Here is a 72,089-nt window from a genome sequence, read left to right on the forward strand (position 1 = left end):
TAAAGGGATATCTCAAGAATCAGTAGAGAATATCATGCAAGATCGATGAAAAACCAATCACAGGGATTCGAATACCCACAAATAGAGAACAATGCCAATTTAGGAGAAATTAGCATAAGCTCATGAGAATAAACAGGTTAAACTCATAATAGACGAAAATCAGCAACTCTAACAAGCACACGTAGGGTAAAAACCATATAAATCAGGAATTTACATAGAGCATGACCTAAATTAACAGAATAGATGTAATACAAGCAGGAGAAGTGAAGTTTCAGCAACATTGGTGAACAAGAAATAGAATAGGATCACATAATAGGCAGGAATAGTTGCACCAGACACTCTAACAAGCAAACATAGGGTAAAACCACAGAATCACAGAACGTTCATAAGAAATATACAGATTAATTGAACATAGCACCCAAGACGAACTCAGAAACTTAAGAAACATTAGGGTTTTCAACAGAATAACTCGGATAAAGGAGAAGGCTCAAACAAACGTTTAAACACAGTGAGAGTCGTAGATTAATACCAAAAAAAAATCAGAAGAAAAGCATTTTTTTGAGAAAGGGGTTAAAACCCTAGTTGTAGATGAAGAGTTACTTTAGAAAAATCGGAAAAAACCTTTGAGGAAAACAACAAAAAGCTCATAATATACACAGATCTAAGACAGGTCTAAAAGAAATCGGAAAATCTTTAAGAGTTGGGGTTTCAGAGAACCCAGAGAAGGTGAGAAAACCTTAAAATGTTTCCGGTTTTAGCCGGAAACGTCATAGATCTTACTCGAACGGCCGGAGGTGGCCGGAAAATGGCATGAAGGACCATGGGTAGGAGTTGAACCGCTCCAGGTTCACCTGAGGACCTCAGGGTAGTGTCAAACCGGCGTGGGGGTGAAGCAGAGGCCAGGAGATGATGAGAGGCCATGGTTTCCGGCGAGGGGGTGGCCGGAGAAGGTGGACAGGGTCCATCGGAGAGGAGGGGAGAAGAGAAAGTTCTAGAGAGAAACGGAGATAGAGAGAGGGAGATAGAGAGACCGGTTGAGAGAGAATGAGAGGGGGGGAAACGAGAGACAGGGGTAGTCATTAGAGAGTTAAATTAGGAAGGGGCTAATCTGGACCGCTGATTCAAAATAATCAATGACTCAGATGTAATGGGGATTGGGCCGGGTAGGATAGGGTATTGGGTTTGGGGTCTGGTGGGTTATTTAATTTGGACCATGTTTAATTAGGCTATAATTTAAATAAGAATGGCTAATTGTTAAATACCCATCAAATAAAAATAGCTAATATTTAGATAAAATGAAATTAAAGCTAAATAGGTGAAATTAAGGTAATTAACTAATATTTACAATATAGAATGACTGATTATTGAATTAAACTAGCATAAAGTGTACAATTAGGCTATAATTGCAAAATTATTGTAATTATAGCCAAACAATGCCAAACTGGCTAATTTGTGAAATAGTTAAATCCTAATAGGATTAAAAATGATATATTGAGCTAAGAAATACTTTGAAATTACTTGTAATGTAATTTATGAATAATTATTGGATATAAAGTACTGAATAAATTAGAAAAAAATAAATTAATAATAATATGAAAAATTATGGAAAAATACCAATTTCTGTAAAAAGTTATTTTGAAGGTATATATGCAAATTTAAAAATAGTTTGAGGAAAAATTGGGTATCAACACCACTGATGCTCATACTTCACCTGCTGACAATTTAGGCACCGAGCTACATACTCCACTTTGTCCTTCTTCATTCTCCTCCACCAATAATGCTGCCTCACGTCCTGATACATCTTCATGGCACTTGGATGAATGGAGTACCGCGAACTGTGAGCCTCCTGGAGAATGAACTCATGCAAACTATCTACATTGGGCACACATAGCCTGCCCAGCATCCGCAATACGCCGTCATCCCCAATAGTGACCTCCTTGGCATCACCGTGCTGAACCGTGTTCTTTAGGACAAGCAGATGAGGGTCATCATACTGTTGCTCCCTGATACAATCATAAATAGAAGACTGAGACCACACAAGCCAAAACTCGGCTCGGCTTAGAGACATCCAGTCTAACAAACTGATTGCCCAGGGCCCGAACATCGAATGCTAATGGCCTCTCTGCTGATGGAAGATATGCTAGGCTGCCCAAACTCTCTACCCTACAGCTCAAGGCATCGGCCACCACATTGGCCTTCCCGAGTTGGTATAGAATGGTGATATCATAGTCTTTAAGCAGCTCTAACCACCTCCGCCGATGCAAGTTAAGATCCTTCTATTTGAACAGATGTTGCAGACTCTGGTGGTCGGTGTAGATCTCAGAAGGGACACCGTACTAATAGTGTCGCCAAATCTTCAAGGCATGAACAATAGCTGCTAACTCAAGGTCGTGGACAGGATAGTTCTTCTCATGCACCTTCAGCTGTCTGGAAGCGTAGGCAATCACCCTACAATCCTGCATTAACACCTCGCCGCGACCAATATGCGACGCATCAGAATACACAGTATAAGACCCCGAACCTGTAGGCAATACCAATATTTGGGGCTATAGTCAAAACAGTCTTGAGCTTTTGAAAGATCTCCTCACACTCCTCTGTCCACCTGAACGGAGCACCCTTCTGGGTCAGCCTGGTCATAGGTGCTGCAATAGATGAGAAACCCTCTACAAATCGACGGTAATACCCTGCCAAACCAAGTAAACTCTGTATCTCCGTAGCTGAGGACGGTCTGGGCCAACTCAACACTGCTTTAATCTTCTTTGGATCTCCCTTGATCCCTTCACTCGACGCTACATGACCCAAAATGCCACTAAATCTAGCCTGAATTCACACTTACAAAATTTTGCATATAACTTCATTTCTCTCAAGGACTGAAGCACATTCCTCAGGTGTTGCTCATTATCCTCCCGATTGCAGCAGTACACCAGAACGTCATCAATAAACACAATGACGAATAAGTCAACATAGGGCCAACAAATATTGTTCATCAAATGCATGAATGCTGCTAGGGTGTTGGTCAGCCCTAATGACATCACAAGGAACTCGTAGTGACCATACCTAGTCCTGAAGACAGTCTTCGGGATATCTAGCTCTCAAATCTTCAACTGATGATAGCCTGAACACAAGTCAATCTTAGAGAACACTCTAGCACCCTGTAACTGATCAAATAGGTCATCAATACGTGGTAATGGATACATGTTCTTCACTGTAACCTTGTTCAATTGACGATAATCTATACACATGCGCATAAAACCATCTTTCTTCTTCACAAACAAGACTGGAGCCCCCCAAGGCAACACACTGGGCCGAATGAAGCTCTTATCAAGCGACCCTTGCAACTATTCTTTTAACTCTTTCTACTCTGGTAGGGATATACGATATGGAGAAATAGAGATGGGCTGATTGTCCGGTAACAAATAAATGCCAAAGTCGATATCCCTGTCGGGCGGCATGCCCAGAAGATTTGCTGGAAATACTTCTGGATAATCCCTCACTACCGAAAGTGACTCGGCAGTAGGAGTATCAACACTGACATCTCTTACATATGCTAGATACGCATCACACCCCTACTCAACCATCCGTTGAGCCTTTAGAAATGAAATAACACTGCTAGGAGCATAATCTAAGGTACCTTTCCACTCTAACCCTGGTAATCCTGGCATGGCCAGCGTCATGGTCTTGGCGTGACAATCAAGAATAACATAATAGGGCGACAACCAGTCCATGCACAAAATAATATCAAAGTCTACCATACTGAGCAATAATAGATCGACTCTGGTCTCAAAACACTAGAACAACCAGACACGACCGATACACACAGTCAACAACAATAGAATCTTCCATGGGTGTAGACACATAGACATAAGATCACGGGATACACCCAAATACGGAGAGAAATAAGATGACACATATAAATAAGTGGAGCATGGATCAAATAAGACTGATGCATCTCTATGACAGTCCGGAACAATACCTGTAATGATAGAGTCAGATGCAACTGCCTTCGCCTGAGCAAGAAGAGCATAATATCTAGCCTGGCCTTCCCCTCTTGAGCGACCTCTACTTGCCCGACCTCCACCTTGAGCTGGCTGTGCAGGTGGAGTGATAGCTCGCACTGTAACCATAGCCTAAGGACCCGGTGGAGCACACAGAGCCTGAGTAGTTTGTTGAGGTGCACCCCTCCTATGTCTGGGACAATCCCTCATCATATGTCGAGTGTCACCGCACTCAAAACAAGCTCCCCGAGGACGTGGCTGCTGTGGCTAGCTGGGGCCAGATCGGCTGGACTGACCACTAAAAGAACCCTGGGTAGGAGGTGCGCTAGACAATGGCGGTGCATAATAGGGAGCCTGGGGCCTAGGAGTGGCTGGAATACTGGTGGAAGCTTGAAGTGCTGAATGAACAGGGTGACTCTTATAGCCCCGACTCCGACGAGCTACAGCTGGGGTACGAGTACTGCTATAAGCGCCGGACTGTCGAGACCTCTTGGCCTCTCTCTATCCTATCTCTCCCGAGTCAGCAGGCCCACCAATCTCCTAGCAATCCCCACTACCTGCTTGGTATGCAATGTCTTTCTCCAACTTTCGGGCCAGCTAAATATGATACTGGGGTTGAGTCCCTCGATAAATCGACGGACCCTCTCTCGAACAGTAGTAACCAGGGCTGGGACATACCTAGCCAAATCACTGAACAGTACCGCAAACTCCGGCATGGTCATAGAACCCTGGCTCAAACTCTGCGTGCCATGCATCTCTAAGACTCTGGGGAACATACTCCCTCAAGAACATATCCGAGAACTGAGTCCAAGTGAGTGAAGCTGCCTCGGCCAGACTACCCAACTCATATGCTCGCTACCATTGATAGGCCACTCCCCTAAGTTTGAACGCAGTGAAATCAACCCCACTAGACTCCGCAATACCTATAGTATGGAGGATATGGTGGCACTCCTCAAGAAAACCCTAGGAATCCTTTGATGCCAAGCCACTGAAAGTAGGAGGTGGTACTTCTTGTGCCTCTCGAGCCTGAGCTGCTCCCCCTTAGAAACTGCAGCCCTAACCTCGGGCTGAACTAGGGCTACCGGCTGTACTGGTATGAACTCTGGAACCTGGTCGACCTGAACTCGCTGCTCTGAGGTATGGGCGGCGAAAGTCTGTGCTCCTCCCTCGGCCTGAGATGTGGCAGGAGCAAGTGGGATCAACCCTGCCTGAGCTAAAGTGCCGAACATGCTCAAAAACTGGGCGAGGGTCTCTTGGAGAGCTGGTGTAGTAACATGCATCTCAGGTGCCTATGCTCCGACTGGAGCTACTGGTGGCTCCTCTGTAGCAGCTCGTGCGGGTGCTCTGGCTGCACCACGTCGACATCCTTGGCCTCTACCCTGGCCCAGGCCTCTTGCGGCTCTTGCAGGGGGCACGGTGTCTAGTCATCTGATCTGGCTGTACGTGTCCTCACCATCTTAGAAACAATAGAACGACAGAAGTTTAGAATCCGAAAGTCAACAATTTTACACGACAAGGAATCAAAGAAGTAAAATTTTTCCTAATAGTTCCATACCCTCCCGAAGATAAATACAGACGTCTCCGTATCGATCCGCGAGACTCTACTAAACCTGCTTGTGACTCATAACACCTATGAACCTAGAGCTCTGATACCAACTTATCACAACCAAAATTTCCCTCTGTAGCATGTCGTGACGACACCTAGTCTCTAAGACATAGTAAGACTAACAAATATGCGAAATAACTAAAATAATGACTAAACCCGGTGTATAAATCCCAAAACCCGGTGAAATGCAAGTCACAAGCTCTAGATACAGTGTGGAACACTCCTATACATCACTGTCTATAATATAAAAAGAAATAAGAAAAAGGAACAGGAAAGAAGGGGACTCCGAGGCTTGCGGACGCCGGCAGGTGTACCTTGAAGTATCTAAGTAGCAGCACAACACTTCTAATATCGAGGCTGGTAGGATGTACCTAGGTCTGCACAAAAACATATGCAGGAGCATTGTATGAGTATACCAGAACGGTACCTAGTAAGTGCCAAGCCTAACCTCAATAAAGTAGTGACGAGGTCAGGTTAGGGCCCCTGCGAGTCCGCTTCTGCTGTCCCAACTGGCTAGGACACAATTTGCTTTTGCGATCAACCCCCAGCATTTCTGAATCCGCACCTCCGGCCAATTCCTTCGTAGGTGCGATGACACTAGAAGGCTGGAACTTCTGCAATGAGATTAAGTCCAAATTGTTCCGGATTCGATCCGAATCACAACCGGGGCCCTCTGGGCCCCATCCGAACATACCAACAAGTCCTAAAATTTCATATGAACTTAGTCGAGCCTTCAAATCATATCAAACAACGCTAAAACCACGAATTGTGCATCGATTCAAGCCTAATAAACTTTTGAACTTCTAACTTCTACATCCGATGCCAAAACCTATGAAATCAAGTCCGATTGACCCTAAATTTTGCACACAAGTCATACTTGACATTACAGACCTACTCCAACTTCCAAAATCGGAATCCGACTCTGATATAAAAAAGTCCACTCCCGGTCAAACTTTTCAAAAAATCTTCCAACTTTCCAACTTTGGCCAATTAACCCGAAATGACCTACGGACCTCCAAATTAAATAGAAGGATATAATGACTAAGTTGTATACATTGAGAGCGTAATAAAATTTTCACCATTTTAATAAATTTTAACCTTTGATATAGCAATTTAGTTACTATTTTTATCATATTATTAATTAATTTTTAATTGTCACGACCCCAATTTCTCTCCGTAGGATGTCGTGATAGCACCCAGTCTCTACGACTAGGTAAGCCTAACATTTGATAACAACTTGACAGATATAAGTAACAAAATACTAAAACAAGTATGGTAAACTCATACAAACTTTCGAGAATAGAATCTCAACAGTGCATTTCCCAAAATCGGTGGAACTGAGTCATAAGCTCTACAGAGTAAGCTAAAGTGTCAACTGCATCACCGTCTGAATGAAAAATACAATAGGAGTAGAAGTGAAGGAAGGTGACTCTGAGGCATGCGGACGTGGAGAAAGTATACCCGGAAGTCTCCCAAAAATAGCAACTCAAATCAACTCTAGCGTCTGGCACGTGCAGACGCACCTGGATCTGCACAAAAGGATGCAAAAGCGTAGTATGAGTGCACCATAAAGGTACCCAGTAAGTATCAAGCCTAACCTCGGTAGAGTAGTGACGAGGCCAGGTCAAGACACCTACTTAGATATAAATAAACAGTATGAAGACATACAAACGAATAATAATGGAAGGCGGAGAAATAACTGCTGCGAAACAAGTTAATATTATGAATTAATACCGGAATTTTAAGCTGGGAAATAACATAAAGGAAGCAAGTAAAGAGATCCACAATGAGCATATACGGTCAACAACTGATAGGAGAAGAAAGAACAAAACGACAAGAAGTGTTCCCATCAAAATTCTTGGCAACATGAATAAACAATAAGGACCATAACAAGGTATTGCCTCGTGTACAATAAGAATCAGAAATGAGGTACCGACTCGTGTATATATCAAGAATCACAACCGAGGCACCGCCTCGTATTCACAAATCACAATTTCAATCACAATCTTTCCTTATACCACCGCGTGAGCCTTACATTAAAATAGTTTTGAAAACAGTTTTTCTGGAATAGCTATACTCACTTTAGCCCACCTTATGACGCTGCGTGGCTTCACGTAGTTCCCCTACAATTAAAACGCACATAATTCCCACCATATACCACTGCATGCACATTAACCCCAAGCCTTATACACCGCATGCGTGTCAATATCACATCACAATAACAACTCACACTACAAGTTCCCATATATCATAACTTGCCAACAATCAATAATATCAATGTTTCCACAACAATAGCCCATGGCTCCACCACATCGTATACAAGAATATCAACAATAACAATGAATGTAGAATTCTCAAAAAGAAAGATATCTCAACAATTATCAATTTCGCCTCAAAGTGATACGACATTCACAACATCAACACCAATAACTCAAAATGAGAAAGATAATGTGTAACCACGAACTAAATACAAATAACTCACAATGGAAGATATAACATGGCTTCAAATAAGAGTAATAGCAACGAAAGAGATAACTTGTAACAATAACTTCAAATAATGATAATCACAATGAAAGAGATAACGCATACAATGACTTCAAGTAATGATATTTGACAATGAAAGATAGAACATGTAACAATAAGAGGGGCAACAATTTCAACTAAAGCATGAGAGCAATTAATCAAGTAAGATGTAGAACAAGTTCAAAACAAGTCATTTAAGGCATGTAAGTATAGACTAACACAAGTAAGAATTGATTGACTGTGAGAATTTAGAACATGATATGACAGTTCAATTAAAGCATGGAAAGAGTCTAAGTAGCCTAAGCCGGTCAAATACCACGTACAACCCGTGTACCCACTCGTCACCTTGTGTACACGAATTTTACATTGCACAATTGAATCAATCAATATCAATCATAAGGGGTAGTTTCCCCCACACAAAGTAGGCAAGATATTTACCTCAACTAGGCCAATTCAACCCTCGAAAATCGCTTTCCCCTTAAAACTCGCCTCCACACGGCTCAAATCTAACCAAAATTGAATTAATATCATCAACAAATGCAAGAGAAAATAATTATAATAAATAAAGTATTGATATTTACACTTTTCCCAAAAAGTCAACAAAAGTCAACCTGACGCCCACCTGATCAAAAGTAGGTCCAATGGTAGATTCCGACTACCCATGACCCTACGAGTCCATATATATGATTAGTTTCAAATCTGAGTCCAAATTGACTCTCAAAACTTAAATTCTTAGTTTTCAAAAACTTGGCATAGTTTCACAAATTTTTACTTTGATTCATATGATTTTGATGTTAAAATTTAAGATATATTGATGGAATATGATTAGAAATAGATTATAATCACTTACCCAATATTTGTAGGTGAAAATCCCCTCTCAATCGTCTCCTACTGAGTCTAGAGTTCTAAAATGAGAGAATATGTTGAAAATCCCATCTCCCAACCCTTTGTACTAGCTGAAGTTGTCGTATTTGCGAGACAGTGTGAACCCTTGTAGTTGCGGACCAAGGCTCGAATTTGCAAACCCTGACAGCCTCATATATCATCGCAATTGCGAGAAGAGGCTTCGTAATTGCAAACTGGACATCCTCGCAAAAGCGAACTATTATTTGCTAATTCCATCCAAGCTAAACTCCTACCGTCTTCACAAATGCGAAGGGGTAGTCGCAATTGCGACATCTGAGCCCCCACTGTCACGTTCGCAATTGCGAGGCTGGTGCTCGCGATTGTGATAACTGAGCACCAGCAACACATTTTCATTTCAAATCCATTCCATACGTATCCGAAACTCATCCGAGCCCTTGGAGCTCTAAACCAAACATCCACACGAGTCTGAAAACTTATACGAACTGGCCCGCGTGATCAAAACACAAAAGAACTTTTAGAACTACGAATCAAACACTAAAGCGCACAAATTTCAAAGTAATGTTCAAGAATATCTAGAATTACAACTAGACGTCTGAATCCTATCAAATCAACTCCAAATGATACCAAATTTTGCAGGCAAGTTCTAAGTACCATAACGGACCTATTCCAAGTCCCAAAATCACATTCCAGACTCGATAGCTAAAAGTCAATCTACGGTCAAACTTTCGACTTCAAATTGCCAAATTTTGGCAAACAACACAAATTAACCTACGGAATTATGAAATAAATTCCAGGCATACGTCCAAGTCTGAAATTACGATACGAAGCTATTGGAGACATAAAAATACAGTTCTGGGGCCGTATTCACAAAAGTCAAAGTTTGGTTAATATTTCTAATATAGGCTTCTAAGCTAAGAATCAGAACGGCCCGAATTAACCCGAAAGCTTCTCGGAACTAAACTAACCAACCCCCCAAGTCATAAAACTATAGACACACATGTGAGAAGCATAAAAAGGGATAACGGGAACATTCCTTATCTTTTAAATCAAACGTTTGTCCTCGAGCGTTCATAAGGACATACTTGAGGTGATGAATAGATGAGGATATTGACTCCGCATGTCGTGCTCAGTCTCCTAGGTCGCCTCCTCGACCGGGTGGCCCCTGTCCAAGGTAGCCACCGTATCCTATATATAAGTCAAATACTTGTCCAATTGGATTGTGCTGAAGTCTAAAACATGAGACGGATCACCATAATACTTCCATAGTATAGAAACATGGGACACTAGATGAACTCTAGATAAACTAGGTGGCATTGCAAGCTTGTAAGCCACCTTACCAATCCTCTCAAGGATCTCAAAAGGTCCGATATATCTAGTCAACTTGACCTTCTTCCAAAACCTCATCACACCTATCATGGGTGAAACCCGGAGCAAGACTCGCTCTCCAATCATGAGTGCAACATCGCGAACCTTCCGATCGTATAACTCTTCTGTCTAGATTGGGCTATGCGAAGCCGATCCTGGATCAACTTGACCTTCTCCAAGGCACCTCAAACAAAATCCGTGCCTAATAATTTAGCCCCTCCCGGGTCAAACCAATCAACTGGAGAATGACATTGTCTCCCATATATGGCCTCATAAGAAGCCATCTGAATACTCGATTGGTAGTTGTTATTGTAGGAAAACTCCGCAAACGGTAAGAACTGATCCCAAGAACCCCCAAATCCATAACACAAGCACAAAGCATATCTTTCAATATCTGAATGGTGCGCTTGGACTGTCCGTTCGTCTAGGGGTGAAATAATGTACTTAACTCAACCCGTGTGCCTAGCTCACACTGTACAGCTCTCCAGAAGTGCGATGTGAATTGTGTACCCCGATTAGAGATGATGGATACCGGCATGCCATGAAGTCGAACAATCTCACAGATATAGATCTGAGCCAGCTGCTCTGAAGAATAGGTAGTCACTACCGAAATAAAATGAGTCGACTCGGTCAACCTTTCCATAATCACCCGTAGAACATAAAATTTCTTTTAAGCCCATGAGAGCCGAACAACAAAATCCTTGGTAAAATTCTAAGGGATTACGGTGCAATCTTTCTCAAGAATATCATATGGATTTTTTCCTACTTTGATCTTGTTGTCACGTGTTTCGTTGCGATTGTCGTGTGTTAGAGGGATTGTCAAGAGAACCAACTCAGGTATGTTAAGGCTAATCCTTCTTTCTTTTGGCATGATCCAAGTAACGACATGTAAACGTAATGTCATTCCATAAATGGTTCTACTCTTAGTAGTTAAGGATGTCTACGTTATTTATTCCTATAGAGTGTAATTCAAAGAATGTCTAAAGTATGTTCCTAAGTCTCTATTGAGGCATATGATAAAGATGTTAATATTAATAATATAGTGTTACGTGCATATTCATTTACCACCGTGCTACGGCCGTTCAGGCAGTCATGCATTTACCATCGGGCTACGATCGGTCGGGCAGTTACCACTGGTTAGGCAGTTATGTACCGTTATTTACCACCAGTTGGGTAGTCATGCATATTCATTTTCCACCGTGCTATGGCCGATTGGGCAGGCATGCATCTTCATTTACCACCGTACGATGGCCGGTCGGGCAGTTACGACTGATCAGTTAGGCAGTCATACATCATACGATATGGATAAGAGTCTCAAATAGAAGCATTATATATAAGTATAACAAGTATGGATATACAGAGATTCAGGTTGATTCTTATATCTCTTTAATTAATGTTGACTTATTGCTATGTTTCAGTTCCGCCTTACATACTTGGTACACTATTCGTACTGACGTCCTTTTGTTGTGGACGCTGCATTCATTCCTGCAGGTATAGGTAATCAGTTTGATGAACCCTCATAGTAGACGAGGTTAGCATTCAACGAAGGATCGATAAGACTCCACTTCATTCGGAGTGCAACCGAGTCTATAAGTAATCGAGTCAGAGTTCTGGTACAGACTTATTGGTAGGCAGGGGCCCTATCCCATTTGATGTCAAATAATCTTAGAGGCTTTGTAGGCAGAGGTTTATTTTGTATAGTATGTTAGAGGCCTTGACGGCCTATATGTATTCATGTTTTAAGAACGATGGTTCATTGATATAGCGTTTGCCCACTTATAGTTATACATTACGAGTTATGGCCATGTTGGCCCATGATAGTTACAAAAGAAAAAGAGTTGCAGAGTGGTTCGCTCGGGCCAGTACGACACCGGGTGCCAACCACGCCTCCCCAGGTTTGGGGCGCGACAACACACTCCCATTTTCACTCGGGAATCTCAAGTTTCTGGAGCAAACCGCCTGGCCTCTGATGTTCATACTTCACCTGCTGACAATTTAGGTACCGAGCTACATACTCCACTATGTTTTTCTTCATCCTCCTCAACCAATAGTGTTGCCTCAAAATCTTGATACATCTTAGTGGCACCCTGATGAATGGAGTACCGCGAACTGTGGGCCTCTTCAAGAATCAACTCGCGCAACCCATCCACATTGGGCACACATAACTGCCCCTACATCCGCAACACACCATCATCACCGAATTGAAACCTCTTTGGCATCGACGTGCTAAATGGTGTCCTTAAGGAAAAGCAAATAGGGGTCGTCATAATGCTGTATGATACGATCATATAGAGAAGACCGAGAAACCATGCAAGCAAGAACTTGATTGGGCTCTGAAACATCCAATCTAACAAACTGGTTGGCCAAGGCCTGAACATCCATGGCTAGTGGTCTCTCTGCTGCCGGTAAATATGCTAAACTGCCCAAACTCCTTGCCTTTCGACTCGAGGCATCGGCTAACACATTGGCCTTCCCGAGATGATATAGAATGGTGATATCATAGTCCTTAAGCAACTATAACCATCTCCGCTATCGCAAGTTAAGATCTTTCTGTTTGAACAGATATTGTAGACTCAGGTGGACGGTTAAGACCTCACAAGGGACAACGTACAAATAATGTTGCCAGATCTTTAAGGCATGAACAATAGCTGCCAATTCCAAGTCGTGGACCGGATAATTCTTCTCATGAGTCTTCGGCTGTCGAGACGCATAGGCAATCACCCTATTGTTTTGCATCAACACCGCGCCAAGGCTAATACATGACGCATCACAGTACACAGTATGGGGCTCCGAAACCGTAGGCAAAACCAACATTAGGGTTGTAGTCAAAGCAGCCTTGAGCTTTTGAAAGCTCGCCTCACACTCCTCGGACCATCTAATAGAAGCACCCTTCAAGGTCAATCTGGTCATTGGTGCATCAATAGATGAGAAACCCCTTATGAAAAGGTGAAAATACCCAGCCAAACCAAGACAACTCCGAATCTTAGTAGCTGAAGATGGTCTGGGCCAATTGTGAACTGCTATAATCTTCTTTGGATCTACATTGATCCCCTCACTCGATACCACATAGCCTAAAAATGCCACCCAATCAAGCCAGAATTCACACTTTGAGAATTTTGCATACATCTTCTTCTCTCTCAAGATCTAGAGCACGATACTCAGGTGCTGCTCATGATCTTCCCGGCTGCGGGAGTACACCAAGATGTCGTCAATAAACACAATGATAAATGAATCAAGATATGGCCGAAATACACTATTCATCAGGTGCGTAAATGCTGCAGGGGCGTTGGTCAGCCCGAATGACATCACAAAGATCTCGTAATGACCATGCCGAGTCCTAAAGGTAGTCTTGGAAATATCCAGATCCCGAATCTTCAGCTGATGATACCTTGACCGCAAATCAGTCTTCGAGAACACTTTGGCACCCTGTATCTGATCAAATTAGTCATCAATGCGTGACAATGGATACCTAATCTTCACTATAACCTTGTTTAACTGCCGATAATTAATACACATGTGCATAGAACCATCCTTCTTCTTTACAAACAAGACCGGAGCACCCCAACGTGACACACTAGGCCAAATGAAACCTTTATCAAGCAACTCTTGCAACTGCTCCTTTAATTCTACTGGGGCCATACGATTTGGTGTAATAGAAGTGGGCTGAGTGCATGGCGAAGAGTCAATACCAAAATCGAGATCCCTATCGGGTGGCATGCCCGAAATATCTGTTGGAAATACATCTGGGAAGTCTCTCACTATCGGAAATGACTCAACGGTAGGAGTATCAACACTGACATCTCTCACAAATTCTAGATAAGCATCACACCCATTTTCAACCATTCCCTGAGCCATTAGAAATGACACAACCCTACTAGGAACATAATCCAATGCACCCCTCCACTCTAACCGTGCCAAACCTGGCATAACCAATGTCACAGTTTTGGAATGACAATCATGATAGGGCAACAACCAGTCCATGCCTAAGATAATATCAAAGTCTACCATACTAAGCAATAATAGATTAACTTTGTCCTCAAAACCACCAATAACAACTAAACACGACCGATAGACATATTCCACAATAATAGCATCTCCCACAGGCATGGACACATAAACAAGAGATCTCAAATGATCATGAGATACATCCAAATACGGAGAAAAGTAAGATGACACAAATGAATAAGTGGATCCTGGATCAAATAAGACTGATGCATCTCTATGGCAAACCGGAACCATGCTTATAATGACCGCGTATGAAGAAACTGCCTCTGTCCTACTCGGAAAAGCATAGAATCTGGCATGACCTGGCCTCCCCCTCTAGGGCGACCTCTACCTGCCCGTCCCCCACTCTAGCTGGCTGTGTAGGTGGAGCGGCAACTGGGCAGCACTCATGTCCTGAGAAGTTTGTGGACCTGATTAAATCCGTGGAGCCTGAATGGTATGTGGAGGTGCACCCCACCTGAGTCTGGGGAAATCTCTAAACATGTGACGGGTAATACCACACTCAAAGCAAGATCTTGGTGGGCATGGCTGCTAGGACTGGCTTGGGCCAAGCCGGCTGGACTGACCGCTGAAGGAACCCCGTGCAGGAGGTACAATAGAAAGTGGCTAAGCAAAGTGTGCAACCTGCGACCTCGGAAGAACTGGAGCACCACTAGAAGCTGGAAGTGTTGAGTGAAGTGGATGGCTCACATAGCCTCTAACATGACAGGCTGTAGCTGCAGCGTGGCCACTACTAAATTGTCTCGTACCTTGAGGCCTCTTCGCCTCCCTGTCCTCTCTCTCACGGCCCTGCATACCCTCCAACCTCCATGCAATCTCTACGACCTGGCTGATATGGGGTATCTGTCTCTAACTGTTGGGCCATGCTGAATCTAATACCATAGTTGAGTCCCTCGATAAATCAACAGACTCGCTCTCTTATTTTGGAAACCAAGGCAGGTGCATGTCTTGACAAATCATTGAATCAGAGAGCATACTCTGACACTGTCGTAGTACCCTAGCGCAGCTACTCAAGCTCTGTGTGCCATGCATCCCGAAGGGTCTGAGGAACAAACTCTCTCAAGAACAACTCTAAAAACTGAGTCCATGTAAGTGATGCTGCATCGGCTGGGCTACCTTTCTTGTATACCCGCCACCACTGATATGCTGCTCCTAATAGCTAGAAAGTAGTGAAAGAAACTCCGCTCGTCTCCAGAATGCCCATGGTGCGCATAACACAGTGGAACTCCTATAGAAAACCATGTGCATTATCCAAAGCGAAACCACTAAAAGCCGAAGGATTGTACTTCTTGAACCTCTCAAGTCTAAGCTGATCCTCCTCAAATGTTGCTGCCCTAACCAATGGCTGAACCAGAATAACAGGTTGTACTGGTATAACCTCTGGAGCCCGATCAACATGGACCCCTGCTCCGGGGTACGGGCCGCGGGAGTCTGAGGTCCTCCCTTAGCCTGAGATGTGGCTGGTGCAAGTGGAATCAACCCCATCTGAGCTATGGTACCGAACATGCTCAAGAACTGTGCAAGGGTCTCCTCAAGTGGAGGGGTGGCAACAGGCTCCTCGGTTTCATGCCCCCCAACTGGAGCTACTGGTGGCTCCTCAGTCGCAGCTCGGGCATGTGCTCTGGCTGCACCATGTTCCCCTCCTTGGCCTCTGCCCCAGCTCTGGCCTCTCGCGGATCCAGGGGGCGCGGGTGCCTGATTTTCGGATCCAGCAGTTCTTGTCCCCACCATCTGTGAGAGAATAGAAAGTCATAGATTTAGCTTTCGAAGTCAAGCAATTTGCACGATAAGGAATCAAAGAAGTGGAGTTTCCTAACTGTTCTGTAGCTTTTCGAAGATAAGTATAGACGTCTCCGTACTGATCCGCAAGACACTACTAAACCTGTTTATGACTCATAATACCTATGAACCTAGAGCTCTGATACCAACTTATCACGACCCCAATTTTCCTCTGTAGGATGTCGTGATGGCACCTAGTCTCTACGACAAGGTAAGCCTAACATTTGATAACAACTTGACATATGTAAGTAGCAAAATACTAAATAAGTCTGGTAAACTCATATAAAATTCCAAGAACAGAATCTCAACAATACATTCCCAAACCCGTCGGAACTGAGTCATAAGTTCTACAGAGTAAGCTAAAGTGTCAACTACATCACTATCTAAATGAAAAATACAACAGGAGTAAAGGTAAAGTAAGGTGACTCCAAGGCCTGCGGACATGGAGCAGGTATACCTTGAAGTCTCGCAAAAAAGCAACTCAAATCAACTCTAGCATCCGGCACGGGTAGACGTTCTTGGATCTGCACAATAAAATATGCAGAAACGCAGTATGAGTACACCACAATGGCACCCAGTAAGTATCAAGTCTAACCTCGGTAGAATAGTGACGAGGCCAGGTCAAGACACCTACTAGGATATAAATAAACAGTATGAAAACATATGAACAAATAATAATGGAAGGCAGAGAAATAACTGATGCGAAACAAGTTAATAGTATGAACTAATACCGGATAAAGGAAGCAAGTAAAGCGATCCATAATGAGCATATATGTTCAACAACTGATAGGACAAGGAAGAACAAAAAAATAAGAAGACTTCCCACAAAAAGTCTTGGCAACATAAATAAACAACAAGGACCACAACGAGGTACCGCCTCGTGTACAATAAGAATCACAATCGAGGTACCACCTCGCGTATATATCAAGAATCATAACAGAGGTACTGCCTGGTATTCACAATCTCAATCACAATCTTTCCTTATACCGCCGCATGAGCCTTACATTAAAATAGTTTAGAAAAACGTTTTCCCGAAATAGCTACATGCACTTAAGCCCACCTTATGACGCCGCGTGGCTTCACGTAGTTCTCCTACAAGCAACACACACATAAGTCCAACCTTATATCGCCTCATGCACATTAACCCCACGCCTTATACCGCCACATGCACATTAACCCCAAGACTTATACCGCCGCATGCGCGTCAATATCACATCACAATAACAACTCTCACCACAAATGCCCATATATCACAACTTGCCAACAATCAATAATATCAATATTTCCACAACAATAGCCCATGGATCCATCACAACGTGTACAAGAATATCAACAATAACGATGAATGTAAAATATCTCAACAATTACCATCTTTACCTCAAAGTGATACGACTTTCACAACTTCAACACCAATAAATCAACAATGAGAAAGATAATGTGTAACCACGAACTAAATACAAATAACTCACAATGGAAGATATAATATGACTTCAAATAAGAATAATAGCAACGAAAGAGATAACTTGTAGCATAACTTCTAAAAACGATAATCAAGAATGAAAGAGATAACATGTACAATGACTTCAAATAATGATAATCAATAATGAAAGAGAGAACATGTAACAATAAGGGGGGCAACAAGTTACACTAAAGCATGAGAGAAATTTATCAAGTAAGATGTAGAACAAGTGTTAAACAAGTCATTTATGGCATGTAAGGATAGACTAACACAAGTAAGAATAGATTGACTATGATTATTTAGAACTTGATATGACAATTTAATTAAAGCATGGAAAGAGTCTAAGTAGCCCAAACCGGTCAAATATCACGTACAACCCATGTACCCACTCGTCACCTTGCGTACACGACTTTCATATAGCACAAATTAATCAATCAATACCAATTCTAAGGGGGTAGTTTTCCCCACACAAAGTTAGGCAAGATACTTACCTGAACTAGGCCAATCAACCCTCGAAAATCGCTTTTCCCTGGAAACTCGCCTCCACACGGCTCTAATATAACCAAAATTGACTTAATATCATCAACCAAGCAAGAGAAACAATTAAAATAAATAAAGCTTTAATCTTTACACTTTTCCCAAAAAGTCAACAAAAGTCAACCCAGGGCTCACCGGGTAAAAACCCGGGTCCAATGGTATATTGAGACTATCCATGAACCTACGAGTCCATATATATGATTAGTTTCAAAAACCAAGTCCAAATCAACCCTCAAAACTCAAATTCTTATTTTTCAAAACTTGGCAAAGTTTCAGAATTTTTCACTTTGATTCACATGATTTTGATGTTAAAATCTAAGATATGTTGATGGAATATGATCAGAAATAGATTAGAATAATTTACCCAAAGTTTGTAGGTGAAAATCCCTTCTCCAAATCATCTCTTATTGAATATAGGGTTCTAACATGAGAGAACCCTCACAATTGAGGACCAAGCCTCGCATTTGCGAACCTTGACAGCCTCATGCATCATCGCATTTGCGAGAAGAGACTTCGCAATTGCGAACTGGACATCCTCGCAAAAGCAAACCATTGTTTGCAAATGCGAACCAAGCTAAACTTCTGCTGTCTTCGCAAATGCGAAGGGGTAGTCACAATCGTGACATCTGAGCCCCCACTGTCACATTCACTATTGCGAGTCTTGTGCTCACAATTGCGATAACTGAGCACCAGCAACACATTTTCAGATCAATACTATTCTGTTACATGTCCGAAACTCATCCGAGCTCTCGATTCTCCAAAACAACATTCACACAAGTCTAGAAACATCATATGAACTCATTCGCGCGGTCAGAACACAAAAAATAATATCTAGAACTTTGAATCGAACACTAAAACACATGCATTTGAAAGTAAAGTTCAAGAATCTCTAGAATTACAACTAGATGACCGAATCCTATCAAATCATTTCCAAATGATACCAAATTTTGCAGATAAGTTCTAAATACCATAACAGACCTATTCCTAGTGCCAAAATCATGTTCCAAACTTGATAGCTAAAAGTCAGCCTACGGTCTTACTTTTTAACTTTAAATTGCCAAATTTCGGCAAACAACACAAATTAACCTACGGAATTCAGAAATAAATTCGGGGCATATGCACAAGTCCGAAATCACGATACGAAGCTATCGGAGCCATAAAAATATCATTCTGGGGCCGTAATCACAAAAGTCAAAGTTTGGTCAACATTTCTAATATAGGCTTCTTAGCCAAGAATCAAATGGTCTGAATCAACACGAAAGCTTTTCGGAATGATACTAACCAACCCTACAAGTCATAAAACCATAAAAACACATGTATGAAGCATAAAAAGGGATAAAGGGGTGCAATTACACAAAATAACCGATCGGGTTGTTACATTTATCAACAGATTTTTCACTGTTAGTGCATAGTAGAACTTGAAACTCAAAATAAAATTGCACTCCTTTTAACAGATACATTTTATAGATGAAATAATCACACAATTTAATTTTGAAGTAGACAGAAGTCTTGGTTTCAACTGTCATCCCCACCCACTATAGAACGATCTCCAGGCACGTGCTTGGTCAACAAAAAAGAATTAGCACGTGATAAGGAATATGTTTTAGACATAATTAAGTAAATATATGCTCTCCCTAGCTGTTAATGTTATTAGATAAAATGGTCACACAGTTCAAACAATACCTCCGCACTCGAAAAACGTGACTTGAACAAGTAGTGGAAAAGTTGCATGAGGGAAGAATTACCACTTTTGATCAACATGGGGAACAAAATCTACATCCACAATGGGCTTTCTAAGAACTTCTTCCAACCGATATTTATGGACAAAAGCCTCGTAGAAGGGTACACCATCGTCATTGCATTCAATTGAGTTCTCTTCAATTCGTCCTGCAAAAGGATAAAAACGAGCAAGAGTTTCACATAAAGATTTCTTCAAAACAAGTAAACTTGATAGAAGCTCTTTGTTCCAAAGGCTATATGCACTCTACGTTTGATTACTCCTTGTTCTACAAAGGTAAAGGGGACTTAGTGGCTTTTGTAGTTGTGTATGTAGATGATGTTATCATCACAGGAGCTCACTTGAAGGAAATCAATAGCTTGAAGAGGTTCCTGCATGAGACTTTCAGAATAAATGACTTGGGCTGACTTTACTTTTCTTAGGGTTTGAGATACTTTACAAAAAGGGGATGGAGTCCTGATTACACAGATGAAGTTCACTCAGGACCTTCTGAAAAAGTTTGACTGTGTAGGGTGTTCTGGTGTGACCTTACCTCTTGATTTATCAGTAAAATTGAAAGCAGGAGAAGGCACACTACTACCAGATCCTAGTTACTATAGGAAATTGATTGTGAAATTAAACTTCCTTGCAGGAACTAGGCCTGACATAGCTTATAGTTGTTCAACACTTGAACCAATACATGCAAAGTCCTAGATATAGTCAGTTAAAGGCAGTTGTTCATGTGCTGAGATATCTGAAGGGGAACTTATCTCTAGGCATCTTCCTATCTAACATCAGAGATTACAAAGTAAGAACTTTTTGTGACTCTGATTGGGCTGCGTACCCTGAAACTAAATAATCTGTTAGTGGTTACATAGTGCTACTTGGTGATAGTCCAGTCAGTTGGAAATCAAAGAAATAGTCTACTATATCCTTGTCCTCAGCAGAAGCTGCATATAGAGCAGTCAAAAAATTAGTTGGGGTACTAGTATGGCTTGCATGACTGCTTGAGGAGCTCACAGTACCTCATTCCCTACCCATACCTATCTTTTGTGACATCCAAGCAACACTTCACATTACAAAGAATCCACTTTTCCATGAGCCGACCAAGCATATAGAAGTAGATTGCTATTTTGTGAGAGATAAGCTTCAAGATGGTCCGATTTCACTATGTTACATCCCTCTCATGAACAGCTCGCAGATATCTTTACTAAGTCCTTACCAGGGAACAAACACACTCTTTTACTTAGCAAGTTGGTTGTGGGTTCCCCACCTCCAACTTGAGAGGGGGAGGGGGTTGAGATTATTTAATAGTTAACCATCTTGTATTCTTCTATATAGGCTACTTTTGTAATCAGTTTGGTTAATTGTGTAATGAGCTAGTTAGAGTGTTTGTTAGTGGAGGTTCGAGCTGATAACAGTTGTATACGTGTATAAATACTTTGTACAGATATTTTGGCAGCTATGCAAATTTCATTTATGCTTAACTCAGCTTCTCGAAACATCTCAGTGTGGATATTTTCCCCTTTCCTCCATTGGAGCTCAATCCGAGCTCAACTGCCCAATTAATTTCCAACATTTTGTTAGGGGTCCTTAATTGTTCTGTCTTATTTTTTAGAACGAAGTTTTATTATTTCCACATTTGGCTAGTCATTGTATCTTATTTCTTTTACTTTTATTACTCACACCCTTCACGTGCTCTCAGTGGAAATAGGTATTTGTATTTGTATTTTACATTTTGGATTTCATGAATGAAAAAGTAACTTAGGTCTCTAGATTTGCTTCTCTCTTTAGCTTAATTTAGTCTCCGTTGTTCTAGTTTACATCAGCCGAAGACACGAATTACACTCTAAGGTACAACCAATAAATTAAAGATTCAATAATTATAAGAAGAGAAAAAGAAAATTATAAATAAAACTTATAAAAGGAAGCACAACAAAATAAATGACTAATTTCATGAAGGAGTATTTTTGGTTAGTGTTGAGTCAGCTTGTCCTTAGTGAAAAATTTAAATTAATCAAGTCAGTTTATTAAATTTTAGGACAAACCAAAATAAACATAAAAGAGTTTATAAGTTTTAATTTTAAGTGGGATTTTGCCATTTTTATGTTTTGGAATAATTCTACAAAAACATAGAATAATTTCATTATTAGTTGGAATTTGGAAAACAAAGAAACAAGCGTTTCAATGAACTAGTTTTAGGACACGCGCGTTGCGCATGTAACCTATTTCAACGAATACAAAATTGTAGAAAATTACATAAATATTATATTAAATTTTGTGTTTGAGCTATAAAATAAAAATTAACAATAGATTAATGTCACGGCCCCAATTTTCCTCCTTAGGATGTCATGACGGCACCTAATCTCTAAGACTCGGTAAGCCTAATAAACATGCGGAATAACTAAAATAATAATTTAAAAGCTCAAACATCAACAATTATATAAAATGAAATCTGCAACTCAACATGCACATCTCCCAAAACCCGGTGAAATATAATTCACAAGCTCTAGATACAATGCTGGACAATCCTATACATCACTGTCTATCAAAAACATAAAGAAACAAGGAAGAACATGGTAGAAGGGGACTCCGAGGCATGCGAATGCGGGTAGGTGTACCTTGCAGTCTCCAAAAGCAAGCAACTCAATCCGCTAATACCGAGGCTGATATGTACCTGGATCTACACAAAATATGTACAGAAGTGTAGTATGAGTACATCACAACGGTACCTATTTAGAGCCAAGCCTAACCTCGGTAGAGCAGTGACGAGGTTAGGTCAAGGCCCTACTGGAGATAGATACAATGATATAATGAAAATGACAGGTAAGTGAGACAATAAAGAATTTACGAAAAGTAACAACATGGAATCAAGGAAAACCGATACAACACGAAAGGAAAACAAGGAAATTACTTGTTAAGGACAAAACAACCAAACAACACCGCAAATATAGAAGATCAATAGGGGCACTCCCGATGTACTGCCTCGTAGTCCCAAATCATAAAAGTAACTCACAGTCTTTCCTTATATCACCGCGGGGACCTTTATATTTAATTTTGAAAATCATTTTTCCGAAATAGCACCCCGCGTTTTAGCCCACCTTATCACACCACATGGCTTCTAGTGGTTCCCCTACTTTCCACGCGAATCAAGCCCGCCTTATCTCACCGCATGCGTCTCAACAATCCAGACCTTATACCACCGCATGCGTTCAGTAATAACAACGGCATATCAGAAACCTCGTGCAAATAGCAACAACAGCACGACAAAAACCTCGTGCAAACAACCAAACAATCACCTCAACACTAACACGAAAGCCAAAACATAACAACTAAGATAAAATGATATTTCACAAATTACCCCTTGCCTTAGTAGAAACTACGTGCCTTTGCAACTTAACACCTAACTCAATAGCAAGATATTTCGAGGATAGCAATTTCAAGTAGAGAATCCCACAGTTAAATAATGAATACAGAATTAAGAAAGCAAGTAATTTAACAAAATATGTAGTACACGTTGCAAATAAGAGATAAGACAGGCAGACATGTGAAATTAGGCTAAACATGATAACTATAACATGCTAAAGTAACTCAATTAAGGAATGAAAAGGAAACTACGTAGCTACAACCGAAATTTTAAATATTTAGCCCGTGTACGCACTCGTCACCTTGTGTACTTGGCCTCCACATGTCACAATTATCACAAAATACCAAATCCTAAGGGTAATTTCCACACACAAGGTTAGACAAGTCACTTACGTCAAACCACTCTAAATCAATCAACTAAAAGGCCTTTCCCTCAATTTTCCGACTCCGAACGGCTCGAATCTAGTCAAAACAATTTCATACTATAAATATAACTATTGGAAACTAATTTAATAATGAAATAATGATCTTAGCAAAGAATCGAAAAATCGCCCCAAAAATTCAACCGAGGCCCGCATCTCGGAACCCTACCAAAATTACGAAATCCGAACACTCATTCGATATCGAGTCCAGCTATACAAGAATTACACGAATCCAATACCAAAAATCTTGCTCAAATCCCCAAAATTTGGCCTAAGAAGTTTTCTCCATTTCAACCCAAATCCCTAATTAAATGATGAAATCAAAGATAGATTAGCGTAATTTAATCAAAAACGAGTTAAGAAATCTTACCCAACAATCCCTCTGAAAATCCCTCGAAATTTCTCCTTAAACCGAGCTCTCTAAGTCCAAATTGTATAATATGAAATAAACCCATGATTTTGAAACTTAAGTCTGCTGCCCAATTATTCACACTACGCGATCGCGAAGAACAAAATTACCAACATCTCAAAAAAGGTTATACGCGAACGCGATATACTCCATGCGATCGGGGAGCACTACTTTATCGAAGCTACACGATCGTGGTTACCCTCACGTGATCGCAGCGAACAAGAACGTGGACTAGCTACCCCTAAACACCTCTACGCGAACGCGTCCTTCCGCAATCGCGTCTCCCTCTATGCGAACGCTTAGAGCTAAACCATTAGTCCACAAAAAATCCCTTTGCAATCGCATGCAAAACCTCGCGATCACATTGAAGGAAACACGACCTGAGAAAAACCAGCAACTTTAGCTATTCTTGAATAATCCGAAATGCGCCGAACATGGTCTGGATCATCTACGAGGCCCCCAGAACCTCAACTAAGCACACCAACAAGTTCGAAAATGTCCTACGAACACGCTCGAAGCGTCAAATCACATCAAACAACACTAGAATCACGAATCGCGCATCGATTCAACCCAAAGAAGTTATGAACTTCCGAATTCCGAAACCAATGCCGATTCATACAAAAACTGTCACGACCCAATTTTCCGTCTGTAGGATGTTGTGACGGCACATAGTCTCTAAGACTAGGTAGGCCTAACAATTGCAGAAAAGAACTGAAATAACAACTAAAATCTCAACATCAACAAATAAATATATAGCTGGAAACTGCCGCTCGGCATGTACAAATAAAATTTCAACTCAGAGAAGAACAACTCCCCAAACCCGGTAGTTACAAGCCATAAGCTCTAAGGAAGTACTAAATATCTCTATACATCAGAGGCAAAAAGAATAAAGAAAAGACAACATAATAAGGATAGAGGGGGACTCCGAGGTCTGCGGATGCAGGCAGATATACCTTGAAGTCTCCAAGCAGCAGCCCAACGCTATACTATCGAGGCTGATAAGACATACATGGGTCTGCACAAAAATATGTGCATAAGCGTAGTATGAGTACACCGCAATGGTACCTAGAAGTGCCAAGCCTAACCTCGGTAGAGTAGTGACGAGGTGAGTTCAGGCCCTACTGGAATATAAGAGATAAGGCAGAGGGCGAAATGATAAAAATAATGGTAGGTTAGCGAAACAAATAGGAATGTACAAAAAAGCAACAGCACGAGAAAACAAGAAGACAATTACAACATGTAAAGGAGCAAACGTCTTACAACTTAAGGAACAATAACAACAACAACAAATAACACTGTAAATAGAGGAAAGCAGTAACCGCACGGCAGAAACCTCATGCCATAATAACAACCCGCGCGACAGAAACCTCGTGCCAATAACACTCTGCACGGAAGAAACCTCATGCCAATAACCAAATAGCTAACTTAACAAGAATCACAAAAGTCAACACGTAGTAAATGAAACAATGATAATACAAGCAAGAAATCCTACAATTAAAGAACGCATACGGAATGAATGAAGAAGATAATTCAACTAAGCATGTTGTACAAATTGCAATTAAGAGACGAGACACATTGACATGTAAAATTTGGCTAAACATGATGAGTACATGTGCTAGAATAACTCAATTAAGGCATAAAAAGGAAACTAGCTAGCAAAGACCGGAATTTCAGCATTTAGCCCGTGTATGCACCCGACACCTCGCGTACACGGCACTCACGTATCACAAATTGTTACAACAGCACCAAATCCTAAGGGGATTTTCCCCACACAAGATTAGACAAGTCACTTACGTCAAAACAAGCTCAATCAGTCAAAGAGAATGCCTTTCCCTCGACTTTTTGACTCCGAATGACCCAAATCTAGCCAAAAGCAATTACATACTATAAATACAACTATAAAAAACTAATCTAATTAATGAAGTCATGACTTCAACAAGAAACTAGAAAAACGCCAGAAAAAGTCGACCCGGGCCCACGTCTCGTAATAGGGTCAAAGTCACAAAATCCGAACACTCGTTCAACCACGAGTCCACCCATACCAAAATTACTCATATCCAAAAGCAAAACCTCCATCAAAACCTCAAAATTCGTTCTAAGAACCTTACACCTTTTTCCTCCAATTTCACAACCCAAATCCTTAATTAAATGAAGAAAAATGATACATTAGTGGAATATAATCAAAAACGAGTCAAGAATACTTACCCAAATGTTCCTCTGAAAGTCCATCAAATTCACGCCTCAATTTGAACTCTCTAGGTCCAAAAATAGATAATGAAATCAAACCCTCGAACTTAGGCCTTTTCTGCCCAGCGATTTTGCATCTACAGGCTCTTAGTCGCATATGCGGAAAAACCATCGTAGGTGCGGATTCCACTTACGGACAAGATTTCTGCTTCTACGGACCAAGGCTCGCACTTGCAAGCCCGCTTCTGCGGAGAACCTTACGCTTCTACGACTATAGCCCAGGCCAGCCTCATCTGCTTCTGCGATCGCACCTCCGCATCTGCAGACACATAGATGCGGCTCTCCCTTCGCACCTGCGATCCCACTTGGGCCAAGCCAGTTTCGCTCCTGCAGCCAAACCGTTGCTTTTGCAAGTCTGCACCTACGACCAACCCCACCGTAGGTGCGATGACACCAGAAGCTGGTAGCTTCAGCACTTGCACAAATCCAAAATTTGTTATTCAATCCGAATCACACCCGGGGCCCCCGGGACCCCGTCCAAATATTCTAACAAGTCCTAAAACATCATACAAACTTAGTCCATTCTTTAAATCACATCAAACAATGCTAAAACAACAGATCGCTAAAACTACAACGCTAAAACTAAGGAAATTCCAACTTCTACAAACGATGCCGAAACCTATCAAATCACTTATGATTGACCTAAAATTTTGCACACAAGTCACATTTGACATTATGGGCCTACTCAAACTTCTAGAATCGGAATCCGACCCCGATATCAAAAGTCCAGTCCTAGTCAAACTTCCCAAAAATCTTCAAATTTCCAACTTTTGCCAAATAACGCCAAAATGAACTACGGGCCTCCAAATCAACATTTGAACACGCTCCTAAGACAAAACCTCCTTACAGAGCTATTGGAATCGACAAAACTCCATTCCAGAGTCGTTTTAACACAAGTCAAACTACAGTTAACTCTTACAACTCAAACTTCACAATTAGGGACTATGTGCCCCATTCCACTCCGATTCTCCCGGACCCAAGCATCCCAGCAAGTCAAGTAACCAGAAAATGAGACATAGGAAGTCATAAATAAGGGATCGAGTCTCATACTCTCAATACAACCGGCCGGGTCATTACATCTTCCCCCTCTTAAAAGAATCGTTCGTCCTCGAACGAGCATAGAGACATACCTAAAGTGGTGAAAAGATAAGGGTAACGGCTGCGCATATCATGCTCTGTCTCCTAAGTCACCTCCTCGACTGGCTAGCCTCTCCACTGGACCTTCACTGAAGCAATGTTCTTTGACCTCAACTTTCGAACCTGCCTGTCTAAGATGGCCAGCGTCTCCTAAACATAAGACAAATCGTTGTCCCACTGGACTGAGCTAAAATCTAACACATGAGACGGATCGCCATGGTACTTCCGGAGCATAGAAACATGGAATACTGGATGAACTGCAGCTAAATTGCCCGATATACCTAGGGCTCGATATGCCCTTATTCCCAAACCTCATAACACCCATCATGGGTGAAACCCGAAGCAACCCCTGCTCCCCAACCATGAATGCAACATCGCAAACCTTCCCCGCATAACTCTTCTGTCTGGATTGGGCTCTACGAAGTCGATCATGAATCACTTTAACATTTTCCAAAGTATCCTGAACCAAGTATGTACCCAATAGTCTAGCCTCGCCAGCTTGAACCAACCCACTGAAGACCGACACCGTCTACCATACAAAGCCTCATACGGGCCACCAGAATGCTCGACTAGTAACTGTTGTTGTAGGCAAACTCCGCAAGTGGCAAGATTTGATCCCAAGAACCCCCAAACTCCATCACACATGTACGGAGCAAAGTGCACTCGAACTATCCGTCCGTCTGAGGGTGAAATGCTGTGCTCAAATTAACCCGAGTGCCTAACTCATGTTGTACGGCCCTCCAGAACCGCGATGTAAACTTCCTACCCGGGTCAGAGGTGATAGATACCGGCACGCAATGAAGCCTGAAAATCTCGCGGAGATAAACTTAAGCCAGCTGCTCATAAGAATAAGTAGTCATCATTGGTATGAAATGAGCCGACTTGGTCAACCTATCCACAATCACCCAAACTGCATCAAAATTCCCCCGAGTCCATAGGAGCCCAAGAACAAAATCCATAGTGATCCGCTCCCATTTCCACTCCGGAATCTCTAGCTTCTCAAGCAATCCACCTGGCCGCTGATGCTCATACTTCACTTACTTGCAATTTAGGCACCGGGCTACATACTCTACTATGTCTTTCTTCGTTCTCCTCCACCAATAATGCTGCCTTAAGTCCTGATACATCTTCGCGTCACCTGGATGAATGGAGTACCATGAACTGTGAGCCTCCTGGAGAATCTAATCACACAAACCATCTACATTGGGGAAACATAGTCTGCCCTTCATCCTCAATGCACCATCATCTCCAATAGTGACCTCCTTTGCATCACCTTGCTGAACTATGTCCTTAAGGACAAGCAGATAGGGGTCATCATACTGGCGTTCCCTCACTCGATAATACAGAGAAGACTGAGAAACCACACAAGCCAAAACTCGACTCGGCTCAGAAATATCAAATCTAACAAACTGGTTGGCCAAGGCCTGAACATCCAGTGCCAATGGCCTCTCTGCTGCCGGTAGATAAGCTAAGCTGCCCAAACTCTCCACCATGCGACTCAAGGCATCGGCCACCATATTGGCCTTCCCGAGATGGAATTGAATAGTGATATCATAGTCCTTAAGCAGCTCTAACCACCTCCGCTGACACAAGTTAGATACTTCTGTTTGAACAAATACTGCAGCTCTGATGATCGGTATAGATCTCACAAAGGACACCGTACAAATAGTGCCGCCCAATCTTCAAGGCATGAACAATAGCTGTTAACTCAAGGTCGTGGACATGATAGTTCTTCTCATGCACCTTTAGCTGTCTAGACGCATTGGCAATCACCCTACTGTCCTACATCAACACTGCGCCAAGACAAATACGCGACGCATCACAATATACAGTATAAGACCCGGAACCATTAGGAAATTCCAATACTGGGGCTGTAGTCAAAGTAGTCTTAAGCTTTTGAAAGCTCTCCTCACACCCCTCTGTCCACCTGAATGGAGCACCCTTCTAGGTCAGCCTGGTCATAGGTGTTGCACTAGATGAGAAACCCTCTACAAATCGACAGTAATACCCTGCCAAACCAAGAAAACTCCAGATCTCCGTAGCTGAGGACGGTCTGGGCCAACTCTGTACTGCTTCAATCTTCCTCAGATCTACCTTGATCCCCTCACTCGACATAACGTGACCCAAAAATGCCACTGAATGTTGCTAGAACACACACTTTTAAAATTTCGCATATAACTTCTTTTATCTCAGGGTCTAGAGCACAGTACTCGGGTGATTCTCATGATCCTCTTGATTCCGGGAGTACACCAGAATGTCGTGAATAAACACAATGATGAATGAGTCAAGATAAGGCCATAATACACTGTGCATCAAGTGCATAAATGCTGCTGGGGCGTTGGTCAACCCAAATTACATCACAAGGAACTCGTAGTGAACATACCGAGTCCTGAAAGCAGTCTTGGGGACATCTGGCTCCCGAATCTTCTACTGATGATACTCTGAACTCAGGTCATCTTAGAAAACACTGGAGCCCTCTAACTGATAAAATAGGTCATCAATACGAGGCAATGGATACCTGTTCTTTATTGTAACTTTGTTCAACTAGCGATAACAATGCACATGCGCATAGAACCACCATTTTTCCTCACAAACAAGACTGGAGCACCCTAAGGGGACACACTGGGCCGAATTAAGCCCTTATCAAGCAACTCCTGCACTTGCTCCTTTAACTCCTTCAACTCAGGCAGAGCCATACGATATGGAGGAATAGAGATGGGCTGAGTGCCTGGTAACAGATCAATACAAAAGTCGATATCCCTGTCCGGCAGCATGCCTGGAAGACTACTGGAAATACATATGGATAATCCCTCACTACCGAACTGACTCTACGATAGAAGTATCAACAGTGACATCTCTCACATAAGCTAGATATGCGTCACACCCTTTCTTAACCATTCGCCGAGCCTTTAGAAATAAAATAAGTGTGCTAGGAGTATAATCTAAGGTACCTCTCCACTCTAACGGTAGTAATCCTAGCATAGGCAGCATCACGATCCTGGCGTGACAATCAAGAATAGCATAATAGGGCGACAACCAGCCCATGCCTAAAATAATATCAAAATCTACCATACTAGCAATAATAAATCGGCTCTAGTCTCAAAACCACTAAGAACAACAAAACACGACCGATACACACGATCAACAACAATAGAATCTCCCACAAGTGTAGAAACATAGATAGGAGAACTCAAAGAATCACGGGATACACCCAAATACAGAGCAAAATAAGATGGAACATAGGAATAAGTGGAGCCTGGATCAAATAAGACTGATGCATCTCTATGAAAGACCGGAACAGTACCTGTAATAATAGAGTCGGACGCAACTATCTCTGTCCGAGCAGGAAGAGCATAATATCTGGTCTGGCCTCCCCCTCTAGTGCGACCTCTACCTGCCTGACCTCCACCTCGAGCTGGCTGAGCAGGTGAAGTAGTAGCTGGTGCTGTAACCATAGCCTGAGGACCCGGTAGGGCACGCGGTGCCTGAGTAGTCTGTGGAGGTGCACCCCTCATAAGTTTGGGGAAATCCCTCACCATATGATGCGTGTCACCACACTCAAAACAAGCTCTCAGAAAACGTGGCTACTATGGCTGGCTCGGGCCTGATCGCTAAAAGCACCCCGTGCAGGAGGTGCGCTAGACACTAGCGGTGCATAATAGGGAGCCTGGGGCCTAGGAGTGGCCGGAATACCGCTTGCGGCTGGAAGTGCTGAATGAAAAAGGCGACTCACATAGCCCCTAACCTAACAAGCTGCATCTAGGGCACGAGTACCATTATATATGCCACACTCTCGAGACCTCTTGGCCTCTCTCTCCTCTCTCGCCCGAGTCAGCATACCCTCCAATCTCTTACCAATCCCTACTACCTGCTGGTACGTAATGTCCATCTCCAACTCTCGGACCATGCTATATCTGATGCTGGGGTTTAGCCCCTCGATAAATCAACGGACCCGCTCTCAAACAGTAGCAACCAAGGATGGTGCAAGCCTAGCCAAATCACTGAACCAATCCGCATACTCTGACACGGTCATAGAACCCTGACGCAACTGCTCAAACTCTACGCGCCATGCATCTCTGAGACTCTGGGGAACTTACTCCCTCAAGAACATATCGGAGAACTGAGTCCAAGTGACTGAAGCTGCCTCGTCCGGTCTACCCAACTCATATGCTCGCCAAACTAATAAGCCGCTCCCCTAAGCTAGAACGTAGTGAAAGCAACCCCACAAGTCTCCGCAATACCCATAGAAGGGAGGATACGATGGCACTCCTCAAGAAAACCCCGGGCATCCTCTAACGCTAAGCCACTAAAATTAGGAGGGTTGTACTTATTGTACCCCTCGAGCTTGAGCTGCTCCCCCTCAGAAACTACTGCCCTAACCTCGGGCTGAACTAGGGCTACCGGCTGTACCGGTATGACCTCTAGAACCTAGTCGACCTAAACCCGTTGCTCTGGGGTACAGGTGGCGGGAGTCCGTGCTCCTCCGCCGGCTTGAGATGTGGCAGGGGAAAGTGGGATCGACTCTGGCTGAGCTAAAATGCCAAACATGCTAAAAAACTGGGTGAGGGTCTGCTGGAGAGCTAGTGCATCAACAAGCGTCTCAAGTGTCTGTGCTCCGACTGGAGCTATTGGTGGCTACTCTTTAGCAGCTCCTGCGGGTGCTCTGGCTGTACCACGTGGACATCCTCGGCCTCTACCCCAACCCTGGCCTCTTGCAGCTCTAGGAGGGGGCACAGGTATCTGGTTATCTGATTCGGTTGTACGTGCCCTCACAAACTTTGAGAGAATATAAAAATAGAAGTTTAGAATCCCGAAGTCAACACTTTCACATGATGAAGAATCAAAGAAGTGAAAATTTTCCTAACAGTTCCGTAGCCCCCTGAATATAAGTACAGACGTCTCCGTATCGATCTGCGAGACTCTACAAAACCTGCTTGTGACTCATAACACCTATGAACCTAGAGCTCTGATACCAACTTGTCACGACCCAAGTTTCCCTCCGTAGGATTTCGTGATGGCACCTAGTCTCTAAGACTAGGTAAGCCTGACAATTGTGGAAAAGAACTGAAATAACGACTAAAATCTCAACATTAACAGATAAATATATAACTAAGAACTATCGCTCGACATGTACAAGTAAAATTTCAACTCAGAGAAGAACAACTCCCCAAAACCCTGTAGTTACAAGACACAAGCTCTAAGGAAGTACTAAATATCTCTGTACATTAGTTTTTAAGAGAATAAAGAAAAGACAACATATAAAGCTTAGAGGGGGACTCCGATGTCTGCGGACGTTGACAAATATACCTTGAAGTCTCCAAGAAGCAGCCCTACTATCGAGGTTGATAAGGCGTACCTAGGTCTGCACAAAAATATGTGCAGAAGCGTAGTATGAGTACACCACAACGGTACCTAGTAAGTGCCAAGCCTAACCTCGATAGAGTAGTGATGAGGTCAGGTCAGGGCCCTACTGGAATATAAGAGATAAGACAGAAGGCGACATGATAAAAATGATGGCAGGTTAACGAACAAATAGGAATGAACGGAAAAGCAAAAGCATGGGAAAACAACAAGACAATTACAACACGTAAAGGAGCAAATGTCTTGCAAGTTAAGGAACAACAACAACAACAACACAACAAATAGAGGAAAAGAGTAACCGCACGGCAAAAACCTCGTGCCACGATAACTACCCGCACGGTAGAAACCTCTTTCCAATAACACTCCGCACGGAAGACACCTCGTGCCATTAAAATTTCGCACGGGAGAAACCTTGTGCCAATAACACTTCGCACGGAAGCAACCTCGTTCTAGTAACACCCCACACGAAAGAAACCTTGTCCCAATAACCAAACTGTCAACTCAACAAGAATTACGAAAGTCGACACGTAGTAAATGAAACAATAATAATACAAGCAAGAAATCCTACGGTTAAAGAACGTATACAGAATCAAGGAAGCGGATAATTCAACTAAGCATGTTGTAGAAATTGAAATTAATAGATGAGACACATAGACATGGGAAATTTGGCTTAACATGATGACTACACGTGCTAGAATAACTCAATTAAGGCATAAAAAGGAAACTACTTAGCACTGACTGGAATTTCAGCATTTAGCCCATGTACGCACTCGTCACCTCACGCGTATCACAAATAGTTACAATGATACCAAATCCTTAGGGGATTTCCCGCACACAAGGTTAGACAAGTCACTTACCTCAAACTAAGCTCAATCAGTCAATAAGTATGCCTTTTCCTCAACTTTCCGACTCCGAACGGCCCAAATATAGCCAAAAGAAATTGCATACTATCAATATAACTATAAGAAACTAATATTATTAATGAAATCATGACCTTAACAAGAAATTAGAAAATAGCCCCAAAAAGTCGACCCAACCCCACGTCTCAGAATCGGGTAAAGTCATAAAATCCGACTACCCGTTCAACCACGAGTCCACCCATACTAAAATTACTAAAATCCGGTACCAAAACCTCAATCAAAACCTCAAAATTCGGTCTATGAACCTTACACCTTTTTCCCCAAATTTCACAACCTGAATCCTTAATTAAATGAAGAAATAACAATAGATTAGTGGAATATAATAAAAAATGAGTCAATAATCCTTACCCAAATGTTTCCTCTGAAAATACCTCAAATTCTTGCCTCAATCCAAGCTCTCTAGGTTTAAAATGGATAATGAAATCAAACCCTCGAACTTAGGCCTTTCTTGCCCAGCGATTTCGCATCTGTGAGCTCTCAGTCGCACCCGCGATGCCGCACCTGTGGAAAAACCATCGCAGATGCGGATTCCACTTATGGCTAGGATTTCGGCTTCTTCGACCAGGGCTCGCACCTGCGAGCCCACTTCTACGGAGATTCTTCCGCTTCTGCGACCATAGCCCAGGCTAGCCGCATCCGCTTCTGCGATCGCACCTCCGTATCTATGGAAGCACAGATGCGGCTCTCCCTTCGCACCTGTGATACAAGCTGGGCCAAGCCAGTTTCCCTCCTACAGCCAAACACTCGCTTTGCGAGTCCGCACCTGCGTCCAACCCTACCTCAGGTGCGATGACACCAAAAACTAGGAGCTTCAGCGCTTGTGCAAATCCAAAGTTTGTTCTGGATTCAATCCGAATCACACCCGGGGCCCCAGGACCCCGTCCGAATATACCAACAAGTCCTAAAACATCATACGAACTTAGTCGAGCCTTTAAATCACATCAAACAATGCTAAAACCACATATCGCACCCAATTCAAGCTTAGTGAACTAAGGAAATTCCAACTTCTACAAACGATGCTGAAACCTATCAAATCACGTCCGATTGACCTCAAATTTTTCACACAAGTCACATTTGAGATTATGGACCTACTCTAACTTCTGGAATCGGAATCCGACCCCGATATTAAAAAGTTCACTCCTGGTCAAACTTCTTAAAAATCTTCAAATTTCCAAATAATGCCGAAATGGACTACGGGCCTCCAAATCAACATCCGAACACGCTCCTACGACCAAAATCACCATACGGAGCTATTGGAACCGACGAAACTCCATCCCATAGTCATTTTCAAACAAGTCAAACTACGGTCAACTCTTACAACTCAAACTTCACACTTAGGGACTATGTTTCCCATTCCACTCAGAAACTCTCCCGAACCCGACACCAATCACCCCGACAAGTCAAGTTTGAGACAGAGGAAGCAATAAATAGGGGATCGGGGCTCATACTCTCAAAACGACTTGTCGAGTCATTACAAAAACAATTCCTTAACCCTAAATTTTGCACACAAGTCCTAAGTGACATTGCGAACCTATTCTAACTTCCGGTATCGGGGTTCGACCCCGATATAAAAATTCCACTCCTGGTCAAACTCTCCTAAATCTTCCAACTTTTCAACTTTCGCCAATTAACGCCGAAATGACCTACGGACCTCCAAATCAACGTTCGGACACGCTCCTAAGACCAGAATCACTATACGGAGCTATTGGAACTGTCAAAACTCCATTCCAGAGTCGTCTTCACACAAGTCAAACTACGGTCAAATCCTACAACCTAAACTTCCAATTTAGGGACTGTGTGTCCCATTTCACTTAGAAACTCACTCGAAACCAAAACCAAACATCCCGACAAGTCAAGTAACCACAGTATAACACAGAGAATGTAATAAATAGGGGATCGGCGCTAATACATTCAAATGACCGGCCGCGTCGTTACATCCTCCCTCTCTTGAAACAATCGTTCATCCTCAAATGAGTATAGAGACATACCTGAAGTGGTGAAAAGATGAGGATAACGCCTACGCATATCATGCTCGATCTCCCAAGTCACCTCCTCGACTAGATGAAACGTCCACTGAACCTTCACTGAAGTAATGTTCTTCGACCTCAAGTTTAGAACTTGCCTATCCAAAATGGTCACCGACTCATCATCATAAGACAAATCCTTGTCTAACTGGACTGAGTTGAGGTCTAACACATGAGACGGATCGCCGTGATACTTCCGGAGCATAGAAACATGGAATACTGGATGAAATGCAGCTAGAATAGGTGGTACTTCAAGTCTGTAGGCCACCTCTCCAATCCTCTCAAGAATCTCAGAAGGCCCGATATACCTAGGGTTCAACTTGCCATTCTTCCCGAACCACATAACACCCTTCATGGGTGAAATCCGGAGCAAGACCCGCTCCCCAACCATGAATGCAACTTTGCTAACCTTCCGATACGCATAACTCTTATGTCAAGAATGGGCTGTACGAAGTCCATCTTGAATCAATTTAACCTTTTTCTAAAGCATCCCGAACCAAGTCTGTACCCAATAGATGTAACGACCTGGACGGTAATTTTGGGAATTTATGCCTCGATCCCCTATTAACTTCTTCCCCCGCGTCTATTTCTGCTATTGTGATTTGTCGGGATGGTTTATTTTGAGTTTCAGAGAGTTTTGGGATACTTAGTCCCTAAATGAGAGCTTAAGCCTTAGAATTTGGACCATAGTCGGAGCAATGTCAAAATGGCTCTAGAATGGAATTCTGTCAATTTTGTTAGCTCAGTTGGGTGATTACAAGATTAGGGGCATGTCCAGATCATGTTTTAGAGGTCCGTAGCTTATTTAGACTTGAAATGTCGAAAGATGGATTTTTGGAGTTTTTGGGCCGATGGTGAAATTTTGATATCAGGGTTGGAATCCGATTTTGGAAGTTGGAATAGGACCGTAGTGTTGAATATGACTTGTGTGCAAAATTTGGGGTCAACCGAATGTGATTTGGTTGGTTTCGGCATTGGATGTAGGATTTTGGAAATTCAAGTTCATTAGGTTTCAATTGGAGGGTGATTCGTGGTTTAGCATTGTATGATGTGATTTGAGGGCTCAACTAAGTTATATGATGTTTTAGGATTGGTTGGTGTGTTTGGTTGCGGTCCCGGGGACCTCGGGTGAGTTTTGGATGCTTAACGGATGAGAACTTGGACATAGGCAAATTTCTACTGTGCTGAACCTGTTGTTTTTGCACCTGTGGATTTTGGAATGCAGGTGCGGCACCACAGAAGCGGTTTGGAAATCGCAGATGCGATCTGAGGCATGAAGATCTCTGGTCGCAGATGCGGCTCAAGGACCGCAGAAGCGGAAATGCATCTGCGAGGATGGAGCACAGGTGCGGTGCTTGGTGATTTAATGAATTTTCGCAGGTGTGGTTCCCTAGTCGTAGAAGCGGGACCGCAGAAGCGTCCCCACGACTGCAAATATGGTAATTGCTGGGCAGAAATATGAAATTTTGAGGGTTTGAAGTTCATAACATCAAATTCGATTTTGAGCTCGGGAGAAGGTGATCTTGTGAGGTTTTTGAAGAGGAAATCATTGGGTAACGATTCCTAACCCTATTTCGTTAATATTTCATTAATCTATTGTTGTTTTACACATCTAATTAAAGAATTCGAACGGAAGAGTGGGAAATTGGGGGAAAAGTTCCCCAACCGAATTTTTGGGTTTTAATCGAGTTTTAGTTGTCGGAATTGAGTAATTTTTGGACGAGTGATCTCGTGAGTGAATGGGTGTTCTAAATTGGTAACTTTTACCCATTTCGAGACGTGGGTCCGGGGAGGATTTTTGGGCGTTTTCCTATTTTCTCGTCTTAGCTTTAATTTTATTAGCTAAATTAGTTGCTTGTAGCTATATGTACGTTATGTAATTGATTTGATTAGATTTGGGCCACTCGGAGTTGGATACTCGTGGAAAGAGCGTGATATCGGATTTATTTTGAGCTGATTCGAGGTAAGTGGCTTGCCTAACCTTGTGTGGGGGAACTCCCCTTAGGATTTTGGTACTGTTGTTATATGAATGCTGTGTACGTGAGGTGACGAGTGCGTACATGTGCTAATTGCTGAAAAACTCCGTTTTCATTAAGTAAATATCTATGTTTTCCTTGAATGGAGCAATTCTAGTATATGAAGCCTCCTGTTTAGCTTAGGAAAGCATCCTTACGTGACTTAACTGTCTTATCTGCTTTAACTGCTTACTTGAATTCTATGTAGCATGTTTAGGGTAGAAGTTACTTGTTTCCTTGATACGAACTTGAATAGAACTTTAGACTTCCTTCTTTAGACTGTTGTGTATATTGATTTGGTTGTGTATTTACTTTGGAACTACGGAACGGTGTTCCGAAAGATCCCCCTACACATTAATATTTGTGATAATGGGACGATATCTCGGGAGATCCCCCTGTACTGGATATTTACTTTGGGACTATGGATCGGTATTCCGGGAGATCTCTCTACACATTTACGATTTGGACTACATGATGGTATCCCGAGAGATCCTCTGCACATTTACATTTGGGACTACGGGACGTTATCCAGGGAGATCCCCTATTGCTATCTCTGTGCATTGAGTTATTTCTTTCTGTGATTCTATTTTTCATTGACTATTAGTATTTTAACTATACTGCCATATTTCATACTGTTTTTGCCTTGTTATATATGTATAGCCGATAGGGCCGTGACCTGATCTCATCACTACTCGACCGAGGTAAGGCTTGGCACTTACTGGGTACTGATGTGGTGTACTGATGCCCTTTCCTGCACATGTTCTTCGTGTGCAAATCCAAGTTCTTCTGCTCAGCCATACTATCCATGAGGCGAGGCGATCCAAAGACTTCGAGGTATATTTGCCGCGTCCGCAGACCTAGAAGTCCCTCTCTATTCTCCCTTCAGTTATAGACTTCTTGTATTTTTCTTCGTTTAGACTTCTGGAGTTAGAACACTATGTACTTCTTTATCTTGTGATTTATGAGATTCCGGGTTTTGGGAGTGTTATGTTATGTTTGAGAGTATTATTATTGTGTATGCCATGCGGCATTTTAAATTCCTTTATTATAATACCTGTTAATTGTTAGTTTTCGCATCTTTATTTCTTTTTTTCCCAAATTGTTAGGATTACCTAGCCGTAGAGACTAGGTTCCGTCACGACAGCTCATGGAGGGAGAACTTGGATCGTGAAAAGTTGGTATCAGAGCTCTAGGTTCGTAGGAGTCATGAATCACAAGCCGGTTTAATAGAATCTCGTTGATCGGTACGAAGACGTTTGTACTTATCTTCGAGAGGCTATGTAACAATTAGGAGAATTCCACTTCATTTGATTCCTTGTCGTGCTAGATTATTGATTTCAAAATTCTAAACCTCTGTCTTCTATTCTCTCACAGATGGTGAAGACACCTGCTACCAAAGAGGACCAGGCACCCGCGCCCCCTACTAGAGCCGTTGGAGGCCGGTGCTGGGGTACATGCCAAGGACGCGCACGTGGTGCAGCCAAAGCACCCGCGTGAGCTGCCACAGAGGAGCCACCAACACCTCCAGCCGTAGCCCAGGCGCCTGATACACCTACTTCTACTAGTACTCTAGTTCTCTAGGAGACCCTTGCACAGTTCATGAGCATGTACACCACTTTAGCTCAAGCAAGGTTGATTTCCCTTGCTGCAGCCACATCTCAGGCCGGGGGAGGAGCACCAACTCCCACCGCCCGCACCCTAGAGCAGCGGGTTCAGGTTGACCAGATCCAGAGGTTATAACAGTACTGCCTGTAGCCCCAGTTCATCCTGAGGATAGGGCAGTAGCTTCAGAGGAGGAGGAGCAGAGGCTTGAGAGGTTCAAGAAGTACCAGCCTCCTACATTCAGTGGTCTAGTTACAGAGGATGCCCAGGGATTTCTAGAGGAGTGCCACCGTATCCTCCGCACTATGGGTATATCAGGGTCGAGTGGGTTTCTTTCACTGCCTTCCAGCTTCGAGGAGCAGCCTATCAGTGGTGGTGTACTTTTGAGTTGGATAGCCCAGCTGAGGCAGCTTCCCTTTCATGGTCCCAATTTTCAGATATGTTTTTTAGGGAGTATGTCCCTCAGAGCCTCAAGGACGCATGGCGCGCGGAGTTTGAGCATTTGCACAAGGGTTCTATGACTGTTTCGGAGTATGCTGTCCGTTTTAGTGACTTGGCTAGGCATGCACCGACCTTGGTTTCTACGGTTCGTGAGAGAGTTTGCCGATTTATTGAGGTGCTTATTCCCAGCATCAAATCTAGCATGGCTCGGGAGTTGGAGATGGATATTACTTATCAGCAGGTGGTGAGAACTGCTAGGAGAGTAGAGGGCATGCTTACTTGGGATAGAGAGGAGAGAGAGGCCAAGAGGTCTCGAGAGTCGGGCCACTACTCTGGTGCTCGTGCCCCAGCTGTAGTTCGTCATGGTAGGGTTTATATGAGTCGCCCCGTTCATTCAACTCTTCTAGCAGCCAGCGGTATTCCAGCTCCTCCTAGACCTCAGGAGCCTTATTATGCACCTCTAGTATCTAGTGTGCCTTTTGCACGTGGTGCTTTCAGTGGTCAGTCCAGCAGACCTGGCCCAGGCCAGTCACATTCGCCACGCCCTCCTAGAGCTAGTTTTGAGTATGGCGACACACGCCATATGGTGAGGGATTGCCCTAGACTTAGGAGGGGTGCACTTCTACAGACTTCTCAGCCACAACGTGCTCCGCAGAGTTCCCAGGCTATGATCACAGCACCAGTTGCTACCCCACCTGCTCAGCCAGCTAGAGGTGGAGGTTGGGGAGGTAGAGGTCGCCCTAGAGGGGGAGTCCATGCCAAATACTATGCCTTTCCTGCCCGTACTGAGTCTGTCGCCTCCGATTCTATCATCACAGGTATTGTTCGATCATTCATAGAGATGCATCGGTTCTATTCGATCCAGGCTCTACTTATTCTTATGTGTCCTCTTATTTTGCCCCGCATTTGGGTGTATCTCGAGATTCTTTGAGTTCCCCTGTTTATATTTCTACTCCTGTGGGAGATTCTCTTATTGTAGACCGCGTTTATCAATTGTGTTTGATTGCTCTTAGTGGTTTTGAGACCAGAGCTGATTTATTATTGCTCAGCATGGTAGATTTTTATGTTATCTTGGGCATGGACTGGTTGTCACCCCATTATGCTATTCTTTATTGTCACGCCAAGACCGTCATGCTGGCTATGCCAGGTGTACCGCGATTAGAGTGGAGGGGTATCTTAGATCATACTCCCGGTAGAGTTATTTCATTTCTAAAAGCTCAGTGAATGGTTGAGAAGGGGTGTGACGCGTATCTAGCTTATGTGAGAGATGTCAGTATCGATATTCCTGCAGTTGATTCAATCCCAGTGGTGTGAGATTTCTCTGATGTGTTTCCAGCTGATCTTTCGGGCATGCCACACGATAGAGATATTAATTTTGGCATTGATCTGTTGCCGGGCACTCAGCCCATTTCTATTCCTCCTTACCGTATGGCTCCGCCTGAGTTGAAGGATCAATTACAGGAATTGCTTAATAAGGGCTTTATTTGGCCCAGTGTGTCACTTTGGGGTGCTCCTGTCTTGTTCGTGAAGAAAAAGGATGGTTCATGCATATGTGCATTGATTATTGCTAGTTGAACAAAGTTACAGTGAAGAACTAGTATCCATTGCCTCGTATTAATGACTTGTTTGATCAGTTACAGGGTGCTCTAGTGTTTTCTAAGATTGACTTGAGTTCAGGTTATGTCATTTGGGCTGACCAATGCCCTAGCAGCATTTATGTATTTGATGCAAAGTGTATTCCGGCCATATCTTGACTCGTTCATCATTGTCTTTATTGATGACATTCTGTTATACTCCCGGAGTGGGAAGATCATGAGCAGCACCTGAGGACAGTGCTTCAGGCCTTAGCGTAAAAGAAATTATATGCAAAGTTCTCGAAATGTGAGTTCTGGTTGGATTCCATGTCATTCTTGGGTTAGGTAGTATCGAGTGAAGGGATTAAGGTGGATCCGAAGAAAGTGGATGCAGTGCAGAGTTGGCCCAGACCATCCTCAGCTACAGAGATCCGTAGTTTTTTGGCTTGTCGGGTTATTACCGTCGATATGTTGAGGGATTTTCATCTATTGCAGCACCTATGACCAGGCTGACCCAGAAGGGTGCTCCGTTCAGATGGACGGAAGAGTGTGAGGAGAGCTTTCAGAAGCTCAAGAAAGTTTTGAGAGCAGCCCCAGTATTGATATTGCCTACAGGTTCAAGGTCTTATATTATCTATTGTGATGCTTCGAGGATTGGCCTTGGAGCAGTATTGATGCAGGACGATATGGTGATTGCCTACACGTCCAGACAGCTGAAGGTGCATGAGAAGAATTACCCTGTCCATGATCTCGAGTTAGCTGCTATTGTTCAATACTTGAAGATCTGGCATCATTATTTGTACGGTGTTTCTTGTGAGATCTACACTGATCATCGGAGTTTTCAGCACCTGTTCAAGCAGAAGGACCTTAATTTGCGTAAGAGGAGGTGGTTAGAGCTGCTGAAGGACTATGATATCACTATTTTATACCACCAAGGAAAGGCCAATATGGTGGTCGATGCTTTGAGTCGTCGGGCTGAAAGTTTGGGGAGTTTGGCTTATCTACCGGCAATAAAGAGACCCATGGCAATGGATGTTCAGGCCTTAGCCAGCCAGTTTGTGAGATTGGATATTTCAGAGTCAAGTCGGGTCCTAGCTTGTGTGGTTTCTCGGTCTTTCTTTTTGATCGTATCAGAGAGCGTCAATATGATGACCCTCATTTGCTTGTCCTCAAGGATAAGGTTCTACATGGTGATGCCCAAGATGTGACCATTGGTGATGACGGGGTATTGAGGATGCAGGGTCGGATATGTGTACCCAATGTCGATGGGCTTCAGGAGTTGATTTTGGAGAAGGCCCACAGTTTGCGGTATTCCATCCATTCGGGTGCCGCGAAGATGTACCAGGATTTCAGGCAGCACTATTGGTGGAGGAGGATGAAGAAAGATATAGTTAGGTTTGTAGCTTGGTGCCTGAATTGTCAGCAGGTGAAGTATGAGCATCAGAGACTGCGTGGCTTGCTTCAACAGATAGAGATTCCAAAGTGGAAGTGGGAGCGGATCACCATGGACCTCGTAGTTGGACTCCCACGGACTTTGAGGAAGTTCGATGCCATTTGGGTGATAGTGGATCGGCTGACCAAGTCTGCACACTTCATTCCTGTGTGTACTACTTATTCTTCAGAGAGGTTGGCTGAGATTTATATCCGGGAGATTGTTCGTCTGCGTGGTATTCCAGTTTCCATCATTTCAGATAGAGGTGCTCAGTTCACATCACGGTTCTGGAGGGCCGTACAGCATGAGTTAGGTACTCGGGTGGGGTTGAGCACAACATTTCACCCCCAGACAGACTGACAGTCCGAGCGCACTATTCTGATTCTTAAGGATATGCTCCGTGCGTGTGTGATGGAGTTTGGAGGTTCTTGGGATTAGTTCTTGCCACTTGCAGAGTTTGCCTACAACAACAGTAACCAATCCAGCATTCAGATGGCACCGTATGAGGCTCTGTATGGCAGGCGGTGTAGATCCCCGATGGGTTGGTTCGAGTTTGGCGAGGCTAGATTGTTGGGCACAGACTTAGTTCAGGACGCTTTGGAGAAGGTTCAGGTGATTCAGGATAGACTTCGCACAGCCAGTCCAGACAGAAGAGTTATGCGTACCGAAAGGTTCGCGATGTTTCATTTATGGTTGGAGAGCGGGTCATGCTCTGGGTTTCGCCTATGAAGGGCGTTATGAGATTTGGGAAGAAGGTCAAATTGAGCCCAAGGTTTATTGGCCCCTTCGAGGCATTGCGACGGGTTGGGGATGTTGCTTATGAGCTTGCCTTTCCTCCCAGCTTGGCAGGAGTTCATTTGGTATTTCATGTTTTGATGCTCCGAGGTATCACGGTGATCCATCGCGCGTGTTGGATTTCAGTTCAGTCCAGTTTGACAAGGATCTATCTTATGTTGAGGAGCCAGTGGCTATATTGGACAGGCAGGTTCGAAAGCTGAGGTCAAAGAGCATTGCATCAGTAAAGGTTCAGTGGCGGGGTCAGCCGGTCGAAGAGGCGACTTGGGAGACTGAGCAGGATATGCACAGCCGTTACCCTCATCTTTTCACCACTTCAGGTATGTCCCTATGCTCGTTCGAGGACGAACGAATGTTTTAAGAGGGGGAGGATGTCACGACCCGTCCGGTTGTTTTGAGAATTTACAACCGATCCCCTATTAACTGCTTCCCCCATGTCTATTTCTACTATTTTGATTTGCCGGGATGGTTCATTTTTAGTTACGGAGTGTTTTGGGAAACTTAGTCCCTAAATGAGAGCTTAAGCTTTAGAATTTGGACCGTAGTCGGAGCAGTGTGAAGACGGCTCTGGCATGAAATTCCGTCAATTTTGCTAGCTTCGTTGGGTGATTTCGGGCTTAGGGGCATGCCCGGATCATGTTTTGGAGGTCTGTAGCTTATTTAGGCTTGAAATGCCGAAAGTTGAATTTTTGGGGTTTTCGAGCCGATAGTGAAATTTTGATATCGGGATCAAAATCTGATTCCGGAAGTTGGAATAGGTCTATAGTATTGAATATGACTTGTGTGAAAAATTTGGGGTCAATCGAACGTGATTTGGTTGGTTTCGGCATCGGATGTAGGATTTTGGAAATTCAAGTTCATTAGGTTTGGATTGGAGGGTGATTCGTGGTTTTAGCATCGTTTGATGTGATTTGAGGGCTCGACTAAGTTCGTATGATGTTTTAGGATTGGTTGGTATGTTTGGTTGAGGTCCCGGGGGCCTCGGGTGAGTTTCGGATGCTTAACGGATGAGAATTTGGACTTAGGCAAATTCTGTTGTGCTGAACCTGTTGTTTTCGCACCTGCGGATTTTGGAATGCAAGTGCGGCACCGCAGAAGCGGTTTGGAAATCGCAGATGCAGTCTGAGGCATGAAGATCTCTGGTCGCAGATGCGGCTCAAGGACCGCAGAAGCGAAAACGCATCTGAGAGGAATGGAACGTAGGTGTGGTGCCTGGGGATTTAATGAATTTTCACAGGAGTAGTTCCCTAGTCATAGAAGCGGGACCGTAGAAGCGTCCCCATGACCGCAGATGGGGTAATTGCTGGGCAGAAATATGAACTTTCGAGGGTTTGAACTTCATAACATCAAATTCGATTTTAAGCTTGAGAAAAGGCGATTTTTGTGAGGTTTTTGAGGAGGAAATCATTGGATTCCTAACCCTGTTTCGTTTATATTTCATTAATCTATTGTTGTTTTACACATCTAACCAAAGTTTTGAGTGGAAGAGTGGGTTGGCTGAAAAGTTCCCCAACCGAGTTTTTGGGTTTTGATCGGGTAGTAGTTGTCGGAATTGAGTAATTTTTGGATGAGTGATCTCGTGAGTGAATGGGTGTTCTAAATTGGTAACTTTTACCCGATTCCGAGACATGGGCCCGAGGAGGATTTTTGGGCATTTTCCTATTTTCTCGTCTTAACTTTAATTTCATTAGCTAAATTAGTTGCTATTAGCTATATTTACATTATGTAATTAATTTGATTAGATTTGGGCCACTCGGAGTTGGATACTCGTGGCAAGAGCGTGATATCAGATTGATTTTGAGCTGGTTCGAGGTAAGTGGCTTGCCTAACCTTGTGTGGGGGGAACTCCCCTTAGGATTTTGGTACTGTTGTTATATGAATGCCGTGTACGTGAGGTGACGAGTGCGTACATGTGCTAATTGCTGAAAAACTCCGTTTTCATTAAGTAAATATCTATGTTTTCCTTTAATTGAGCAATACTAGTATATGAAGCCTCCTGTTTAGCTTAGGAAAGCATGCTTACGTGACTTAACTGTCTTATCTGCTTTAACTACTTACTTGAATTCTGTATAGCATGTTTAGGGTAGAAGTTACTTGTTTCCTTGATACAAACTTGAATAGAACTGTAGACTTCCTTCTTTATTCTGTTGTGTATATTGATTTGGTTGTGTATTTACTTTGGGACTACGGAACGGTATTCCGGGAGATGCCCCTACACATTAATATTTGGGACAACGGGACGGTATCCCGGGAGATCCCCCTGTACTGGATATTTACTTTGGGACTATGGATCGGTATTCCGGGAGATCTCTCTGCACATTTACGATTTGGACTACGGGACGGTATCCCGAGAGATCCTCTGCACATTTACGTTTGGGACTACGGGACGTTATCCTGGGAGATCCCCTGTTGCTATCTCTGTGCACTGAGTTATTTCTTTCTGTGATTCTATTTTTCGTTGACTGTTAGTATTTTAACTATACTGCCATATTTCATACTATTTTACCTTGTTATATATGTATAACCGGTAGGGCCCTGACCTGATCTCGTCACTACTCGATCGAGAGTAGGCTTGGCACTTACTGGGTACCACCGTGGTGTACTCATGCCCTTTCCTGCACATGTTCTTCGTGTGCAGATCCAGGTTCTTCTGCTCAGCCATACTATCCATGAGGCGAGGCGATCCGGAGACATTGAGGTATATCTGCCGAGTCTGTAGACCTAGAAGTCCCTCTCTATTCTCCCTTCAGTTATAGACTTCTTGTATTTTTCTTCGTTTAGACTTCTGGAGTTAGAAAACTATGTACTTCTTTAGCTTGTGATTTATGAGATTCCGGGTTTTGGGAGTGTTATGTTTAGTATGAGATCATTATTATTGTATATGCCAAGAGGCATTTTAAACTCCTTTTTCTAAATACCTGTTAATTGTTAGTTTTTGCATCTTTATTTTATTTTTCACAAATTATTAGGCTTACCTATTCGTAGAGACTAGGTACCTAGTCATACGGTGCCATCTGGATGCTCGACTGGTAGCTGTTGTTGTAGAAAAACTCTGCAAGTGGCAAGAATTGATCCCAAGAACCCCTTAAATCCATCACACATGATTTCCCTCCATAGGATGTCATGACGGCACCTAGTCTCTAAGACAAGGTAAGCCTAACAAACATGCGGAATAACTGAAATAATAATTTACAAGCTCAAACATCAACAACTATATAAAATGAAATCTTCAACACAACATGTACATCTCCCAAAACCGGTGAAATATAAGTCACAAGCCCTAGATACAATGCTAGACAATCCAATACATCACTGTATATCAAAACCATAAAGAAACAAGGAGGAACATGGACAAGGGGACTCCGAGGCCTGCGGATGCGGACAGGTGTACTTGAAGTCTCCAAAAGCAAGCCACTCAATGCATTAATACCAAGGCTGATTGGATGTACTTGGATCTGCAAAAAACATGTGCAGAAGTGTAGTATGAGTACACCATAACGGTACCCAATAAGTGTCAAGCCTAACCTCGGCAGAGTAGTGAAGAGGTCAGGTCAAGGCCCTACTGGAGATAGACATAATGGTATAATGAAAATGCCAGGTAAGTGAAACAATAAAGAATTTACGAAAAGTAACAACATGAAATCAAGGAAATTTAATACAACACGAAAGGACAACAAGGATATTACTTGGTAAGGAAAAAACAACCAAACAATACAGCAAATAGAGAAGATCAACAGGGGCACTCCCGAGGTACTGCCTCGTAGTCCCAAATCATAAAAGTAACTCACAGTCTTTCCTTATATCACCGCGGGGACCTTTACATTTAGTTTTGAAAATTATTTTTCCAAAAGGGTTTTAGCCCACCTTATCACACCGCATGACTTCTAGTAGTTCCCCTACTAGACAAGCATATCAAGCCCGACTTATCCCATTGCATGGCTTCTAGTAGTTCCCCTACTAGCCACGCGTATCAAGCCCGCCTTATCTCACCGCATGCGTTTCAACACCCAGACCTTATACCACTGCATGCGTATCAATAATAACGACGGCACGACAGAAACCTCGTGCAAATAGTAACAACAGTACAGCAAAAACCTCGTGCAAACAATCACCTCAACACTAACACGAAAGCCAAAACATAACAAGGATAAAATGATATTTCAGAACTTCTACCTTGCCTCAATAGAAACTACGGCATTTTCAACTCAACACCAAACTCAACAGCAAGATATTTCGAGGATAGCAATTTCAAGTTGAAAATCCCACAACTAAATAATGAATACGGAATTAAGAAAGCAAGTAATTCAACTAAATATGTAGTACAAGTTTCAGATAAGAGATAAGACATGCAGACATGTGAAATTAGGCTAAACATGATGACTATAACATGCTAAAGTAACTCAATTAAGGCATAAAAAGGAAACTACATAGCTAAAACCGAAATTTCCAACATTTAGCCCGTGTATGCAGTGGTCACCTTGCGTACCTAGCCTCCACATATCACAATTATCACAACAATACCAAATCATAAGGGGAATTTCTCCCACACAAGGTTAAACAAGTCACTTACCTCAAACCACGCTAAATCAATCAACTAGAAGGCCTTTCCCTCGATTTTCCCACTCTGAATGGCTTGAATCTAGCCAAAACAATTTCATAATATAAAATATAACTATAGGAAACTAATTTAAATAATGAAATAATGATCTTACAAAGAATCAAAAAATCGCCCCAAAAAGTCAACCCGAGCTTGCATCTCAGAACCCAACCAAAATTATAAAATTCGAATACCTATTCGACATCGAGTCCAACTATACAATAACTACACAAATCCGATACCAAAATCTCGCTCAAATCCCAGAAATTCAGCCTAAGAAGTTTCCTCCATTTTTTCTCAATTTTTCAACTCCAATCCCTAATTAAATGATGAAATCAAAGATAGATTAGAGGAATTTAATCAGAAACGAGTTAAGAACTCTTACCCTAACAACCTCTTAAAATATTGCCTTAAACCGAGCTCTCTAAGTCCAAATTGTGTAACATGAAATAAACCCTCGATTTTGAAACTTAAGTCTGCTGCCTAGTTATTCACACTAGGCGATCACGGAAATTCCTTCGCGATCGCGAAGAACAAAATTACCAACAGCTCAAAAAGTTTATACGCGAACGTGATATACTCCATGCGATCGCGGTGCACTCATGGAAGCTACGCGATCACGGTTACCCTCACGCGATCGCAGTGAACAAGAACGTGGACCAGCTGCCCCCAAAACTCCTCTATGCGAACGCGACCTTTACCACGCGTTCGTGATGCACTGGGAACCAACCTTCCGCGATCGCGTCTCCCTCTATGCGAACACGTAGAGAAAAACCTTTAGTTTACCAAAAATCCCTTTGCGATCGCGTGTCAAACCTGGTGATCGCATTGAAGGAAACCAGACCTGAGAAAAACCACCAACATCAGCTATTCTTCAATGTTCCGAAATGCGCCAAACATGGTCCGAATCACCCCCGAGGCCTCCGGTACCTCAATCAAGTATACCAACAATTCCTAAAATGTTCTACAAACACGCTCGAAGTGTCAAATCACATCAAACAATACTTGAATCACGAATCGCACATTGATTCAAGCCCAAAAACTTATGAACTTCCTTTTTCCGAAACTAACACCGATCCATACCAAAATTGCTCCGATTAGCCCTAAATTTTGCACACAAGTTATAAGTGATATTATGGACCTATTCCAACTTCCGGAATCGAGATTCGACCCCGATATAAAAAATTCCACTCTCGGTCAAACTCTTCAAAATCTTCTAACTTTCCAGCTTTCGCCAATTAATGTCTAAGCGATCTACGGACCTCCAAATCAACGTCCACTGTAACGACCCGACCGGTCGTTTTGAGCTTTTGCACTTTGTTCGCCAGTTCTCGGGCATGACTTGCCCCATGTAGTGTATTATGACTTATGTAAATAGTTGGTTTTAGTTTTCAGGGTGATCAGAATGAATTTGGAAGAACAGCTCTCGGTTGGAAGCTTGAAATTTGAAAGGTTTGACCAAGATTTGACTTGTTAGTATATGATCTCGGATAGGAATTTTTATGATTTGGTTAGCTCGGTTAGGTGATTTGGGACTTAGGAGCGTGATCGGAATGTGTTTTGGAGGTCCGGAGTAGATTTAGGCTTGAATTGGCGAAATTGAGTTTTTGGCGTTTTCCGGTTGATAGGTGAGATTTTGACATAGGGGTCGGAATGGAATTCCGAGAGTTGCAGTAGTTCCGTTGTGTCATTTGGGATGTGTGTGTGAAATTTCAGGTTATTCGGACGTGGTTTGGTTGGGTTTTTGATCAAAAGCGTAATTTAGAAGATTTTGAAATTCTTAGGCTTGAATCCGATGCGAATTTGGTGTTGTGATGTTGTTTTGAGCGTTCCGAAGGTTGGAACAAGTTTGAATAATGTAATGGGATATGTTGGCATGTTTGGTTGGGGTCCCAGTGGCCTCGGGTGGGTTTCGGATGGTTAAACGGACTATTTCATGCTTTGGAAAAGTTGCAGATTTTTTAGCTTCGGCTGTTCACCAGAAAATTTCTGATACGAGGAGTCGAGTTTGTAAGCTCATATCTTGCGATCTATAATTGCAAAACATGAAAGTTGTAGCCCTTGCATTCTAGTTTCCAGAAAGGTAAACCATTCATGATTTGGACATTTTATCAGAAAGTTATGGTCGATTGAAGATGGCTGGTGGAGCAGTTTCGACAGAATTTTCTGATGCATGGAGCCGACTTTAGAAGCTCATATCTCGGAATATATAAAGAGTTATATGGTTTACAACCTATCAAATGAAATATCTTCGAGTCTAGTTACTAAATCTTCAAACCATTTATCATTGGATATTTCCACAAGGAGTTATGGGCATTTTAACAGAAGGTGTACAGCAGGAAAAAATGGTAAGAGGATGTACAACCTGCACAGCGCAAGGTACAACTCGATGAAGCCTGGGCAGATTGTTTTAAACACGAGTTTAGCCCATTTCTTTCAATTGGCTTGGACGATTTTGGAGAGCTTAAGGAGGGATTTTCACCAAGCAACACTAGGTAAGTGATTTCTTCCTATTTTTGAGTTAAATATGTGATCTTACATGGATTTAGACATGAAAATCAATAGAAAAAGGTGGAGTTAGGGCTTGAGATTATGAGACCTTCTAGGGATGATTTGAGGGGTCAGATGAACTCCGATTTTCGAGTTCTTTATATGTACGGACTCGTGAGATGATGAAGAATATTTTGGTATAAAGTTTGTCTAGTTCTGGGACGCGGGCTTGGGGGTTGGGTTTTGACTGATTTCGGGTTTTGTGCTTAGAATCGATATTTTTCAATTGGAATTCATTCGTTTAGCATAATTTGATGATAAAAATCTGAACTTGGTAGATTTGAAGCACTCGGAAGTTGGGTCGAGAGGCAAGCGTGTTGCAGAGTAACTTTTCGGGCTAGTTCGAGGTGAGTAATAATTTTAAATGTTGTTCTGAGGGTATGAAACCCCGGATTGCACAGCGTCGTGCTATATTGAGGTGAAATACACGCTAGATGACGAGCGTGGGGTCGTGCACCGTTGGGGATTGTGACTTAGTCCATCCCAAATGACTATTTTTCTGTATAATGGGCAGCTAATTGTTTGATATTATTATACTTTGGGCTAAATGCCATATTTGGGCTTCGTGCCAACTGTTTCAACCCTTAGAGGATTGTTAATGATATTTTCCTCACTGTTTGATTTCATACTTGTGCTCAGTCATGCTATATTTTTACTATTTTAAAAACTCAGCTATGTTATTCTGTTTTAAACACATTAATTGATATTTTCAAAGATATTTGAGCTGAGCTTCACATTTTACTGATGCCCGAGGGGCTTATAAGATTCTGACTGAGTAAGGCCGAGGGCCTGTATTGTGAGGATACTTTTGGGTCGGGTTGCACGCCGCAGCAGTGATATACTGATTATGATAATGAGGCCGAGGGCCTGAGATTGTGCGCCACGAGGTGGCTTGATATTGATATGAGGCCGAGAGCCTGTTTATGATGCCACGAGATGGCTTGATATTGCGCTTGGGCCATAAAGGGCCCCTCCAGGAGTCTGCACACCCCCAGCGAGCACGGGTACCCATTGTGATGTGAGATATAGCCCGAGGGGCTAGTATTGTTCTGAGATATTGCCCGAGGGGCGGAGTTGTTGACATTATGCCCGAGGGGCGAACCTTTATGTACTTATCTTTCATATTTACCTGTCATGTACCTATTTAATTGTGTAATTATGCCCGACGGGCGGATCTTCTATGCTTATCAGTTCTAATTGCTTGCATTCAATTGCTTAACTGTTGAAAAGCCATTTTTGAAGAAGTTTAAACTTAGCTAAGGTGCTTAAGAGATTTCACAGCTTCATTGCTTTCTTACTGGTTTTGTACTGCTTCTATACAGCATGTTAATGTACTCTTCGTGATTTCCTATCACTCAGTCTTCATTTATTTTTATTACTCATTGAGTTGGATGTACTCACTTTACTCCCTGCACCTTGTGTGCAGATTCAGGTACTTCTGGACCCGGTAGCGGATATTGGTTGCTCAGAGGCAGAGTCATCGGAGTTTAGCAAGGTAGCTGCCCGACGTTCGCAGCATTGCTTTTGTCCCTCTCGATTTCATTAGACCGCATTTAGTATATTTTTTACTCTAGTTGTATTCGGACCTTAGTAGATGCTCATGACTAGTGACACCCCGATGTCGGGCTGTGTTGGTTTTTATTTCCGCAAATTATACTGTTAAATGCTTATTTTTAGGATTTTATTTCTGATTAAAGACTTAGTTGTTATTGTTTTAGTTGTTTAAAGTGAATTGGAGGTGTGTCGGCTGGCCTTCTCTTCACGAGAGGCGCCATCACGACCGGGTTGGGATTTAGGGTCGTGACATCCACACACGCTCCTAAGACCAGAATCACCATACTGAGCTATTGGAAGCGTCAAAACTCCATTCAGGAGTCGTCTTCACACAAGTCAAACTACGGTCAACTCCTACAACTTAAATTTCAGGTTTAAGGACTATTTGTCCCATTTCATTCCGAAACTCACTCGAAACCAAAACCAAACATCCCGGCAAGTCACGTAATCACAGTATAATACAGAGAAGTCAATAAATAAGGGATCGGGCTAATACACTCAAAACGACCGGCCGGGTCGTTACAATTAAGTTTCTAAAAATTATTGATCCTAATTAGCTAACTTTAACGAAGAAAGAAACTCTCAAGACTAAAATACAATTGTTCTATTTCTACGATCAATAAGAAACATCTTATCAATTGTTTTCAACATATTAGAAAAGACTAAATTAGTATTGCAAAATGTATTATTTAACTACTACATTTTGATTAATCTACTATTTCTTCATTTTTGGAGTGAGCTTTCTTTCTTTATCCAAGCACATAACTATGCATCCAATATTTTCTTTTATGGAAGTAAGGGTCTAGATTGTAATAAATTAATTACCGTTAATGGATTCTAAAAGACTATGTTAATCACTGAGCCAAAAATATGGAGCTTATGTTAAAAAAAATCCTTTAAACTTTGCATGAAACCAGTTACACCCCTAAACAAATTGTAGTCTTAATTACCCCTATGTTGGCTATTTGATTGTTATTACTCTTAGACGTTAACATGGTAAAGAGCGTAGATACATACACTATGCTTTAGGCGCGTGAAACTGAAATAAATTAACTTTGATAAGATGTAATATTTTTCAATCGTTAATATAATTATTTATTTATTACAATATAATTGTATATTGTTTCTTGCTTCATGTTAATATACAAACATATACTTTATCCAATTTTGTATTTTTAATTTCTTCTTTAGATATAGTGTTTATTTGATCCAATTGTATATTTTATTTTTTCGTATCAAATTTATAAAACATTAGCTAAATAAAAATAGTTTTAGCTAAAATAATAAAGTACTAATTGTGTATTATTTGTTATTTTTATATGCAAATAACTATCTATTTTGATTATATATTTTTACTTTTGGGTCGAATCAATATAAAATTGGCTAGAGCTTTTTATTTTCCTGCTTAATTAAAAAGGTACAACTCAACATAACGGAGTTGTAATTATTTTTAGAAATTCAAAATATTTTTGAAATGCTACCAACTATGTTGTTTAAGTAAATAGAATAACTATTATAGTACATTTTTTTTTTATTTCTTTGACAAGCCCAAACATTTTAATTTGATTCCCATTCAAAAAAAAATTCTCAAAACTTGGATAACGGCTTCTAAAGTCATTTAATTACTACTAGTTTCAGGGTACGCGTGTTGCGCGTGTATCCTAACGCGTGTACCTTATCTTAATAAGTTAAAATTTTAAAATATCACATAAATGTTATATTTAAAATTTGTGTCTGAGATATGTATAAGGTAGAAGTTAACGAAAAATTTTAAATTTTTAAACATGATGATTGTTGATCCTATTTAGGTAACTCAATAATGTAAGAAATTTATCCCTGCATAAGTCGATCAATTGTCTTAATCAATATATTTAACTTAAAATTTATTTTAGTTTTATAATTTTATTACTTAATTTCTGAGGTTATCATGCTCCTTTTTATTATTAGTACACATATCCTTGAAGATTAATAGTTTTTTTTTTGTTTTGAAAAACTATATATTCATATGTTAATTATAGAAGATATAAAATAGGATCAACTAACTGACAAATCTTTCTTATCTTTTCACCGAACGCCCAAAATCAAGATACTGACAAATTTTTTTTTACCTGTTAAAAATATATTTTATACTGGACAAAATTATCATTTAACTATTTTTTTAGTATTTAAATTTTTATGTCAACTATAATATTTTTATTAGATCTTTCCTTATTTGAACTATACATAAAATCCTGATATGCAAGACTTTAAAATTAACTAAGATTAGCTTTTATAAAATTGTTCCAATATGTAGACTTTAGCTTTAGTTATAACGAACCAAGTATGTTTTAGCTCAACAAAAAGTTAGATATGTTCGTATGATTACGGTAAGACCGTAAGGCTTACCATAATCAAGTAGACTTTATATTGAATTCAAATATTATCATTAGATAATATCAACAAAATAAACCGATGTTATAATTATGAAACTTATATAACGAAATAAAATTTACACCACATACATTCTAAGACCATTTATTTGAGAAAAATAATTTAATTATGTGATCAATTACTGTTGAAAATAGAACATGGTGTGAAACATCAACGTCATTAACCGACCTAGCACTTCAACTCAAATTGCTTGTGAACACATGACCAATATATTAATTTAGTTTACAGGTTCCTTTCCTTTCTATTGTTTACGTATTTTATCATGACAACAACATTTACATTATTTTATCATGGCCAGATTTTTAATATACCTTAAAATTTTTTGCGTACAACTTATCAAAAAGAGTTGCCAAATAATTATCAATTAGCTCGAATAATAAACATGAGGATAAGCGAATAAACACATCAATATGAAATTTGAGAGATTATTGATCTTTCACGTATAAAATATACTTCTAGCAGCATTAGCCTGATTTAATGCTAGTAGTTATTAGACGAACAATAAATGAGATCTTAAAAGCTATTCCGCACATTAGGAATGGCTCTTATTTATTTTCATCTATGTTACTATATGTTTTCTCTAACAAACAATGTAAGAAAGCATCAAATAGTTAATATTCAACTAATAAAGTTGATAAGAAGCATGTCGAAAAGGAATCACAAATTTCTAAAAAAAAAAATCCGGCAATAGCGTAGAACTAAATTGGAGATAAAAGAATTTTAGTTGAACACGAATATAACTTGAATATACCAATAGTTTAGAAAATATATTTATACTATTAGGTCATCAAACAAAAATCTACAAATAATCATTCATAAAAAAAGTAAGATCTATAATCTGCTATAAAACTTAAAGATGAATATTACACTTACAATATAAGTTAAAACTCTTGCAGTAATATTTTGAGGATTGCGTCTTTGAATAATGATTATTCAACTTGTGAGTTCTTCTTAATCTTTAAAATCTTTGTACTTAGAGATCTAGGATAACTTTTTCTATGTGAGTAGAATTAAGGTTGAATGATTTTCAGTTTCGTTTCTTTTCCTAAGTACAAATTAACACTCACTTAATGCAATATATTGGAATTATGATTCTACATGAAGTGTCGTTAGAGTGACATGTCTGAATGTACTAACATACAATCTATGAATATAAAAATTATCAAAAACTAAGAGTGGTGCATAACAACATATCCCTAGCATTAAAGTAGTACCAACTACCAACTAAAGTTGTACGCAAGTAAGAAAAATACTAATGCATTTTTCTTTCAAAGCAATGACACACAAAGCGCCATTGAGCTCTCAAGAATACAGAAACATAAAAAAAATTTAGAAACATAGATCCACTAAAACCATGAGGTATACCAATAGGTAACATAGATCCTTGAAAACCCACATGAATCGCAACAAACAAAGAATGCATAATCAAATTTATAAACTAAAACGTCAAATATCCCAAGTTAGTTTGATATTAAGCGGAGAATCAGACCTGGTTAAAGTCGGTAAAGCAACATAATTGAGAGTCTAATCTGATAAGTAATAGATTTGTGAGTTGTGGCAGAACTCAACTTTTCGTTCATTCTTAGGATTCTTTTATTGATGGTTGTCTAACCTAAAGTAGGATTTTATTAAGATTCAGTAATAAATCAAGCAAAGAAAACGTATTAGTTTTAGAGTTATGTTAAGTAAGGAAACTTTATAGAATATAAAATCTTAATTGATTTTAAGTCCAAAAATTTAGGAAAAATTTGATTTGATTTTAAAGTCATAAATATTACTAAAATATTCAAATGACTATCTTGTCCAGTATGAAACTCTATTTTTAAAGGGTAAAAAAGGCGAACGATATTTCGCTAAGGGCCTTCGTGCTTTTAATATAGTATTGATATTGATTGTTTTAGAAGATATCGAAAAGCTCAACTAATAATTCTTTAAAAAAATAGTATTAGGAGTTTTTAGCTAACTCAAATAAGAAAAGACTTAATAGTCAAACTTTAAGTTAATTTGAAAAGTCTAAATATTAGAAAAATAATTAATGACTATTTTATATTATATATATATATATATATATATATATATATATATATATATATATATATATATAGTACATCATAAGATGTTGGAAGTTTGATATTATTGTACTTCAAAAGAAATATAATAATGGGAAATTACCAGCTATGTCCATTTATAAGTAGCTCATTACAAAAATAGGCCAATTGATAAAATATTACTAATATTAGCCAAATTAGCCAATTAGCTATTTGCAGCGAAAAAATATCAAATTTTTGCTTTGTTTTGAGTGGGTGTTATTAGAATAGATTGGGCACAACTTAAGGAGCTTGAATCTCATTTTTTGGATGATTTGGTGAAGTTTTGAGGTGATTTGAATTGAAAATTCGAAGTAAAAGCTGAACATGAAAAAAAAATGATGTGTGTATCACATATGTATCATATTTGTATCAATTGTGTATCACGTGTATATCCATGTATACCTGTGTGTGAGATACATGCGTGATACATGTTTGATACATGTGTCGCAGAAGATTTTTTGGACTCGATTTAATTAAGAATTTTGATACAAAACTAGTCCAAATCACCTCCAATCTTCCTCGAATTTTGTATATTGACTTATCTATATATTTTTAGTGAATTTCAACTATACCCATTGAAAAAGTTCCTGTTTTGTTTAGATTTTTGGAATATTGTATAGATTTTTATATTTCATCACCTTATTTGCAATCCCGTTCATGAAATTTCCTTTCCATCTTGTATCTAATGTTGTTAATCACGCTTAAAAATATGGAAGGTGATTTTTGCATGTGATTCTTTGATAGAAAGAACCCTATTATTTGGGTTTTCAATTTTTATTGGCTAATTTTGGTAAGTGTATGACTAATGGCTAGAGGTTGGTAAGTTGAGATTTATGCGTGACATTTGTTTAAGTTTCCCTATAAAAATTCAGTAGTAGTTCCAATATCGATTATCATCGGCAACAAATATTTGGAAATAAAGAAAGTAGTCTTATAGATATAGCCCAAACTAGTTCCAACTATACTATACCTCAAAAATAAAACGTCTTCATTCTTAATTCCTCATTATATTCTTTGGGAGGGAAAAGGATGATATCGTCTTCCGTGGTGATGCGGAGTTTAGGCAGCTTCTCTTTCACGCTTTTTCTCATTCAAATCTCAATCGAAGAACTTAATTTTCTAATTATTTATTACAAGTTTACAACAAAATGATTAATAACAGGCAGAGCGTTCTTTACTAAGAATTTGAATAAACAAGAGTATAGAGTTTCATGAATACTCATAAGAACTAACGAAGAAAAATAGACTTACCTATAAATCTGCAACTTTTCTGTGTTGTTTATTCTAATGGTGATGGTTATACGCATACTGCTGATTTATAGCTCTTATATAAGCTCATGGATTGGTAATGTTTAACATATAAAATAATTAATTAGCAAATTATTGTGATAAAGGATGTCCATTAATTGGTGTAGTTGAGAAAGGATGATGACAGAGAAATTCAAAAGTTTTCTAAAACCACCATGTAGCTTAAGTTAATCTAGGAGGTATAAACGTTTTGGTGATTTTAGATTTTCAATTCCCACATTCAAGGCAGCGATGATACACCATTTAATAGGACCCTAATTAAATAGAAAATTTAATTTCCAACACACAAAATGAAGTATCATACATTTAAGTAGAAGGTAAGGTAATTAAAGTCCAAATTTATGAGAAATTTTTTCACGCATTTAATGGGAGACATATCAAAGGTTAAATTAAGAGGGTAATATTGTCATTCAGTTTTTGAAGGATATTTTAGTAAAATAACTTTAACTAAAAGTCTTGTAATGACCCAGCCGGTCGTTTTGAGTGTTGTAGCCCCGTTCCCCTATTTACTGCTCCTTTCATGCTCTACAGCTGTTATATGACTTACAAGTTAGCTGGTTCGGATTCGGAGAGATTTTAGAGTGAATTGAGATACTTAGACGCATAATTGAAAGCTTAAGTTGGAAAAGTTTACCGGATGTTGACTTATGTGTAAACGACCCCGGATTTGAGTTTTGATGGTTCCGTTAGCTCCGTTGGGTATTTTGGACTTAGGAGCATGTCCGGATGGTGATTTGGATGTCGGTAGTAGAATTAGTAGGTTCGTGGTGTCATTTGTGACTTGTGTGCAAATTTTGAGGTCAATCGGACGTGATTTGATAGGTTTTGACGTCATTTGTAGAATTTGGAAATTTCTTAATTCATTAGGCTTGAATTGGGGTACGATTCGTATTTTTTATGTTATTTGAAGGCTCGACTAAGTTCCTATCGTGTTTTAGGACTTATTGGTATGTTTGGTTGAGGTCCCGTGGGCCTCCAGTGAGTTTCGGATAGTTGACGGATCATTTTTGAACTTGGCATGTTGCCTGAAGATGGTTGGTGTTGCTGTCCTGGTTTCCTCTTATGCGATCGAGTGAGAAGGTCCGTGATCGCGTAAGCTTAGTTGAACAATGGAGGAATTCGTTCTACGCGATCACGAGAAGGAGGCTGCGATCACGTAGTTGTGGAAAGCTGTGAACAGCGAACGCGTGGCCAGGGTCGCGTTCGCGTAGAGTATTAGAGGCAGGAGCTGGTGCCAGGCCATTGCTCTATGTGGTAGCATAGGGAGGGACGTGATCGTGTAGCTATGGGGAAGTAACTGTACGCGATCGAGGATGTTTTTACGCGGTCGCGTAGCATAAGTTTCAGGGGCAGTCTAAGTTGTTCTATGCGAACCCGAGGATTCTTCTGTGTTTGCGATGAAGACTTATCGTGGAAGAATATGAGATTCAAAATCGAGGGTTTTGAGTTCATACCACAAAATTGTACTGGGAGCTCGGTAGAAGGCGAATTTTGGAGGGATTTTCACATGGGTGTTTGGGGGTAAGTGATTTCTATCTAGTTTTGGTTAATTTTCATGATTATGCCTTTGATTCTACCATTAAATTTGTGATTTGGTGTAACAACCCGACTAGTCGTTTTGCTTTCTAGAACCTCGTTCCCCTAAATAAGACTTCCCGTACTTGCTTTTACTGATTTATGACTTGCAGTGATGGTTGGTTTGGGATTTGGAAGAGTTTGGGTTGAAATCGGAATACATGGTTCATTATGGTTGACTTAAAAGGCAAAGTTTGACTTCGGTCAACATTTTGAGTAAACGATCTCGGAATCGGGATTTGAAGGTTCCAACAGGTTCGTATAATGACTTCGGACTTAGGCGTATGCTCGGATCGGGTTTTGGGTGATCCGGGAGCGTTTTGGTGCCTAATAGTGAAAATTAGTTGTTGAAGGTTTTTAGAAGTTATTTAAATTTGGTTTGGAGTGGATTTTTATGATATCGAGGTTCAAATGGAATTTCAAGACCGGGAATAGTTCCGTAATGTCATTTATGACTTGCACGTAAAATTTGGTGTCAATCCGAGTAGTCTAAGCATGATTCGACGTGTTCGGTGCGATTTAGAAACTTGAAGTTCAAAGTTTAATTCAATTTGGTTTTGGGGTGTGATTCTTGGTTTTGTTGTTGTTTTTGGTGTTTCAAGAATTCGAGCAAGTTCGTATTATATTAATAGACTTGTTGGAGTTGTTGGACGGGGTCTCGAGGGGCTGGGCTGCATTTCGGACCACCCGGAGTTGAGATGAAACACACCAGATTTGCTGCTTCAGGTTTCCTTCTTCGCGAAGGCGATCGCACCCTCGCGTTCGCGATGAAGGATTTGGAGAGCTGTGGCTGGGAAGCTTTTGCCTTTCGCGTTCGCGTGCTAAGAATCGCGTTCGCGAAGGTCTGGGCCTCTAGCCTTCGAGTTGGCGTGGCTTGGCTTGCGTTCACGTAGAGGAGGCTGAATTGTGGCCGCTGTTGACTCTTCGAGTTCGCGAAGTAGCCCTCGCGTTTGCGCAGGGTAGGCCATGTGAGCCTCCGCGTTCGCGAGGCTCTTGTCGTTTTCGCATAGAGTAACTTTCCCTGGGCCTGGACCGTTGCCTTCACGATAGCGATGCCTCTTCTGCGATCGCGAAGAAGGCAGATCTGGGCAGTGACTTTTAAAAACTGGACATAGGCCATTTTTAGCTCATTTTCTTCCATTGTGGTGCGATTTTGGAGCTCTTAGAGAGGGGATTAGCACTTTGAGGTAAGTAAATTCCACACAATCTGAGTTAAATACATAGCTTATGGGTAGATTATAACATGTAAATTAGTGGAAATTATGGGTTTAGGTGAAAACCTAGGGTTTTATTAAAAATGAGATTTAACCACGAAATTTGTTATGGAATTTAGTAGAAATCATATATTGATGTTCCTTAGGTTATGGGTGACAACTTCCTTTAAAATTTTCCGGAATCCAAGCATGTGGGTCCGGGGGTGAATTTTATGGATCTTGCAATTTAGGTTGGGTAATCACTTAAATGGGGGAATTGTGAACTTTTGAGCATAGATTGATTAGTTTATGTAATATTTGACTAGTTTCGAGTCGTTCGCCGTCAAATTTGGAGATTTGGGCGCGCTCTTGAATTTGGAAGTAGGCTTGAGACGAGGTAAGTCTCCTTTCTAAGCTTGTAAGAGGGAAAATTTCCCATAGGTGAATTTGATTATAAATATAAGTAATTGTGGGGGGCTACGTACACACGAAGTGACGAGTGTCTGTATGTAGCTACTATTCCTGTTATGTCCGGGTAGTTTAGGTTTACACCATGCTATGTGAACACCGTTATTCGATGATACTTGCTATTTGTAATAACTGGAATTAAGTGGAGAATTTCTAAGGATATAAAGCTTCAAGTTGAATTGCCTTTTTCTTAAAGAAAAGAATTTAAGAAAGAATTTGATTTAAATGATAAAATTTAAATTTGGCCGCGTCACATGAATGATTCGCGAGCGGGGAGAATAGATGCATCTATGGTTCGCGCCGTTCGACCCTCCGGCATTGCACATTTTATTATTATGTTGGATCGGACGGTACGGCCTCGGCATAACATGCGCATGCTATTTATTTGGAACTTTCCGTGATTTGTATTGCTTTAATGCCTTGAATGTAAATTGTTAAATGATATGACTCAAATTGACATTATATTTATGAAAGAAGAACTTGTCACTTCCTGATATTTACTATCTGTATCTTTTTTTATGATATCCATGCTTAGCATAACACTTTAATTATATTATTGTTGGCCCTAGTAAGTGTCAAGTCGACCCCTCGTCACTACTTCTTCGAGGTTAGACTGGATTCTTACTGGGTACATATTGTTTATGTACTCATACTATGCTTCTGTACTTAATTGTACAGGATCTGAGGCAGGCCCATCTAGTTATCCACCAGGCGCGCATACTTGATTCGGACTGAGACTTACTGTGAGCTGCCCTTATCTAGCCATTCAACAGCATGCCAGAGTTTCTCTTTTGCTTGTATCTGTCTACTCTATTTCAAATAGTAGGATAGTCATCTTTTGTATATTCTACTAGTTGCCCACACACTTGTGACACTAAATCTTGGCACATAGTAGTAGACTTGAGTTTTGGGGTTGTATTCCTGTAATTATGATTTCCTTTAGTTGTTTCCAATTTCAGTTGTTATAAAAATCCATTATTTATCGATTGCTTTAAATATAAGATAATTAAATGTTGGGATTGTTTAATAGAATCAATGGGAACTCACTAGTTGATCAGTGTTGGCTTGCCTAACAACGGTGTTGGGCGTCATCACGACCTATAAAGGAATTTTGTCGTGACAACATGGTATCAGAGCATTAGGTTTACGTTGGTCTCACAAGTGATGGGCCGGACTAATAGAGTCTTGCGGATTGGTACGGAGACGTCTGTACTTATCTTCGAGAGGCTATAGGGTGTTAGGAAACTACTCTTTATTCATCTTCTGTCGTGCAGTTGATGGTATACTAAATTTCCTTCTTCTATTCTCTCATAAATGGTGAGGACGCGTACGGCTGACATTCCAAACCCGAGAGGAGATGCTCCCTCTGTTTCTAGAGGTCGAGGCAGAGGCCGGGGGAGGGCATCGGCCCGAGGTCCCCAGTTGCACCACTAAAGGATCCAGTGGATTATCCTGTTATTGAGGAGCAGGGCGAGGAGCCCGCAGCAGAGGCAGCCCCAGTAGATTTCATGACGGCACCGAGCTTTCAGGAGGTCATGGGCCGTATGCTACGGTTCAAGGATTCTATGACCCAGACTGGTTTATTTCCAGCAGACCCAGCCACATCTCAGGCGGCAGGGGGAGCACAGACCCCTACTGCTCAGGCTCCTGGGCATGCAGCCGCAGTGTATCAGACTCTAGGAACACTACTCGCAGATGGGGCCCAGCCAGTTGCAACAGTGGCACCTGAGCACGGACCAGCTGCGGACGACGATCCGCATAAGTTATTGGACAGATGGAGTAGGCTACACCTTCCTGTCTTCGGAGGTGAGCGTCATAAGGATGCCCAGAATTTCATTGATATGTGCAGGGACAGACTGCACAACATGAGGATATTGGAGTCTCATGGGGTTGACTTCACTACTTTCCAGCTAGAGAGCAGGGCCCGTAGATGGTGGTAGTATTATGTTCTTGGCAGACCAGCGGGTTCCCCTTTCATTATTTGGGGACAGTTCACACAACTTTTCTTGGATAGGTATATTCACCCTCCGAGAGGGAAGAGTTGCGATACCAGTTTGAGCAGCTTGAGCAGGGTCAGATGTTAGTGACTGACTACGAGGCGAGGTTTGCTGAGTTGTCTCGCCATGCACTCATGATACTTCCTACTAACGCAATGAGAGTGCGAAGATTTTTTGCGGGGTTGCACTCCGGTATTAGGGCCAACATGGCCTGAGAGGTTGAGATAGGGACTTCTTATCAGCTAGTAGTGGAGATTGCTCGGAGGATTGAGGGATACCGTCAGAGGGGTAGAGAGCAGATACATCAGGACAAGAGGGCCCGTTTCTCTGGAGAGTTAAGAGGTGCCCCGGCTAGGGGCAGAGGTCAGTTTGGGAGGGGTCAGCCTAGCAGGCCCACATATTCAACACCACCTATCGCGGCCCCTTTTTCCATCTTTGCAGCGGATGTCAGGGTTTCGACATTCATTTGGTACAACTCGTTTCCTTTTAGGAAAGGGGTACAGAAGTTGAAGAGTCGCCACCTAACGGATTTAAGGTGCGTTAGGGCACCTATTGCAAGTAACTCATAAAATCGATTTGCGTTACCAGAGATTGGGTAAGGGCTTGAAATTACCTTGAGGGGAAGGTGTTAGGTACCCCTCGAGGTCCACAACGGTGGGTCTCGGCCAAACTCATTTTGGGAATTAGTCATTTAACAGATAGGCAGTCTAAGCACACATATAAGATAAAGGAAATCAAACAGATAAGCAGTCTAAGCACACATATAAGATAACGGAAATCTAATAGATAAGCAGTCTAAGCACACATATGTAAACAAGATGAGGGAAGTCCTAGGTTTGTTAGCCTATAGGATCACATCTGTACAATACCCTGTAATCCTTCCTCAACTAGAGGGGCTACACGTGGTATTAGCGCACATGTCATCATATCCTTTTACTACCCAATTACCCTCCCCTTAGCGGTTATATAACCGGTTTTAATTAGATGAACTCTATGTGTGCATTACCTGTCCCTTCCTTTTGGTCCCGGAGGTGTTTAGGACCTCTAATTTTAGGCATTTCTAGACTCTCATAAGGTGTTTAAAAGGGAAAATCTAAGCGACAACAAAGAACAAACAGGACTGTTGTAACGACCCGGCCGGTCGTTTTTGGAAATTACGCCCCGATCCCCCATTAACTGCTTCCCCTAAGTTCATTTCTGCTATTTTGGTTTGCCGGGACGTTCGGTGTTGGGATTCGGAGTGTTTTGGGACACTTAGTCCCTAAATGAGAGCTTAAGAGTTGAAAAATGGTCCGTAATCGGAACAGTGTGAAGACGACCTCGAAATGGAAATCCGATGGTTCTGTTAGCTCCGTTAGGTGATTTCGGGGTTCGGAGCGTGTTCGGAATGTATTTTGGAGGCTCGTAGCTCATTTAGACTTGAAATGCCGAAGTTTGAATTTTTGAAGTTTCCGGTCCGATAGTGAGTTTTTGGTCCGAGGGTCGGATTGGAATTCCGGAAGTTGCAGTAGCTCCGTCATGTCATTTGGGATGTATGTGCAAAATTTCAGGTCATTCGGGCGAGGTTTGGTTAGGTTTTTGATCGAAAGTGTGTTTTGTTGGAATTTGAAGTTCTTAGGCTTGAATCTTTGATTTAATCGGACTTCCGGTGTTGTTTTAGGTGTTTTAAGGATTGGTACAAGTTCAAATAAGGTATTAGGTTGTATTGGTGCTTTTGGTTGAGGCCCCGGGGGCCTCGGGATGATTTCGGGTGGTTAACGGCAAAATTTGAGAAGTGTTGCAGTAGCTGAAGTTTTTCCCTTCTGGTATTTTCGCTTCTGCGGCTTGGGAACCGCAGAAGCGGAGCCGCAGAAGCGGCCTTAGTATCGCAGGAGCGAATTTGGGCTCCCTCAGCTTTTTCCGCAGGTGCGGAGGAGCTACCGCAGATGCGGTTACGCACCTGCGAGGCTTCTATCGCAGATGCGGCCCTGAGTCTTTTGTGAGAAACCGCAGAAGCGGTAAGTATTCCGCAGAAGCGGCAATCGCAGGTGCGGTTTAAGACTGCAGAAGCGGAACCCTGGATTTTTAATGAAAACCGCAGAAGCGGCTCGTGGTCCGCAGAAGCGGGACCGCAGAAGCGGTCCCTTGTCCGCAGAAGCGGAAATGACTGTTCAAAAATATCAATTTCGAGGGTTAAATTTCATAAGTTTGAAAATCAATTGGGAGCTCGACAGAAGGCGATTTTGGGTGGATTTTGAAGAGAAAATCACTGGGTAATGTTTTCTTGACCCTATTTAGTTGTATTCCATCAATATATAGTTAAATCCACCATTAGAATTCGAATTCAAGGTCAAAATTGGGGAAAATTGGAAGAAACTTCATAGACCTAATTATTGAGTTTTGAGCGGGCAATTGACCTCCGATTTGGGAGATTTTTATATGGTTAGACTCGTGAGAGTATGAAGTTTCTGAAAATGTGAAAATTATTCGATTATGAGATGTTGGCCTGAGGGGCGTTTTGGCCATTTTACCTATTTTTGCGCCCTAGCTGTAAATTTATTAGCGGAATCAGTTGTTTGCAATATTATTTACAATGTGTAATTGAATTGAATAAATTTGAGCCATTTGGAGTCGGATACTCGTGTCAAAGGCGCGGTTTCTAGTGATATTGAGCCGGTTCGAGGTAAGTGGCTTGTCTAACCTTGTGTGGGGGACCTTTCCCCTTAGGATTTGTTATTTGTTGATTTGAGTGCCTTGTACGTGGGGTGACGGGCGCGTACTTGAGTCAATTGTTGGAAATCCGGTTTTCTTAAGATATTGAGATTGAGTTCCTTTCATATTTGCTTTATTCTACTTGCAATTATAACTTGTGCTAGATTAGGAAAGCATGTTTAGTTGATTTAACTTGCCTAATTGCTTAAGTTGCCTTAACTGTACTACGTGAAGCATGCTAGGCTAGTACTACCTGTTGCTTGTCTTTTGTACTGCGTTTTCGTGTACCTTCTGGTTGTGATTGCGCATTTACATTGGGACTACGGATGTGGGATTCCGGTAGCTCCCCCCCCCCCTTGTTTGTTTACTTTGGGACTACGGGTTCGATTCCCGGTAGATCCCCCTGCACTTTTACTTTGGGACTGCGGGTTAGATTCCTGATAGATCCCCCTGCACATTGATAGTTGGGCTACGGGACGGTATCCCGGGAGATCCTTCGGATATACACATATGATGGACTACGGGACGGTATCCCGGGAGATCCACTGGACAGTTGAGAAAAGGACTACAGGACGGTATCCTGGGAGATCCTCATTGTTACCATTGGTGTTGAGCTGTACTTATTCTGTGGTTGTTCCGTTCTTGTGTATTTGCTATTGTCTTGCTTAATCTGTCTTATATCACTGCTGTATTTATTATTTCTGTCAGATTATCATACTGTTAATTATTGTTATTACTATATTTTGTCTCAGTATGGCCCTGACCTTCCTCGTCACTACCCAACCGAGGTTAGGCTTGGCACTTATTGAGTACCGCTGTGGTGTACTCATGCCCTTCCTGCACATGTTTTTCATGTGCAGATCATCCAGGTACCTCCACTCAGGCGCACTATCAGTGAGGCAGGAGGACTACGAAGACTTCGAGGTAGATCTGCTACGTCCGTAGACCGACGAGTCTCCCTCTTACTCTATCTTTAGTACTTAGTTTTCCTTCTTCGGTTGTTAGAAATTCTGGAGTTTGGAACCTTTATTATACACTTCTGTAGCCTGTGTTGCCCGTGAGTTTCCGGGTTTTGGGAATTGTTTTAGACTTGTGATATTGAGTTGTACTTGCCAAGCGGCATTCAGTACAGTTTCCTTTAGATATTTGATTTGATTTTCTCTATTTTTCCGCAATTATTATATTTTTCCGCAAATGTTAGGCTTACCTGGTCATGGGGACCAGGTGCCGTCATGACATGTTCACGGTTGGTGAACTAGGGTCATGACAACTGTCAAGTAAGAAACAATTAAGGGGATTATGTTTACCTCCGCAAATAAACAGACAATTAGCACGTCTCAAACAGCAGATTTCAGATATTTTAGAAAGGTCCTGTAACAGGATATCTAGGTGAGCATGACAAGCAGAGAATATGCAATATTGTGTTAAGGCGAAGCGATAGAGACCTAATCAGTTTGCCTACTAATTTTAGAACCTATTGAATCTGGGCAGTCACAAATAAGCAAAGCATAGTTTCACAATTTTTATTAGACCTTGATTACCTATAGGCTTGCCTAGGCGTGGATCTGTAATACCCTATCAACATGTTGTCTAAATGCAATCAGAATTCTGGAAATCAGTTTAAAACAGTTTGAATTTATTAAGTCCTATAGGCATGCTGGTCTAGGTGCTGAATATTACATTGCAGAACTGGTTTATACACACTTATCTCTATGACATCTAAGTGTTGGGATTGTTTTTAAACATTTTTGTAGACAAGATAGTTATTGATTTAGGCGATGTAGACATGGTTTCAAGCGAATACAAATACAGTCTTAAGGTAGGGTCTCTAATGCACAGAAAGAATGGACATTTTTATTAGGCGGAATTATAGCAGTTACTTAATAACGAGATTTCTAGATGATCATGATTATGTAGAAACAGAATTTCTTAACAAATGAGGTAGTGTGCCTATAACATGTTGTCCAGTATGCCAAGTGATCCTAAAAGCATGGTTTCTAATGCAGGTAAACATAACCTGAAGTATGATTTCTAATGCAAGTAAACATAGTATAAACCGAAAGCATGAAATCTAATTCAAGTAAACATAATATAGACCTAAAGGCATGATTTCTACCTGGTTTCCCCATAAAAATCGTATAAGAATCCCTCCCATTTACTAATTTCCCCAATATTTGTTTACAAATATTATCATTACAGACCATAAATAAATAAATTACATAATAAATATAAGTTGTGCTATAGGGATCCTGAGATAGGCCTAAAGTGAACCTAGCAATACCAGGCCTTCAAAATAGTCCAAGATGTCATAGTCCATAGTATCCAATGAGGTATCCTGGTGCGTCAAAGTTCCCAAGGGCCTCAAGGACCCCGGGCAATGCTCACACCAAGATCCTTATAAATAGAGAAGTAGTTATGTGCAGTGTGGAAGGGCCAACCCCAGTGTGCCAGAGTTCAGAGGAATATCGTGGATTCCTAGGCAGTACACATATTGGAGGGGCAGAACTTAAATAATCTAAGAGTAGAAGTGAGAGTGCTTGACATAGTTGGAAGAACTTAGTAAAAACAGTATAGAGGTAAAAATTTTAGGACTGAAAAGGTATTTCAGGAATGGAAACAGTTTTAAGAAAAAAAATGTTAAGAGTGAAAACAGTTTTGGAAGCAATTCTGAGAAGAACAAAGATTCAACAAACAACCACACAATCACAACAAACTTAGAATGCCTAGCTTCAAAGCCATTTATTACTTAATTCTAAGTGAAGACAAACAAGTTTACAAACAGGGATAAGGTGGTTTGGGAACATAGGGAGCTTAAATCAGAAACACATGAACATGGATAAGAAGGGAAGCATATTCATCAACAAGTACACAGAACAAGCAGGGATTGATTGACAACCAGTGACCAAATTCATAGAATTAGAATACAAACTACTGATTCAGAGTATTAACAAGGAAATTATACTTAAAGCTGAAGTGATAATAGACATTATAGCATAGAGACATGCAGGAAAATCCATATTGAGGAAAAAGGTCTACCACACAGAATTAGTCATACCAATTGTGGTTAATCAGATAAATTAGGACCCTGAACTACTTAAAATGAGCATGCTAGTTGAAGGAAACAGACAAGAGCTCAAGTAAACATGCTGGCTAAAATAGCAAACAAGAAGATTGAAACCTAGACATGCTGATTAAAACACTGAACAAGAGGGGGCTAAAACTTAAGCATACTGATCAAAGCAGTAAACAGGAAGAACAGCTATGTACATAATCCATTAAACTAGTGCGGAAATAGGCATGGATTTAACAACCATGGAGCACATAGACTTGAATATCAGAATGATATTGAAATAAGAACATACCAGTTAAGGAAGAAAAGTGCAAAAAGTAAAGCAGGTAGAGTTCCACAATCTAGCCTTGGCTTTCAGCCGGCTAGACGAGCAATGAGCACAAGTAGCAGAAAGAGAAATGAGAGAAAGTTTGAGTGTGTGTGTGTATTTTTGAACTACTGTCCGTCTCCTAGAGAGGTAGAACAAGAGTGTATATAAAGCACCTAGGGAGTAGAGCAAATAAGGTAAAGAGAATCAGAAGTTAGTCAATTAGGGGGCAATCAAATAATCACAGAATCACATCATGTAAGGGAGTCCGGAATAGACCCCTTAATTAGGGGTAATCACTTAAGGTCACAGCAAAGGGGGTTAATTAGGGTAAGGAGTCCAAATCATACCAAATAGGGATAAGAATCGCAAAGCCATACGGATAACTTATTAAGGCAAGTGTGATCAATTGAAGTCACAAATAAGATCTGTGCACACAGATTTTAACAGGGAAAAATGATAAGAAATAATCAGTAAAACCTTTAAAGGAATACCGATTTTTGGGAAAGAATTACTCAGATTCGATAAATAGAAAATAAGTAAAGCTTCACAGAAATACAGAATTCAGCAAGAAAAACAGGTTCGAACCATAAATAGAGATTAATTAGGGCAAAATCCCAAAGAAATGCTGGATTTTAATAAGGAAAACATCTTAGCCCAAAAACGGAGTAAACTAATACGATTGGTATCACAGAAATAACAGAGTATTAAAACAAAATCGAAGAAACCAGTATGTCGCAAAGAATCAACTAGGGTTTGAACATTCATGCGAAAATCAGTTAAGATGACGAAGAAACAATTAACTAAACATTGAGAACTTAGAAAAATCGTTGAAGAAAAGTTTGAGATGAACCCTAGTTTAGAAAGAGTGATTAAAAATCGAAATGATCAATTAAAACAAGGGATTTTTTTAAAGGAAATATAACATTCGAATCACCTCATATCTGTAAAGATCTGAGAAAAACTGACATATCAAAGTAGGGTTTTCAGAAAAATATCAGAGGTGAAGAGAATAGGTCAAGAACCCATAGATTCGTAATAAAACAAGGAGAGATCCTTACTTACAGACCAAAAAATGGCCTGAGACAGGCCGGTAAACAAAGTTTCAAACCAGAACTAGTTGGAGTTCATTGAGATCTTCTCAAGGACTCATGAAGTAGAAGAGCCATGGAGTGTAGGAGGACAGGCGTGGTCGGAGAAGACATAGAAGTACCATAGGAGGGAGGTTTACGTCGGTGACGGCGACTAGGGTTAGGGTTAGGTTGAGAGAGAGTTGAGAGATGAGGGGAGATGAAGACGACGGGTTTTGAGAGAATGAAAAGGGTTTGGGGTAGGTTAGGGGTTAATAAAGGTAAGGGTGAATGTGGACCGTTAATCTAAAAGATCAACGGCCACGATTGAAGAGGGGTTATTGGGTCGGGTAGGCAGATGGGGCCTAACGGGTTTGGGCTGGCTTTTTGGGTTAATATTAAAGGGGGTTTTGGGCTGGTAAAAATGGTTAGGTCTAAAGTAAAAAGGGTTATTTGTTAAATACCCAAATAATTGATAAAATATATTTTATAAAATAATTAACTGATATAAAAAATAATTTTCATGCATGGAAATGCTTCAAAATAATTACTCAATATTTTAAAAATATAATGAGCTATTTTCTGGTAAAATAATGCAATAATGCATGCATGGGCTATAATTGCAAAGTTAATGCAATTGTAACCCAAAAATATAGATGTGGCTATTTGCAAAATAATTTGAGCTCAATATGAATATAAATAGCAAAATTGAACCGTGAAATTGTTATAAAGTCCTTTGTGAAGCAATTTGTAATTAATTATATAAATAAAATACTGGGATAAATTAATTTAAAAATGTAGAAATTATGGAAAAATATCAATTGACGCTAATGCATAGTTTTGAAGTTATATATGCATTTGAAAAATAATACAGGGAAAAATTGGGTATCAACAGCTGCCCCTCTTTACCCGGGAAGGATGAAAGAGTTGTCAGGTAAAGATATGATGGCCAATTTTGACCGAGCGAGATGGTTTGAGAGATTTGGGCCGCACCCTGGTTCCTGAGCTGCCTACATATCCTTGGTTTTACAGAAATCAGGCCGTATGTAGTTCTGGATTCATCAGCGGAATATATCGATGAAGTCATCACAAGAACGGACACGAGACTTTGGAATGGGTGGAAAGATGGTTATGGAGACCGGTCAGATTTGAGATAATTTGAAAGAACTGGAGCGGGATTGCTCCTGTTGGGGTAGCGGTTGCTTATCAGGTCACCCGCAAGTAAAGAGATACTGCAAGTATATATTTGTGTGGAAATTTAAACATGATGTAGATTCCCTTCAGACCATGAGAATTGTCTTTGGACGGTTGAGGATGACGTCCTTAGACCATGATGTCCTGGGCCATGAATTGTTTGGTGGGGGATTCACAGGCAATGAAATGATGTTCTTGGGCCATGAAAATGGTGCCTCCGAACCATGACGCCTTTGAATAATGATATGCAAATTTGAGAGATCCTCAGGCCATGGCATGGTGTTTTCTAGCTATGGGGATGAGCCTTTAGACAATGACGCCTTTGGACAAGTTGGCAATATTTCAGCATATGAGATGCAATAATATGATGCTAAAATCAACAAGTCAAGGCTTAGTC

Source organism: Nicotiana attenuata, chromosome 1 (assembly GCF_001879085.1).
Source record: "Nicotiana attenuata strain UT chromosome 1, NIATTr2, whole genome shotgun sequence".
Classification (NCBI taxonomy): domain Eukaryota; kingdom Viridiplantae; phylum Streptophyta; class Magnoliopsida; order Solanales; family Solanaceae; genus Nicotiana; species Nicotiana attenuata.